At 47.5% G+C, this 71,510-nt stretch overlaps 1 protein-coding gene and 1 non-coding gene across 2 annotated transcripts; one reads left to right on the top strand and one right to left on the bottom strand.

Annotated features, from left to right (window-relative positions):
- The first annotated feature begins 23,600 nt into the window (after positions 1–23,600).
- On the top strand, positions 23,601–42,899 carry Thnsl2 (threonine synthase like 2). The gene is made up of 9 exons (XM_028859430.2): positions 23,601–23,707; positions 26,667–26,901; positions 29,123–29,317; positions 31,598–31,750; positions 36,429–36,659; positions 38,952–39,100; positions 39,202–39,327; positions 42,167–42,318; positions 42,665–42,899. Exons 2-9 carry the CDS (start codon positions 26,679–26,681, stop codon positions 42,891–42,893), a joined length of 1,458 nt encoding a protein of 485 aa, XP_028715263.1. The 5' UTR covers positions 23,601–23,707; positions 26,667–26,678; the 3' UTR covers positions 42,894–42,899.
- Positions 30,730–30,835, bottom strand: LOC114684892. The gene has a single exon (XR_003733414.1). It is a non-coding gene; the product is annotated as a U6 spliceosomal RNA (small nuclear RNA).
- Positions 42,900–71,510: the final 28,611 nt, after the last annotated feature.

Raw genomic sequence — 71,510 nt, 5'->3', positions numbered from 1 at the left:
CTTGCACTTTGAGGGTTCGAGGACCAGGGGTGGGAAGGAAGAAGGAAGCGAGTGTGGTGGAAGTAACTGACTCTGGAAGTGGAAGTGGAGATGGGGAAAAACAGGCTGGCCATCTGCATATGTGGTGGCTTTAGTACATTAGTGAAGGGTGCCTTTTCCTCAAGACACTGCTCTTTTATCTGTCTGGGAAGGAAAAAAACCGCTGAAAATCTGTCCTGGTTGGTTAGAACAAGATAGCTGGCTGCAAGATTGTACTGAGTGTGCAAATACACGTTGTCTATGATGTGAACAGCTCCTCTTGAGCTGGGGTAGTGAACAACTGTGGTTGGCAGCCCAAGAGACAAACCCAGTTCAGAGGAACCCTGGCTCTGCCATTTCAAACCCTTGGTTGCTTCAATTTCCCATTTAAGAAACTGCTGTTTAAAATACTGGAAAAAGAGCCAAGTGTGGTGGTACATATACCTTTAATCCCAGAACTTGAGCGGCAGAGGCAAGTGGATCTCTGTAAGTCTGGGGCCAGCCTGGTCTACAAAATGAGTGCCAGTCCAGCTAGTGCTACACAGTGAGACCTTGCATCAAGTTTTAAAAAAATAGGGACAGAGTATGGGGGATCCGGAAGCCTTGAGTGAACGTGTAAAGATGAAATCCTGAGTGAACGTGTATTGTTGACTTGGGAACAGCCTTGTCAAGGACCAGTGCCTTCAATGCATGGGGATTTGGCAAAACCTTCCTTCCTAAGGCCAAGTCTTCATAATTACTAAGTCTCTGTGTTGTTATTTGTGAGCTGGCAGCCCAAAGGAAAGTCCAACTACACATTACATAGAATTTTCATGTACTAAATGCTCCTTCAGTCTAAGTTGGTCAAGTGGAGCTGGATATTGTTCAGTGGGTACAATTACTTTTTTCATTATTAAGAAATTTTCTATTCATTTTACATACTAACTACAGATCTCCCTCTCCTCCCTCCTCCCACTCCCCAGCCTTCCCCCCCAACTCACCCCCCATTCCCACCTCCTCCAAGGCAAAGTCTCCCATGGGGAGTCAGCAGAGCCTGGTACATTCAACTGAGACAGGTCCAAGCCCCTCCCCGCTGTACCAAGGCTGTGCAAAGTGTCCCACTATAGGCACTGGGCTCCAAAAAGCCAGCTCATGTACCAGGGACAGGTCCCGATCCTACTGCCTGGGGGCCCCCTAAACAGTTTAAGCTAAACAACTGTCTAGCCTATCCAGAGGGCCTAGTCTAGTACCATGGGGTCTCCTCAGCTATTGATCCACAGTACATGCATTTCCACTAGTTTGGCTAGTTGTCTCTCTCTGTACTTTTTTCCTATCATGGTCTCGATGTTCCCTTGCTCATAGAATCCTGTGGGTGCCATGGGCCCTGGCCCCCGACTGGGAGTGGCTGCGGCCTTGCTTGCTGACCTCGATCAGATGTCCTCCCTATTCAGATTCCCTGCCGGTATCCACCCTTCTGAATGCTTAAGGGAAGTTCCTTGTTTGTGTATCCTACATTTTGGGCGTTAACAACTTAGATGCAAGAATGTAGAACATTGGGTCTGGAATGTAGACCATTGGTAGCGAACTTCTGCCCTCCGGGGGTTCCTCCATTTGTGTTGTGAGCCTGTATTTAAGGTTTCTTCCCTCTTTCAATAAACGGCATTCGACATCCAATCGTACGAATGACCCGCTGTCTCTTGTCTCTATTTTTTAATCGGCAGCCCTTCGCTCAGACATGGTAAACGGGTATCGGTAATGCAGGCGTTACCGCTACAAATGGAGGTTCCTACCGAGATCTGAGAAAGAAGGACCGAGCTGACGGACACTCTTGGAAGGCCGGCCGGCATTTTACAGGTAAGAGTGGATTGAAATGGGTGCAATTAGCTCACAGTCAGTTAATTGGACTGTTGAAGCAGGAAGGCACCAAAGTTAAGTAAGGGCAAGACAGCTAAAGATTTTAAATGAAAAAGGAAATCTTCCCAATAGAGAAGAGGGAAGGAAAGGAAATTTCCCGTAAGAAAAAAGAGAAAAAGTTTTAATCAAGAAAAAAGAATTTTCCCGGTAAAAGGGGGAAAAATTTTTGAAACTAGGCCTAAAGATTTGGGCCCTGTAGAGGAAGGATAAAGGAAAGAGAGAAGCCTCTTCCCAGTGGTAATGGAAAATGTAAAGACTTTTTCCAGTTGTAGAGTTTTCAGGATAGCTGAAACTCTGAGCTCTTTGTTCCCACCAGTGCAGAGTGGCAGCATCTGAATTACAAAGAATCGGCAGGTAGGCCTCATTGCTGCTGGCTGAACAGCAAGCGAGCCCAGAGGTTAGAAGTTTTGCTGTCCGTTTGCTTATTTTGGTTCAAATGTTTTTTATTTTTCCCTCAGAGTGGGAATAATTCAATATTTAGGATCCCTTTGTGGGAAATGTTTTTCTGTTTTCCCTTATGGTGGGAATAACTCGTTATTAGGTAGTCCCTTCATGGGAGTAGGAAGTTTAAATGTAAGTTTGTGTGTTCGGGGCACGCCCAGCGGCTGTGGCGGACAAAGGCAAAGGCGTGCATGAGATAGCCCGAAGCAGTGGGTGGACAGGTATGCGCCGGTGGGAGGCAGAGCCGTGATGGAGTGCAGCCCAGGCAGGTGCTGGCAATAGAGCCTGAACACTGGGCAGAGCCAGCGAGCTGAGGCCGGGAAGGGACTAGCACTAAAAGTTTAAATGGGCCTAACTTCCGGTGAAAAATGGTTTTGGTCAGGACATTGAATGCTAAGTCAATACTGTTTAAATAAAGGATGTTCTGTTCTTTTGATTGTCTTGATAAATATTTGGATGAATGTTTGGATCCTCATTGTAGATAAACTAGAGGAACAAAATTCATAACTTTAAACTATATATTAGGTATGGTCTTGTCTGTTGATCATTACTGAAAATTTGGTTCTGCAATTTAAGTTGCTTTCTAGAAATTCTTGGTTTAATTCTATAAAAAATATAACACCTGAAATGGTTTGGGTTATTAGCTTATTAAATAACGTTGCTAAGATAAACCCATAAATGATAATTTCTTCCTGATAAAAAGGTTACAAAATTAATTTTCCAGTAAATAAAATACAGATAAATTGTTTGGTCCACATTGTTAATAATTGGCTATTTGTGCTAATGTGTTATTTGGGATCTATAAAAAGATTTTATAAAATACTACTAAAGAGTATTACCTAAAGTTTACCTTTTCAAATCCTATAGAGATTGTATTTAATACTTTTATAATTGGCATATGTTAAAAGGACCATAAAAACAAAAGCTGGTGATAGAATTGCTCAATTATTATTGCTTTCATATTTTAAATTCAAAATGGCACCGATATATAGAACTAGAGGCTTTGGAAGTACAGGAAAAAAGGTGTTTTGACAAACAGTTATCAATAATAAACAGCCTAAATTAAAAATAAAATTATATGGGATTGAGATTGGAAGATTATTGGATTCTGGTGCTGGATATATCTATAATTTCACAAGAATCCTGAGATCCCAACTGGCCCCTTAAAAATTCTACCTCTAACCTACAAGGTATCAGCACAGCTCAGACGCCATTACAGAGCAAGCTACTTTTAAACTGAAAGGATGAGGAAGGTCATGCAGGAACTTTTCAACCATTTGTGCTACCTGACATTCCAGTGAACTTGTGGGGACAGGATGTGTTGGATGGCATGGGAGCGGTGCTTACTACACAGCCTGTACAACAAATGCTGAAGAGTCAGGGCTACTGCCCGGACAAAGGCTAAGGGAAAATGTTGCAAGGAGACCCGCTCCCTGCGGCAGACAAAAACTGTGTCACTAGGGGTCCTGGCGATACTAGAGGATTAGGGTCTTTTCCATAGGGGTCACTGCACAGCAGCCTTCAATAATACAACCGATAAAAATCACTTGAAAGAGTAATGACCCTGTATGGGTGGAGCAGTGGCCCCTTACTAAGGAAAAATTGGAGGCTGCGTATGCATTGGTTAAGGAGCAGTTAGATGCTGGACGTATCATTCCTTCCACTTCACCTTGGAACTCACCTATATTTGTTATTAAAAAGAAATCAGGAAAATGGAGGCTGTTACAGGATCTTAGAGCTGTAAATAAAACCATGCTTCTCATGGGAGCAACACAGCCTGGCTTGCCTGCCCCTGTGGCAATTCCTAAGCATTGGCATTTAATTGTAGTTGACTTGAGGGATTGTTTCTTCACCATTCCTTTGCATCCCGAGGACAGTCCTCGCTTTGCTTTCAGTGTTCCTTCAGAAAATCTTAAGGAACCTTATCAGAGATATCAGTGGGTGGTATTGCCTCAAGGAATGGCCAATAGCCCTACTATATGTCAAATTCAAATTTATGTGCCTTTGGCCCTAGCTCCAGTTCGAAAAGCTTTTCCAGGTGTTTATATAATTCACTACATGGATGATATATTAATGGCTGCTAAAGATAAAAAACTTGTTTTTGATGCCTTTTCTTATTTACAAGAGGTTCTTAGCTTGGCTAATTTACAGATAGCCCCAGAAAAGGTACAGGTATCTTTTCCCTATCATTATTTAGGTCATGAATTGTTACGCACGGGCATACGCCCACAAAAGATTACTCTGCGCATGGATCAGCTACGCACACTTAATGATTTCCAAACCTTTCTGGCAGATATTCAATGGCTTCGGCCCACTTTAAAAATTCCAACAGGTCAGCTTCGCCCCTTGTATGATGTCTTAAAGGGCGACCCTGACCCTTCATCTCCCCGTAAATTAACAGCTGAAGGACGTGTAGTCCTACAACGTGTGCAAGAGGCCCTGGAACAGGCTCACGTACAGTATATAGATCTTAATTCTCCCTTATTGTATTTGATATTTTGTTTTACTCATTCACCTACTGGAGTGTTTTGGCAAACAGGTCCTATTTTATGGGTACATTCCCCAGCTTCTCCAACAAAAATCATCACTCCTTATCCACAGACTGTCGCTCAGATTATATTTAAGGGAATCAAGATCAGTGTTCAAACTTTTGGTAAGGAGCCAGATATTGTGATGACCCCATACACCCAGTCTCAAATAACATGGTTGCAAGCTAATGATAATGATTGGGCCATATTGACATGCTCCATGCAGGGTCAGTTTGATACTCACTACCCCTCCAATGATGTGTGTCAATTTTTTAAATTGCATCCTGTTATATTTCCCAAGATAGTACAAATGACTCCTATTCCTCAGGCCCGTATGGTATTTACTGATGGCACTTCACGTGGTTTTGCTGTGGTGGTTTCTGGTAACATAGTAAAGAGAATAAAAGTCCAGGGCACTTCTGCCTAGGTGGCAGAGGTACAGGCGCTGTTGCTTGCTTTACAGATGTTTTCTGATGAGAGTGTAAATATTTATACTGATAGTCAATATGTGGCACATGCCATTATGCCTTTGGAAACAACAGCCTACTTACCATCCATTTCTTCCATTCATGAATATTTATTGCAAGGACTTATATGGTCTCGCTCACATAACCTTTATGTGGGCCATATTAGAGCTCATACTCAATTGCCTGGACCTCTAAGTGAAGGTAATCAGAGGGCTGACGCCATTACTCGTATGGCTGTCACATTAGTCTGTTCTGCCTTTGATAAGGCTACTCAGTTGCATCAGCGTTATCATCTTAATGCTGGATCTCTCCGTTATCATACAGGCATAACCCGGGAACAAGCCATCCAGATAGTTAAATCATGCCCTATTTGTGTGGAATTTTTACCTGTTCCTCATTTGGGAGTTAATCCTCGAGGACTTTTACCTAATCATGTGTGGCAGATGGACGTCACACACGTGCCTTCCTTTGGAAAATTACAATATGTCCATGTGTCTATTGATACATATTCTTCTCTAATTTTTGCTTCTGTCCATTCAGGGGAAAAGGTTAAGGATGTAAAGAATCATTGTCTTCATGCTTTTGCTTACATGGGAGTGCCAAAATGCATAAAGACTGATAATGGTCCCGCCTACAGTAGTACGGGATTTTCAAAATTCTGCCAAGATTTTTCTATTGTTAATAAGACTGGTATTCCTTATAATCCTCAAGGGCAGGCTATAGTAGAACGCTGCCATCGTACCTTAAAAACTTATATTGCTAAAGTAAAAAGGGGGGAGCTAGGGGCTCATCTCTCCTCTCCACATTCTATTCTTTCCCTTGTTTTATATATTTTAAATTTTTTATCGGTGGATTCTGCTGGAGTATCTGCTGCAGATAAGCACTGGAGGGCTCCTGTTGCAAATCATCCTCTGGTAAGATGGAAAGATCTTTCTACTGGCACTTGGAGGGGACCCGATCCGGTGTTGGTGTGGGCCTGGGGATCTGTTTGTGTCTTTCCGCAGGACAATGAAATTCCTCTGTGGGTTCCTGAATGCTGTGTGCGCCCTGTGGCTGCTGCTGAATCCCAACATGGCAGAGACCTATTGGGCCTTCATAAAAAACTCTCCCCTTCTGATGCCAATGGGATTTGAGAGCCCAATACGGCCAGCCTTGGCAAACATTATTGTAAGCCTAGGAACTGTAGCCATGTGGTTGAATTCTTCAGAAGGTAATGTATGGTAACTTTTTTCAAAAAACATTGAGAATGTATCACACCTTGGAGATTAAGGATAACTCTGAAGGTCAATAAACTTCATTTGCTAACAGTAGCATGCCAGCTAGTCTTTTTCGCATTTTGCAACCCCCCTCAAGCTGGTGTAGTACCTACTTTTCAGGAATGGCTCTGTGCAACATTTATTTGCCTCCTGAAATTCATCTAGCCTTTTTGAAGATACCTTAAAATTTGTGAGCCTGAATGTAGCCATTATTGAGGCCATTAGTTCTGCTCCTTGTTTGCTGTTTTTGTTTTCTGTTTTCTTTATGTTTCTCAGTTGTTCTCTTGCAGACCTGCCAGCCTAAGTAGTGCTGGGATCAAGAAAAATGGGCCTTGGTGGTTCGTGTTCCTGGAGCCGTGTCCATGCCAGTGGACCGTGGCAGCTAGACACAGATGATGCTCACACGCTCCAGAAGAGACTCTGTCATCGCTGTTGCCGTTGTTGCTGTTATAGCAGTGGTGGCCACTGCTGCTATTGTTTTGGGATTGTTATTTCATAATTGGTTACTACAGCTAGCACAATGGAGACCCTGGCAGCAAAAGTAGCTACCACAGTTAGTTAATCTTTCTTCTTATTGGGCATGATAAATTTAATTCCACTTTTATACATTATAATTGGCTTTGTAAGTTGTAAAAAATTATTAAAACTCAAGTTCCATTTGCTTATGGGATACCACCTTACAAGGACTCCAATTTGCAGTAAGGCTCATTTAAGAAGGGAATGGTTCAATTGCCTTTAGCCTCCTGGCTATGGGTGGGTTAGGACTTCTGTTGGTCTTTTCTGTGTCACACAGATTGCAAGCCCAGTGCCACTTTGAGATCTTTGGCAGCAGTCACTCTACAGCTCACGTGGTTGAGTCTGTATGATAATGAGTATTCAGAGACGGGTAATGCTTGGGGGGCTGCCATCAACCTAAGACAGAGCACTTGTGTGGCCTGGGCAGGTGTCTCTATGACGGGTAAGGTGGTCTGCTGACGTCCCACGCAACCTAAGTCAGAAGCTCATTTAATAAAAAGGGGGGACCTGTGGGCGCCATGGGCCCTGGCCCCCGACTGGGAGTGGCTGCGGCCTTGCTTGCTGACCTCGATCAGATGTCCTCCCTATTCAGATTCCTGCCGGTATCCACCCTTCTGAATGCTTAAGGGAAGTTCCTTGTTTGTGTATCCTACATTTTGGGCGTTAACAACTTAGATGCAAGAATGTAGAACATTGGGTCTGGAATGTAGACCATTGGTAGCGAACTTCTGCCCTCCGGGGGTTCCTCCATTTGTGTTGTGAGCCTGTATTTAAGGTTTCTTCCCTCTTTCAATAAACGGCATTCGACATCCAATCGTACGAATGACCCGCTGTCTCTTGTCTCTATTTTTTAATCCGCAGCCCTTCGCTCAGACATGGTAAACGGGTATCGGTAATGCAGGCGTTACCGCTACAGAATCCCTCCTCTCTCTCATTGATTGGACTCCTGGAGCTTGGCCTGGCACCCGGCCATGGATCTCTGCATTTGCTTCCATCAGTCACTGGATGAGAGCCCTATGATGACAGTTAGGGTATTCAACCATCTGTAGAAGATGTTGAAGATATAGAAGATGTTTGAAGCAGGAGGACCCAGACTAAAAGTGGGCACCACCATTGCCTGTGTAGGGTGACTCAGAACTGTGTGAGTGGAGAAACTGAGTTGGATATGGTATACTATTTTCATCAATAATATGGCTTTATTCTGCCTATGTCCTGAGAACCTATATGAAATTGAATTGAGAGATAATGGACTGGTTTTCAGCAGGGGGCATTTTAGAATGGGAGAAGATTGAGGCTAAGAAAACTACTATGATACCTAAAGAGATCAGCCTCACTGGAGTGAGATCTGCTATGCTATACTGAGACAATAGAAATGATGTGCCAAGGGCAAGATATTGGAGATGTGGAGTGTGTGGGATGTCCACCAAGGAGAGTTCCAGGGATGGAATGGAACTGGACTAAGCCTAACAGACAAGCTGTGTGTGCTGCACGTGGCAGAGCTGGAGAGGTGGGAGCTGCTACATTCTTTGGAGCCAGAAGATTCTAAGGCCCATATGCAGGATATAAAGCTTCAAGTTTGGTATTTACCCCTGGTGAGTTTTGGTGTTGCAATGATACGAACATTTTGTGATCTTTCCATTCTGAAGTAAAAATATTCTGAGCCATTAGATATCAGGTTTTTTTTATTGTTACTAGTTTATAGGAGACCACAGTTAAGAGACTTTAGACTTGTAGAAAGTACTTGGATTTTTAAAGAATATAGGACTTTAAAAGCTGAATTGTGTGTGTGTGTGGGGGGGGGCGAAGCATCTTGACCACACAGCTGCCAGGACAGGCCTAGAGGCCCAGACATAGCTTCTGTGACAGGCTTACTGGCAGGCAACACCCAGATCCAGGAAAGGCCATTAGCTGACACCACCCAGGGATCCACCTAGGGATGGGAAAGTCACCTAACATCCCAAATATCCCAACTGTTAGACAAGATAGCCGATGTCCTTCAGCCTAGCACACACCTATTTCCCCTCCTTACCAAGATACCCCTAAACAATTGTCAGCCAATCAGGGTCCTGAACCCTGGAGATCCCCTCACCCCAACCTCTGTTATAAAAACTCTAACCCACCTGGGCTCAGGGCTCTCTGTTCTCACCACTGCACTGGACAGACAGAGAGACCAAGCTCAGAGCTTGAAACTAAAAGCTCTCTTGGCTTTTATATACAGGATTTGTTCTCCGTGGTGGTCTTTTGGGAGTCCCCACGATCTGGGCATAATAGATTGTATTTTCTATCGTGAGATAAACATAAAGCTGGGGACAAAGAGTAGCAGGTTATCTATTTGCTTGTGTGTCAAATTGACAAAGAATGGAGTTTTTGTGACAGGGAAAATGTCCCTTCATCTTGTCTCAGCTGGAGCCATCTTCAACTTAACCTGAAGCCGACTCCCTTTTTATCCTGCCTCGGAAAGTCCCATGGTAAAGCACCCAACACACTCCTAGAAATTTGAGGTCGAAATGCCCCAGTTAGCTGCATGTTTCTGGCTTCTGTTAAATGGCTTGCTTTACTCCCTCCTACAACTGCCAACCAGGATGTTGTTTTTTCTGTTCTTTGCCTTTAAAAGTTCCTTGTAAAATGCATTCAGGGCTACCCTGTGAGAAATGTTTCTCTCCAGGCAGTTGCTAGCAACTTAAAACAGACTCTCAATTCAGACTGTGGTTGAGAGAATGGTCTTTGGGTCTCACCCTGAAACAGTTTAATTGTCAACAGCATCTAGAATGATCTGGTGTGAGAGTCTCAGCAAGGGATCTTCTAGGTTAGGACAGCCGAGTCTAGGGGGCGGGATTATCTTAATTGTGTTGATGGAGGTGGCAAGTCCCAACCTAAAAGAGCACCGCCATCCCCTAGGTAGGGTATCCGGATTTGTGTGAGAGTGGAGACCTGCACATTTCTCTCTGCTCTTGACTGTGGATCTGAAGAGTTGCTTGGAGTCCCTGCTGATGTGACTTCCCTGCTAGGAAGGACTTTAACCGGGAACTGTGGGCTGCCCCTTCCTCCCCACCTTGTTTTAGTTTCGGTATTTTATCACAGTAACAGAAGTGAAGCAAAAACCGTCAGCAGAGAAAAAGATAAGAAAGCCATGACTGTCCTGGCTAAGGGGCAGTGACCAATATGGAGAGTTAAGTCAACACAACACCCTGTGATTAGTGAACCACTAGGGTCAGGCAGGGTCAAGAAGACAGGCAGGTGACTGGGTGTGCGTGCAGATCTGACGTGCGTGCAGATCTGACGAGGCTGCTGCTGGGCTCTGAGGCCGGTGGGAGAGGTCGGGAAAGGACTGCAGTGTGTGACCCCCAGGCCTGAGTGCCTCCTCCTCTCTTCCTGCCCTCTGTGTCTTTTCTCTGCAGCCCTACGCTGCCATCCCAGCCTCTGTCCGCTAAGCCCTTGGTGCAGGATGCCAGGTGGAGCCTTCTCTATTCCAAGACGACAGTCCCCTCCCACTTGCCGCGCAGTCACCAAAATCATTAAATGCAGGATCATCCTGTGCATCTGCCCAGCTGCGGCCTCCTCCTCTGCACCTGGAAACTTGCTGGGCTTGTTCAAATCCAAGAGCAGCATCTAGAACCATGTTTCTCAACCTGTGGGTTGCAACCCCTTTGGGTAGGATGACCTTTTCACAGGGGTCACCTAAGACCATCAGAAAACACAGATATTTACATTATGATTCATAACAGTAGTAAAATTACAATTATGAAGTATCAATGAAGATGACTTCATGTTGGGGGGGAGGGTCACCACAACACGAGGAACTGTATTAAAGGATTGCAGCATTAGGAAGCTTGAGAACCCCTGATCTAAAAGGTTCTGGTTAGCCGAGTATGAACGCATGAGTGCTTGTGTCAAGGGTGGGCATTGACGTTCCAGGAAGATGGCATGAGGAGCTTCAGACTAACAGTTACAGCAGCCTACAGTAGGGTGCGCTCTAAGACCCCAATGCCGCACAGACTGTGTGTTAATATTCTGATCCCGCTCCTTGGCGCCCCCCCAGGCCCTGATGTAAAAGCCTCTTCTTGAGGGAAAACTCCGGCCCCTCCTTCTCTCCTCTGCTTTCCTCCCATGAGGTACGCACCTCTCAAACCCCTTTCTTTTCTCTCTCTTCTCTGTCTCCCTCTTTCCCTCTTTCTCTCCCGCCTCTCGCCTCTCCCCTCCCCCCGCCCCACACCAAATAAAACTCTTCACTGAGCGCTGTCTGCATGGCATCTCTGTCTCTCCCCTGCCGTGGGGCACTTTGGCTCTACCCTTAACACTGTGGTCTCTGGAGTTTATAGAAAAAAAAAACACTTTAGAAATCCTCTCATCCACACATGTGCTCACTGCCGGGCCTCTTCTCTTTAAGTGCACTTGCTAGGAGAGAGGTCATCACCTTCGGAACAATGACAACAGAATTAGCCAAGTGTGTGGTAATGAGGAACCCGACCCCAGCCCAGATGGACACTCTGTGTGCCTTCCCTGCTCAGTCCTTTTCAGACAGGGTCAGTAGCCTCTGCAAGACGTAACTGTGGGAACGAAGGGCGTGGCTCGGTTGTTGCGTGCTTGCTAGCATGCACAGATTCCTTGAAAAGGGCGTGGTGGCACATGCCTATAAATGCAACAGGTGGAGTTAGGAGCATCCGAAGTTCAAGGTCATTCTTGACCTCATAGTGAGTTAATGGCTAGCCTGGACTGTATGAGACTGTGTCTTAAGGGAAGAGGGGCGTGGTAATCTTTGTAAGTCCAAACAGAATGACAAAAGGCTAACTTTTGTTTCTGGGTTGATGCAATGGAGCTGAGGCAGCTGGCCCAGAAACGGTGGGATGTTAGCCGTTATTTCCTTCTGCCCACCACCACTAAGCTGCTAGTGATCTTGGGACATGCTAGAGTATACGGGAAGTAGGACTCTATGATGGAGCTTCTGAGGTTGGGGTGAGAGTCTGTGGTGATGTAACTACTTGGGGGTCACCCAGGCATCTGTAAGTAACCTCTCACTCATTGGTTCAAAAGCTGTACTTCAGTGAAATCCTTGCTTTGGTCTGTTGTTGGTGTCGAACCTGGAGCAAACAGGTTTTTGTTCATATCTACCCAGGGAAAGCGAATTAAATAAACATACTGTGGGTTGTCAATATGAAGGCCAATTAATCCAACACAAAGTCTTTCTTGTTAGACCCAACAAAGCTATGAGGGGCTGGAGCTCACACCAGCCTCTCTGATAGCACCTCCTCACAAAATTTCTGAAGGTTCAAAAGGGAGTGTTCTCAGGCCGCACACACTAAATATTGTGCCAGCATCACAGTGCACACCAACTGTAAAATGTTTATCACCGACATTCTTGAAGAATGCGACGATGCAGAGGACAGTCTGCACAGAGCACATGTGCAGCTGCAGCTGCTCCAGAGAGCTGATGGCAGTTCCTACCAGATCTTCAAGACCACGAAAACCTCCATCTGAATAGCTTGCTTAAATCTCTCCCATTCTGCCTATAAAGTCTCTCTTCCTGTCTGCATATTCAATTACTGTTAGGTGCCATTGTGCATTAGAGAATCCCAATCTCTCTCTCTCTCTCTCTCTCTCTCTCTCTCTCTCTCTCTCGCTCTCGCTCTCGCTCTCCCTCTCCCTCTCCCTCTCCCTCTCCCTCTCCCTCTCCCTCCCTCCCTCCCTCCCTCCCTCCCCCTCTTACTGTTTAGATTGACATGAGTATTTGCTGAAGGTTAGATAGATGGATGGATAGATGAGGTTCCTAATCACCTTGGAAGACACTGGACAGCAGAAGTACCCCTGACTTTTCCAGTCAATTCTCTTTGGCCCAGACTAAGTCCAGGAAGCCCCAGGGAGGGGCAGACTCCTTTATTCCTGAGGCTCCAGATCCAACCCGGCCACCTTGATGGCTTCGCTGACAGTGACTCTCACTGGGCTTACGCTCTAGGGTGTTACACAAGGGCCAGGCCCCTGCTTGGCGCCCAGAATTGAGACTGTGTGGTAGCAAGCAAGTGCTTTTTGACATCAGCTCGGCCTCCATACAGAAGAGACACACATCTCCTGCTATTACATTCCCTGCTATTTACATCTCCCTCTCCTCTGAGCCCCGTGAACACGTACCGGGATCAACTGAGTGGGGTCACACAGTCATAGAAGGGGACTTGAACCCACCTTAGAAGGGAAAATGAAAACAGGAAAATCATCAGCAAGCGTCCGTACTTCATCAGGAAGCATGACCCAAGCCATTCCAGGGATCAGTCTGCTAAAGAGGTTGGAGGTAGCTGCTGGAGAAAATGTCATGAACTCCTGGATCTCTCCAGAGAGCTCCCTTCCTCCTGCCCCTTTGGAAAGCACCACTTGCCTGACTGGCTGACACTGTCTTCTCCATCCAAGTTTCCATCAGCCATCAGCACCCTGGCATAGGGGACTCCCCCATGTCACTCAAGGGAGCAAGTTGAGACTACCTCTCATTGCATCTTCCATTCCCAGACTCAAGGTGCCACATATGGGATATCACGGCATGATGTCTTCAGTGACTCTTAAGGAGGCCTAAGGACAGCACTCCTGCTTTTCTTGGTTGGGTTTTCTGATACTGAGTTGAAACACCATTAGCTGGGGAGGGAAGGATTTATTTTGGTTACGGTTCCATATTCTAGTTCATCACTGAAGGATGTCAGGGCAGGAACCTGCAGGCAGGAACTAAAGCAGAGGCCTTGGAGGAGAGCTGCCTACTGGCTTGCTCACCGTGGCTTGCTCAGCCTGCTTTCTTATAGAACCCAGGACCACCAGCCCAGGGGTGGCATCACCCACAGTGAGAGAGACCCTCTCACACCAATCAAGAAAATGTACCACAAGCTTGGCATTTTCTCAATGAAGGCTTTCTTTTCAAAATGACTGCAGCTTGTGTCAAACAGAGGTAACACTAGCCAGCAGTCTCCATTCTCTCCTCCTCTGCAGTCTCCATTCTCTCCTCCTCTGCAGTCTCCATTCTCTCCTCCTTTGCAGTCTCCATTCTCCCCTCATCTGCAGTCTCCATTCTCTCCTCCTCTGCAGTCTCCATTCTCTCCTCAACTACAGTCTCCATTCTCTGCTCCTCTGCAGTCTCCATTCTCTCCTCCTCTGCAGTCTCCATTCTCTCCTCCTCTGCAGTCTCCATTCTCTCCTCCTCTGCAGTCTCCATTCTCTCCTCATCTGCAGTTTCCATTCTCTCCTCCTCTGCAGTCTCCACTCTCTCCTCCTCTGCAGTCTCCATTCTCTCCTCCTCTGCAGTCTCCACTCTCTCCTCCTCTGCAGTCTCCATTCTCTCCTCCTCTGCAGTCTCCATTCTCACCTCATCTACACAGTCTCCATTCTCTCCTCATCTACACTTTCCATTCTCTCCTCCTCTGCAGTCTCCATTTCTTCCCTCACCTGCACTCCCACTTTCCTTAATACACGTAAAAATAGTCAATTTTTTAAAGTGAAAAGTCAAGGATTGTAGCCACAGTTTTGCATCATGGAAACCTCCGTTTATAGTCCTGGTGTCCATGGGTTGATATTCTTCACTGTATTCTTCCTAGTGAATTCTTACATACAATCTACCTGTTTTTCTACCCATACTACAAAGATTTATTAAGCATTTAATTGATATCAGCCAGCGCTTTGCTCATCACTTTTACTATCTGGGATTTTAGCAAGTTGTAATCTTAGGGAAATTTCCAGAGCTCCAATGCTGAGTCAGTCCTGTGTGCCCTCTACAGTTCCTGAGGGGGTTCATGAAGATCAATTGCATGGTCCCTAGAGGCTAAGGGCAGCCTCTTGACTGTTGGGAGCCAAAAAATGGATGACTGCGCTCTGGCCTTTCTTGCTTGGATGATCTGACATAACTACACCCTTGACAAATGTTACTAAGTTACCAAAAACAATAACTCCCGGAAAAACCACAAAATGTACCTTTAGATTAATATACTTTTAGAATAATTTCCTTGAACATGTTCAAGTTGGTTAGTTGCACAAGCTTTGGACCAAGGAGACCTTGCTCCGACTCTTTGTCTTCAAAGAGACCTCACCCGGACCCTATTCTTCTATTCTTCAGAAACTTTCCATGCCCCCCTTTTCCCCTATTCATTTCTCCTATCTACCAGCATATATAAACCTGCTTCCCCTTGCAATAAACGAGACCTTGATGCAACTCAGACTGACTTTGTCCTTTTTACGTGCTTGGTCTCCTTTTTCTCTCGCTCCCATTGGTCTTTCAGAAGGTGCCTCCTCGAGTCACACCTAATAACCTGGCCTGCTGGATGGGTCACTTGACCCCCAGGGTTGCCATGCAGAAGATGAAGATGTGGGAACAGGAGGTTGCAGAATGCACAGCTTTAATGCCGAAGTGCAGAGTTAACCAAACATAGAGATCAAGTGACCCTGACTTATTTTCATTTCACATAATATCAAAGACCTTCCTGTAAGACCTGAAACTAGGAAGCTGCTAGAGGAAAACGTTAGGGTTTTTGTTGTTGTTGTTGTTGTTGTTGTTTAATTCACTTATAGGCGTAAGCAATAATGTTCTGAACATTCTTCCTGTTACTCAGGGGAGAACAGTAAATGGGACTTCATGGAATTAAAAAGCTTCAGCACAAAAAAGGAAGCCATTGCCCTAACAATGAGACAGCCTAGGGAATGGAAAGGCATGTGTGTGTATAGGTGTGTGTGTGTGTGTTGTGTGTGTGTGTGTGTGTGTGCGCACGCGCAGTTCATTTACCTTAATTGTTCTAGCATTAATAAAAACGCAGGAGTCAGAAATTGAGATAAAAATCTGGTAAATTCAAAGAACATCAGAGGAATGATCACTTGCCCGACTCTCCACATTTCCCAGATCAAAAAACCCATGCAATCTCTCCAAGCCCATCCTCATCTCTTCCTGTACCTCTTTACCTGACTCTCTTGGTCCTCCAACATCTCTATGGCTAATTCTGGTCAGCCAATTGCTGACTCTGTCCTCTGATTCAAGGAGAGGCAAGGAGCTGACAGCCCTGGAGAGGAGACCCCAGGCTCTGCTTGTAATGTCAGCCCAGTGTGGAAAGTTCACTGACCAGGTAATAACGGACTGCAAACACTTCAGACTGTTGCTCTTTTACAATTTCTACTTAACACCAAACAGTGGAAACGGGAGAAAAAGTGATAAGAGACCTGCACTTGGAGAGCAAGAAAAGCATGGCGTGTATTGTGTGCATGTGAGTGCACATCTGGGACTTGACTAAGAGAGAGGGGCCTAGAAAGGAGAGAGAGTTCTCATGGGAAAATGCCACCGTTACCAATTCTCTTTCTGCTTCTTGGAAAACTCGAGGATTTCCTTGATTTTTAAGCCCTTTTGGAAGACTGATTAAAATTTCTTGAGACAGGGTTTCTCTGTGTAGCTTTGCGCCTTTCCTGGAACTCACTTGGTAGCCCAGGCTGGCCTCGAACTCAGAGAGATCCGCCTGGCTCTGCCTCCCGAGTGCTGGGATTAAAGGCGTGCGCCACCACGGCCCGGCAAAATTTCTTTTTAATGTAAAAAATTCTGTCTCCCTCCTCTAAGGACACACACCAAAACCAAAATGAGCTGACCATAAACACCTGTCCCAAGCACCTTTGACCACATACTGCCTTCTAGTGGCAATAAGTGTAATGATCTTCATTCACATAGGCAGTTAGTACCATACAGGCTAGAAAGAGTGTAAACTCTAAACAAGCCCCAGTCAGGGATGAGTGTGGTTGTTTGTCCCACTCATACTTTTCTCATTGTCTCTGTCCTTTCATTCTGTTTGTCAGTTTCCAGTGAGCAGGAATGCAGCAGTTCCAGGCTAGAGGAATGGCTCAGTGATGAAATCTTGTCCAGATCCCTCCTCCCTCCCCCAATACCTGAAGGCAGAGTGGCCACCATGAGGGAGAAAACCAATAGGTAAACGGAGGCCACATGACTGTGAAAGCCATGAAGGATGAAGGTAGAAGATGCCTGGGGTGTTGACCTGATGTTTGATCCCTGGGACCCACCTGGTAGCAGGAGAGAACACACTTCTGAGCTTTACCTGCGTGCTAGGCACACATGTGTGCAAGCTTGTACACACACAAATATATAAATGTAATAAAAAACTAAAACAACAAGCCAAAAAAAAAACCCATTTGTTCATGTCTTCTAGTCTTAGTGTTCCAGAACATAGGGTGACAAAGTAAGGATTTCTAAGGTGTACTAAGGCGCTCTGATGTAGCAAAAGAACATCTATTGTCTCCTGGGAAAGAAAGGTGCAGCCTAGACACATGACTCCACAGCGCTGCATAAACCAGATGTAATGGTAAACATGTTTAATCCCAGAACTCAGGCGGTGGATGTAGCAGAATCAGAGTCCAAGGTCATCCTCGACTACGTAATGGGTGACAGGCCAGCCTTGACTCGTGGAACCTTGTCTTGAAAAGGCATGGCTAATTCTGGAAAGGAAAAAAATCAGGCCTTCTCCATCACAGCAGGTGAGGATGAAGTGTTTCTAACTGACACCGGAGAAAGCACCCGGGGCCACGTGGGCCCAGAAACAAATTCTAACAGCAACGAATATTATTGCTAAGCCTTTGATCGCTGAGTGCTGGGGTCAATCCTACCGAGAGGATAAGGGGTAAGCCATGGGGTGGGCAGGATGAAGAGGTAGTGAGGGAGAGTGGGTGGAGCTGGAGTTGTGGAAACTGGATCATGCATCTTGTGGGCCAAACCGGGGGCACTGAAGGGATTGGCAGGTTGAACGTGAGTGACAAGGGTAAACGCAAGAATGCTTACCCAGGGGCTTGAGCAACTGTGCCAAGGGCAGTGCCATGCCTGGGAGGACATTTTGCATTGGCATGGCATCTCCTCTCAGAGTCCATGTTCAGAATGACTGTTTGTCCCTCTCAAACTTTTCTCATTTGTCCTTCTCTTTCATCCCATCTGGCAGTTTCCAAGGAACAGAAATTTAGTGGTTGGGGCCAGCAATATAATTCTGAGGGTAAACACACTTGCCTGATGTTGGATCCCTGTGATCACATGGGACTTCCGAGTGTTGTCTTCTGACCCGTGTAAGTGTGCTGTGCATGTAAGTGTGCTCATGCACACGCACACGCACACACACAAATAGATAAGTGAATGTAATAAAGATGAAAACAAACCAAACAACCACAGCAACTACAACCACAAAATGTGATAGTTAGGATTTTGTTTGTCATTTAGGAAGAGAGAACAGTTTTAAACAGGTGAGTATAGGTCTTGCTCAAGGAAGCCACCAACACCTCAGGCATCCATCTTCTGTGGCTTCTCCTCCTCCATCACTTGATGGCTTTCTCGGTCATGTGGCCTCCATTACCTGATGGCTTTCTCTCTCACGTTGGTCACTCTACCTTCAGGTATTGGGGCGGGGGGAGAGTCTGCAATAAGATTCCATACTTGTATGTATGTGACCATGTGTATTAGTATCCATGTAGATACTATTATTTGAGACAGAGTCCTGTCAATGATGCATAAGCCAGACAACTACCCCAAGCTTCCAAAGAGTCTCTTGTCTCTACCTCTCACCTTGAGATTCATCTCAGCTTTGGGATTCACACATTCCCGCTACTACATCTGGCTTTCTCCTAGGCTCTAGGGATTGGAACTCATGTTCTCACACTTGTATGGAAATGCTTTACACACTGAGCCCTCTCCCTAGCAAATGTTCTCTACAATTCAAAGTTCTCTACAACTCAAGGTTTCAGAACAGAGGGAAGGTCTGAGTTGCTAAGACCTTGGAAACTGGAGAGAGCCTCTTCCTCAAGGCAGAGACATTTCTAACACTCCAAGGAAATCAGCCTGGCCTGCCCCCTCCCCAAGAGATTTGCTTTGTGAATAATCTCAGAAGACAAGAGAAAAACACAGCCTATAAAACACCTAATTTCAGTATTAACTTCATTCAGCACCAGTGGGGATAATTTGGTAAGTATATTTATCCTATTTGTATGAACAAATATATCTTTGAATTTGGCTCACTTTCATGCACACAGAATGATGCTTAATGTGGATCAGGAGAAGGAAAGAGATGTGACTGAGAAATCAGTTCAGGCCCTCATAGCAAATATCTCTAAACACACACATTTGGTACGGAGAACAGCTCAGCAGTTAAGACCATTGGCTGTTCTTGCAGAGGACCCAGGCTTGATTCCCAGCATCCATATGTTGGCTCAAAAATATCTGTAGCTCCAGTTCCAGGGATCTGATGCCCTCTTTTGGCCTCCATGGGCACCAGGCATGCACATGGTACATAGACATACATGCAAGCAAATGCTCATACACATACACAAAAATAATAAAATGTTTAAAACTATTTTTAAAAAGACTAGTGCACACACACACACACACACACACACACACACACACACACACACACACACTTCAGATAGTAAAGGAACAACCAGGATGTAGAAATAAGTACAAGACTAGTTGTGTCGTTCTCAAATATATTATGATGCCATCTCAAAAGTTAGCGAGTTAAACCAGATATCAAAATACTAAAGGCATCTCCTGACTTGTATAAATGCTGTCCTAATTAAATTCAGCATTGGAAGAATTTATTTGGAGAGGTAGGAAAGAGCACATGATTAATATGTATAAGAATTATTCTGGGGCTGGAGGGATGGCTCAGTGGTTAAGAGCTCTTCCGGGGACCCTGACTTCACTTCCTAACACCCATATGGACTGGCTCACCATCTGTGACTACAGTTCCAGGGGAATCTCACACCTCCTTCTGGCTTCCATGGGCACCTGCATTCATGTGAACATACCTCCGCACAGACACACAAAGAGACACATAATTTAAAATAAAGTATTTTTAATGTGAAAAGGAAAAGAAATAGCAGTGGAAGAGGCTTTCTCTCCAGAGGTTTAGAAATGGCTACTATCGAATTAGACCATGTTGGAGTCAAAATCCTCCTCTGGGGATTTTGTTCTCTCAGTGGCACTGATAAGGGACCCAGGGAAGGACTGGGGGCGTTCCCATATTCTGCATTAAAGAGACACGTTTATACTATACAGGAAATCGGCATGTGCTTGTTATCACACTACCTTGGTACTGTGCACGCTGTGATGGTCTGTTTTCTTCCCACAGCCCAGATGCCCCGAGGAGTACAAGGTTGATACCAGCAGAATTAACTGACTCTGCCTTTCAAAAAGTGCCTGTGCCCACACATCCACAGAAGGAGGCAGGAGTAGAGGGGTGATAAGGAGAGAGACTCGGACAGCACAAGTCTCAGGGGTGGGCTGACCCCTGACCTGAAGGGCAAGACTGAGTTCCAGAATGACCTTCTCTGTCAGTGGTTCTCAACCTTCCTAATGCTGAGACCCTTTAATACGGGTCCTCACGCTGTGGTGACCCCAACCATAAAATTATTTCATTGCTACTTCATAACCGCAAATTTGCTACTGTTATGAACCGTAATGTAAATATATGGTATGGGACCCCCGTCAGGGCTGAGACAGGTCTCTGGGCTAAGTAACAACATTCTTCCTAGAACTCAGTCTATCACGTGGGGCTTTGGACACTTTCCCTATATGATATATATACATACACACACACATATATATCTTTAATTATAATTTACATAGCATAAGCTTCACTTCTTTAGCACGCACAACCTCATAGTCCTTTATAAATTTACAAATGTGTGCAACCATTATCACTATCTAACTCCAGGAACTTGCTCCCCCAAAAAACACTAGACTCATTAACACATGGGAGTGGGGGCAGGAGGACCAGAAATTCAGGTCATCTTCCCTGAGGACATAGTGAGTTGGTGGCCAGCGTGGGTGAGACCTTCTGAGGCTGGTGGAGTCCACCCTGGGGCTGCTTTGGAGTCTGTGCTGTTCTCCCAGGAGCCATTAGTTCTAGCCCAGCTCTATCAGAAGAAGGTGGGGGACCTTATGAAACGTGGGGTTGGAACTCGATTGGCGGGTGGGGCACCTATGGGGTGTTTTGAAGTTACAGATTCAGGTGGATGAGCAGGAGAAGGTTGCGGCTCGTGTTTAAAACTTTGGGCCGAGGTTCAGCGGTGGCTTCCAGCCACCCACCGCGTGGAGGGGAAGATGGTGGAGTTAGCCTTGACCTTCCAAACCGCAGATCTCACCAAGGAGTTCGGCTGCCGGATAACACAATCAAGGCCAGCATGGCTGATTAGAAACTGAAACGGAGTCCACGGAAGGAGAGACGGGGGAGCAGTGAGCCCTGGTCAAAGCTCTAGCCGGTCACAGCAGCTTCGTGTCCCCACTGGGTTCACTTAGATGTCCAGGCTCCTCTCACCCCATCAAAGCAGCTCTGAGATCTGCCATTCACGTTGTGAACGCAAGCAAAACACACTGCTTAGTTATTCCGAATCCTGCGGTTTCTTTCAGCTCTCTTTGGTCGTCTTAAATGCGACTAATGTATTTTTGTTCATTATGTGCGTGGCCTCAGAACTGAAATCGATTTTGACAGCCTGTGAAATGCTACATCTAATTTTACCTGATCTGTTTGGGGCAGGATTGCCAATAAGAATGCCTTGGTCTGTTTATTTTATCTTTATTTTTTATTATTTTATATGTGTGAATGTTTTGCCTGCATGTGTGCCTGTATATCACTTGCATGCCTGGTACCCGTGGAAGTCAAAAGATGGAGTCAGGTCATTTCCTCCACATACATCTAGACTTACAGATGGTTATGAGCTGCCACGGGGGTGGTGGGAACTGAACTCCAGAAGAGCAGCCAATGCTTTGAACAGCTAACTCATCTCTCCAGCTCCAGTCTGATTATTTGATGGAACTAATTACTGTATAGCTTTAAAATCCACATATATATTAAAATAGAAGACTGTTAAGAAGATGGAAGAAACTTGTATGTGCGTCCAAACTAGAAATGAACTCCACGGTTCTACTGTGCTGACTGCTCTGAGTTCAGCCTTCCTCCTGGGCCTTGGGGCTCCTGTGCTGAACGCCCCAGGCACAGCTCCTAATGATTAACTCAGACGTCGTCCCTCCAGCCTTCGTCCTCTCCCTGGTGAGCAGTCAAAGTAGGCTTCACAGAATATTCTGGCTGCCCTCTGGCCCCAGGGTGGTGCTTTCCTGTAGGCCTGACCAGCGAGGCAGACGGCCTGCTGGAAGAGCCCTGTGGATGGCATTGCTGTCCTTGGATGCTTATGAAGACTACTTTGGGAACGCTGTAACAAACGATGCTGACTTTTATGGCATTTCCTGAGTCCCAGTTTCCCTGGCTTCTGGATGATTAAATGCACCTCATGGGAAGCACAGACACACTTTGGAGGAAGTCCATGACTGACCTATACCCCTCAGTAGGCTGGCATCTCTGACCCCTGTGTCAGCTCCATGACAAGCCTCTGGCCTCATCTTGTGTTTGGAAGACCTATCCCATACCCTGAGCAGGGACAGTCTCTTAGAGCCTGTTACTCAGGAGAATCTGAGACCCACCCAGTCTAGTCAGTAGCAGCTGGGTGAGACCTTCTGAAGCTGTGGAGGACAAGCATGTGTGCTGGAAGCTTCCACAGCAGGCAGCTTGAGGAAACAGAGACCCCAGGAGGAAGAATGACATAGGCCAACACCAGGGGGGCGTGTCTACGCTTTACAAGTCCCAGAATCTCCTTGAGACCCAGCTGGGGCAAGGACCAGGCCAAGCCCAGAGTAAATAAATCTCAGTCTGTACCTGTCTCTTCAAGTAGACGCTTACTCAGGAGTGTGAATGTGAATCCAGGGACATTGGGGCATATTTGCAGAAAAATTCCCCCAAGTTCTTGCTTTTTTCCACTCTGAAAAATTAAGTGGAGGCTGGGACTGCAGCTCGGCTGGCAAAGTGCTCGCCTAGCGCGCCCAGAGTTCTGGTTGATGCAACAGATCCTCTGATCTCAGCATTCAGGAAACAGAGTCCAAAGATCAGGACTTCAAGGTGATCGAGTTCCATGAAGCGGGTCGGGGGTAGAGAAAAGGAAGGGGAGAGGGACAGACTGAGTCAGATTTTATCCTAGACTAGAGTTATGTCTGATGAAAAGTATTGCCCTATTAAGATTTGTTTTTTAAGCTAAATCGATGCATCCATCTAGTGGATTTTAGCACAGGCCAGAGCCATGAAAGCCAAGGGCCAGAAGGGCCTTCCCTCTTCCCACATTGCCCTCTGTTTTCTCATCTAAAAACAAAACAACAAAGCTTTTAATCTCAGCATTGGGGGGAGTGGAGGGGTAGAGAATGGGGACATAGAAAATTCCAGGAGGCCAGAGCTATAGAGAGAGGCCCTGTGTCCAAATAAATAAGTAAACAATAAAAATAAAAACAAAGCATAACTTTACCAGCTTTTATTCTAAGTCGCAGCGAAGACCTTGAGTAAAGAAAGTCCCCGGGGCCTGAGAGCACGAAGGGAAGTAGCTCTCCCCTCTCCTCCACGCCCCCTTCTTCCACTCCTCCTCCACGCCCCCCTCTGCCCTCGGGAGGAGCTCCTCCCCAACCTTTCGCTCGAACTCTCTCTCGAACCTCGAGCTCCGGGATAGCAGGGCCGCGCGTGTCGCCCACTGGACCCGGGTAGCCAGGCAGCTCGGCGCCCCCACGGTAACGTCCCCCGCGCTCTCCGCGGTGACGTGTCTGAGTCCTGGCTGCCGTCCTAGCCACGGCAGCTCAGCTTGGTTTGCGGGCCGGCGTCTTAACGCCTGTTGGGGCTTTGGGATGGCAGCGGGTCGTGCGCGGGGCGGCAGGAGGGAGGTTGTCCCACCTGCAGCCGTGGTTTCCCACCTGCAGCCGGGGTTCGGCAGTGCGGGGAGAACCCCGAAACCCAGGGCTGTGAGCTGTGTTCAGAGGCCTCTGTGAACTCGCCTGCGGCTCTAGACCCTGCTCCCAGGCCCAGGCCCTCCCTGTCTTAAACTCCAACCCCACGGTAGCCATCTGCCGCAAGGGGCCGAGTCTCTGAACCATCCCTGACGCGGAATCTCGGCCCAAAGGCGGATATCACTGTTATTATTATTTATCGTGCTTATTGCCCTGTCTCCATTCTGTAATAAAACCCAGAAAAGCTCAAGAAGTAATTATCACAGTAATGTACTGCGGAGGTCCGAGTCCAGAATCCTCACACAACCGGCTAACGAAAGTGCAGCTGATTTTGTTTTTGTTTTTTTGGAACCATCAGGTGTGTTTCTTGTAGTTGTTAGGCTGGGAACGCTGTCCCTTGACGTGATTGGTCAGAACCGACACAGCCCTTACACACACACACACACACACACACACACACACACACACACACACACCACGCACGCACCCGTAAGGAGCTTGGGCTCTCTGCTAACCGGGTCAGCTTCTTATTGCTCATAGAGAATTCACTGACATGAGCTGAGTTCAAGCCAGGCCCTCGCTCTGTTCCTTGTTCATGCCTTTTCTCGAGTTACAGAATCTGGAGCCCACCTCCGTGCCCGGGTACCCTAGGGTCCATTCCACTGAGAACGGGGCTTTGGGGAAATGATCCTTTTAGCTGTTCCTTGTAGCCCGACCTGCTTCTGCCCTGTCCAGCACCTGCAGCAGCAGGTTTGATTGGGGTTTGGGGTAGTACTCGCTTGTAGCATTTCCGTTAGTCCGGTCCGATAAAGTTATGCAGCGAGGATTTCAGGCCAGTTTGCATAGGTGCTAAACCTGTCCACAGCATTCCGGCATTTCCCGTCGTTACTGAAGGCATTGCTGAGCCTCTGGCCTCCTGACCCTGCTTCTGCCTTCTGAGATGCTGTGCCCGCGTTGGTTATCCACTGCTTTGGGCTTTCGGGTTGCCTTGATTTTGTTCTTTGTCATGGACTCCTGTGTGGGGTGACTGTAAATCCCCGATTCCTAAAGTCATTTCCGCTTGTACCCATTGTCCCAGCGTGACGGTATCCACCCCGGTTCTATTTAATAATAGTCTTGGTTTCAGGCACGGCTAATGCACACGACTGAGGATAGCTATGAATGAGTCCCAAAACGAAACTGTGATTTTAAAACATTACGTGATTTCATTTATTCGCTCACACTTGTAACTTGCCGTCACCATTCTGAGGCTTGAACTTTGTAGATAGCAAAGTCATGTTGCCATGGCGAAAGTTTGGACGTGCCTGCTTGGTAATTTAGCACACCCCTAAAGTGAACGTACATGCATTTGTAGGCAGCAAGAGTGGCTGGCGCATGGCAGCTCATGTAGAACTCAGGGTGGACCCACGGGTGTCAGAGACCCTTGACTTCAGGACTAGAGGTGGATCTCAGTGGCAGAGCAATTGCAGAAAGCCCAGGGTCTGTCTCCAGGGCCAGGCAGAGGCCGAGGGGAAGGAAAAGGAAAACAGAATTCTGTGGGCAGGGTATAGAAACACCTAAGTGATATTGAGAATTATGCATGGTCAAATGACCCCCCTAGTTACTGTGGGGCCTTAACATTGAAACCCCTAAATTCTGCTGTGATCTCTGTCTCATTCTAAGGACCGTAAGGCCCTGAATCCATACCAGGAGCCAGAGTCAATTAGCCATGGCTACAGAGGTTCAAAGGGAGTACGTAAACTCTGCTTGCTAGCCTTCTAGAATTAGGCTCCAAAGTAGGCCACAGGTTATTGGTAATAATGCCCAACCATCCTGATTTGCCTGGGACTGAGGGTTTCCTGGGATATAGGACTTGCAGTTTAAAAAAAATATGTGTTTTATTTAGTACTCATACATCCTTATGATCAAATATCTGTCCCCATTCTTTCCTCTCTGGTTCCTCCCTACCACTTTTCCCTCCCAACTTCATGTACTCTCTCTCTTCAAAAAACAAACAAATTAGCAAACAAAAATCCCCACTGAGTCCATTTAGTCCATGGGTGTGGGACCATCTACTGGAGCATGGGTAGCCTCTCAGAGCCTGCATACTTGAATGAGACTGACTCCCAATTACCCATTCATCTAGCTGTTTCTATCTCCTAGCTATTGTGAATAGAACAACAATGATCATGGATGGCTTTGTAATGGGATGTACAATTCTTTGGGAATGTGTCCAGGAGTGGTATATCTGGACCATATTGTAGATCCATTTCTAGCTTTTTGAGGAATCACCACACCAATTTCTACAGTGGCTGCACAGGTTTGCACTCCCACCAGCAGTGAATAAACATCTCCCTTTCCCCACGTCCACACCAGCATTTGCCAATCAGATCTTCCGGTCTTTTCCCTACTCAGAAGCTTGTCAAACATGGCAGCTAGCTGCTGTTGCTATGATCTTTCTCCACGCCAAGGTTTTCTTGGTCACTGGGAAGGGCTATGATTCTCTTTTCCTAGCATGCTCTAGTACCTACACCTCAAGGTAGTGCGCTCAGTGGAATTTCCTGTTTTGATCAGAAGGATCATAATTTACACAAGACTTGGCAAAGCTGAGATGAGATTCAAATTAGGGCTGTCATAGCCGTGTCTGAGATACATATTCCAGTGAGGGGGGGCCCAGAGGTTACATCAGAGGACTGTGGATACTCAGCTTCACCCTGTGGTGCAGGAGCTCCGAAGATCAACTGCCTCTGGGACTCTTCCTCTGCAGGCTTCCCAGATCATGTGGTACACTAGCACCCGGGGAATGGCCCCACGGGTCAACTTTGAGGGAGCCCTCTTCTCTGGCTATGCACCCGATGGGGGTCTCTATGTGCCAGAGGAGTTCCCACAGCTGGACAGAGAGACCCTGCGCCACTGGAGCACGCTTTCCTATCGCAGCCTGCTGAAGGAGCTGTGTGCCCTCTTCATTGGCCTGGAGCTCATCCCAAGACATGACCTAAATGGTGAGGAGCCCCCCTGCAGCACCCCTGCCCCAGCTCAGCATTGCACACCTCTTCCCTGAGTTATACTCATCACCCAACCACTGGAAAATGCCCAGGTGCCTTTCTCAAACCTTGCAAACTTTTTCCCCAATTCTAGAATTTCACAATTAGACTATCCAGGACTCCTCATTCCTTTGTTCTGCCTCCAGCGAGATGAATGACAAAATGTACCACTGAAAATTGATTATTATTTTTAAAAAATACATCAAAATTATAAGGATTTTTAAGTCGTCCAGAATTCTTGAGTGTTGATGAATTTCTCTCTCATTCATCCGGATACCTAGATTACTATTTTGTCTTGTTGAGGTCCTGGGACAGGTTGTCTCAAGCTGTAAAGTGTAATTAATTTTCCTCAAGGATATCAATTATAAAAGCAGACACTAATTCAGTAGGTGTGTGTGTGTGTGTTTGTGTGTGTGTGTGCCTTAGTTATTTTTTTATGCTGTGGTAAGTTACCATGATCAAGACAACTTAGGGAAAAGGGTTTATTTGGGACTTACACTTTGGGATGGTTAGAGTCCATGACCATCATTGTAGGGAGCATGACTGCAGTCATAGCACTGACAGCAGTAGCTGAGAGCTTACATCTTGATCTACAAGCACAAGGCAGAGAGAGCTAACTGGGAATGGTATGAGCTTTTGAAACCTCCAAGTCCACCCAGTCCATCCCAGTGACATACTTCCTCCAACAAGGCCACACCTCCTAATCCTTCCCAAACATTTCCACCAGCTGAGGACCAAGCATTCAAACATATGAGTCTGTGGGAGCCATTCTCATTTGAAAACCACAGGGTGGGTATAAGGATCCTGCCCTTCTATTAAGTGCCTATTTAGGACTACAGCTGTTGGTTCTCAGGCAACATTTTGAGTGACAAGAAGAAAATCCATAGGGTAGTTTTTTTAGTCAATATTTTCTGTTGCTGTGATTAAACACCATGACCAAAGCAATTTGGGGAGGAAAAGGTTTCTTTCAGCATGCAACTCTCAGGTCATGCTCTATTACTGAGGGAAGTCATGGGCAGGAACTCAAGGCAGGAACCTGGAGGTAGGAACTGAAGCAGAAGACATGGGGGAACACTGCTTACTGGCTTGAGCCTCATGGCTTGCTTATCCTTCCTTCTTATACACCCTGAACCACCTGACCAGGGGTAACACCACCCCCAGGGAGCTGGGCTCCTCCCACACCAGTCATTAAACAGGAAAATTCCCACCGATTTGCCTGCAGGCCAATTTTATGGAGGCAGTACCACAGCTGACATTCTCTCTTCCCAGGTGTGTCTAGGTTTGTATCAAGTTGACAAAAAGCAAACTGCACGGTAATGGTAGGTTTTATAGTTGGGGAGGAGAAAGGACTACAGTGTTCCGGTGACCAGCAGTGATGGTGTTACCTAGGCAGTGGGTAGACATTTCAAAGTCAGATCAGACCTATTGACCCAGACTCCACATTTTCATAAGATCCTAGGTGTGGTGCACAATAGAAATTCAAGAAGCTAGGTTCTAAACTGTGGCTAAGTTTGTATGTATATTAACCATGCCCAGGTCCAGGCACCACAGATGTGAGATTTAGTATTACAAAAATAGACTAACTAAACTTCATCTTTAGGGAAGAAAATTAAGAGGCTGAAACTGACTTATTTGATCCATGATTTGATCTTCTATTGAAATATGTGCTTATAAAAAGACTCAAATGAGCTGGAGAGACATTTCAATAGTTAAGAACACTGGCTGCTTTTCCAGAGGACCTGGGTTCAGTTCCCAGAATCCACATGGTGACTCATAACCATCTGTAACTCTAGCTCCAGGGGATCTGACTCCCTCTTCTGGCCTCTTCAGGCACTGCACACACATGGTACATATACATGCATGCAGCCAAAACACCCATTCACATAAGATAAATAAAAATAAAATAAAAAGACCCAATGAAGAAGTATACAAAATGAAAACAAGACATTTTCTAAAGTCAGATCTAGTCTCTGGGAATTCTAAAGAGGAATGTATGAGCAGTTTAATACATGTTCCCCAGATTTTTCTAGATCTATACAATTCTGTTCCTAAATATGTCATTTAAAATCAGATTTTCTGGACTTTTTAGCTGGCAATGGTAAACAAACACTTTAAAGAGGCAGAAAGAGAACTTGAAGGGCTAATACCTTTACCTGCTGTCCAATCTCTACCCTCACAGATCTGATTGACCAAGCCTTCAGCAGATTCCGCCACAGAGATGTGGTCCATCTGCGCAGACTGAGGAATGGGCTGAATATACTGGAGCTGTGGCATGGGGTCACATATGCCTTTAAGGACCTGTCGCTGTCCTGCACCGCTCAGTTCCTGCAGTACTTCCTGCAGAAGAGGAAGAAGCATGTCACCATTGTTGTAGGTGGGTGTTGGGAGAAGGCAGGGTCCTTTAGCACCCCAGCTGGAGTGTGCTCATGCACAAGACACCCTTGATTGAAGCTTTTAAGGCTTATGCTATCAGTTCTTCTAGATAAGCAGTTCTCAACCTGTGTGCTCGCGACCCCTTTGGGGGTCGAATGACCCTTTCACAGGGGTCACCGAGGACCATGTGAAAACACAGTTTACAGTTCACACCACAGGGAGGTGCTCCCAGCTGAGCCTGAGAGTACAGTTCACACCACAGGGAAGTGCTCACAGCTGAGCCTGAGAGTACAGTTCACACCACAGGGAAGTGCTCACAGCTGAGCCTGAGAGTACAGTTCACACACGGCAGGGAAGTGCTCACAGCTGAGCCTGAGAGTACAGTTCACACGGCAGGGAAGTGCTCACAGCTGAGCCTGAGAGTACAGTTCACACGGCAGGGAAGTGCTCACAGCTGAGCCTGAGAGTACAGTTCACACCACAGGGAAGTGCTCACAGCTGAGCCTGAGAGTACAGTTCACACCACAGGGAAGTGCTCACAGCTGAGCCTGAGAGTACAGTTCACACCACAGGGAAGTGCTCACAGCTGAGCCTGAGAGTACAGTTCACACCACAGGGAAGTGCTCACAGCTGAGCCTGAGAGTACAGTTCACACACCACCACAGGGAAGTGCTCACAGCTGAGCCTGAGAGTACAGTTCACACCACAGGGAAGTGCTCACAGCTGAGCCTGAGAGTACAGTTCACACCACAGGGAAGTGCTCACAGCTGAGCCTGAGAGTACAGTTCACACCACAGGAAAGTGCTCACAGCTGAGCCTGAGAGTACAGTTCACGGGGTGGGGAAGGCATGGTGGCAGGAGCCTGAGGCATCTGGTCACATTGTCTCAACAGTCAGGAAGCAGATAGCATGGATGCTCGTGCTCAGCTTGCTTTCTTGGTTTCATTTTGTCCAGGACCACAGCTTATAGAGTGGTGCCACCTACGTTCAGGGTTAGTCTTCCCTTTTCAGTCAAACCTTTCTGGAAATGCCCTGATAGGCACATCCAGAGGTGTGTTTTCCCTGGTGATACTGAGCATCAAGTTGACAGGATTAACTGTCATAGTTCCCTTTGTCAGACTGCTGAAGGCTGCGGATCCTTCTCAGAATATTTTTAGGTGTACAGAATACCCATTAATATCCTGAATTTTATCAGCATATCCACGGACCCTGGACTAAGTACTAAGCACCTGTCTTTCAAGTATTTGAAAGCCATTGCTGCTGCATTGAATGCTAATATTTTTTTCTAATTAGTTCCATTTATTTATTTATTTTTCCAAGACAGACTTTTTTTTCCTCTGTGCATTCCTAGCTGTCCTGAAACTCTCTTTGTAGAGCAGGTTGTTCTTTTTTGTTTGTTTGTTTGTTTTGTTTTAAAAATATGGAACGCTTCACAGATTCGCATGTCATCTTTGTGCAGGGGCCATGCTAATCTCCTCTGTATGTTCCAGCTTTAGTCTATGTGCTGCTAAAGTAAGCACATGGGCCAGGTTGTTCCCAAACTCAGAGAGATTTACCTGCTTCGCCCCCCTGAGGGCTGAGTTTTGGAATTACAAGTACAGGTTTTTAGAATGTCATTTTATAGATGGCAGTGTGGAGAATGAAGAGCTCTTGACAGTGGCGGGATTAGGATGGCCTATTTGTACAGCCGCTTTGGTGGGTTCCTTGTATTTTTTTTATTTATTTTTTAAATTACACTCATGATATTAATCACATTTGTGGTATTCATAAATTACATTCGCAGTATTCATTCAATATATATATATATATATATATATATATATATATATATATATGCCTAATGTCATTTATTGAAGGAGTGAGGAGGTCTTAAATACAGGCTTACAGCACAATGGGAGAACCCCAGAGGGCAGAAGTTCGCTACTGATGTTTTACAATCTTGCATCTAAGCTGTTAACACCCATTATTCAGGATACACAGACAAGGAACTTCCTTTAAGCATTCAGGAGGGTGGAACTTGGCAGGGAATTAGCATAGGGAGGATATCAAGGTCAAGGTCTGCAAGCAAGGCAACAGTTACCCAAAACGGGAGCCAGGAACCTATAGGTCCTCCTTTTATTAAAAAATGAGCTTCTGACTTGGGTTGCATGGGGCGTCAGCAGGTCACCTTACCCATCATGGAGACGCCTGCCCAGGCCACACAGGTGAACACCAATATTTTAAGGTCAATTTCATTCATCTATTCCCCTTGTGCTAAAGGGAGGGGTTGGTCTCCTTCCTAGGAACTGCTGGGGACACGGGAAGTGCTGCCATTGAGAGTGTTCAGGGTTCCAAGAATATGGACATCATCGTTCTGCTGCCCAAAGGCCTTTGCACAAAGATTCAGGAGCTCCAGATGACGACGGTGCTGAAGGAGAATGTCCATGTGTTTGGAGGTAGGTGTGGGGCCGCGTGGTCCTGGCTCTGCCTGGCTCTTTTCGTCGATGGGATCAGTCATGTACGGAGGTGATGCGGCTTAGCTCTGGGTCGGTTCCTGACTTCACTGTTTTCCACACTAGCTGGCATGTGGCTTTAGACCTGCACTCACTGTGTTGAACTATTGCAGCTGGTTCAGGTGACTGTCAATGCTGCCCCTGTGCAGGTCCCCTTGCCAATGTCATGTGTAAGGAGCCATGCAGAACCATAACTCAAGCCAAGCAACTTGCTCTGTTCCAGGGTACTGAAATGTTGTGAGCACAAATGTGTTTCATAGTTGAGAGAACGTGTCAGTGCGTGTGGGTAGTCCATGCCATTCCATAGAGTCCATGCATGTAAGCAGGGCCAAGTATTAAAATAGGAAGCTGCCCTGGGCTGCCTGCTACCAGTTTCATTATAGCTGGTTGTATAATGAAGACCTCGGTTTTATCATGGCATCAGTAGCTTTAGGGGTCTTGGTTGGGGTTTTACACACTTCAGCTGTGCAGGCTGGCATGGTTTTTTGATCATTCACTTGATACACAGGAAATGTTCTACCAATCAATCAATCAGCCAATCAATCAATCAATAAAAGGGGCTGGAGAGATGGCTCAGCGGTTATAAGAGCACTGACCACTCTTCTAGAGGACAGGGTTCAATTCTCACCACCCACATGGCAACTCACTTACCATCTGTAACAGCAGTTCCAGTGAAATCCGATGCCCCCTCCTGGGCACTGTATGCACATAGTACACAGACATACATGCAGGCAAAACACCCATACACATAAGATAAAATAAATAAAAATAAAATTTCTTCTATAACTTGTCTGGGTCCTGGTATAATCCTGAGTGGTTTGAATGAAAATGGCCCCCATAAGCACATATGTTTGAATGCTTAGTCCCCAGTTAGTCGAACTGTTTGGGAAGGACTAGGAGGTGTGGCCTTGTTAGGGGAAGTGTGTCACTGGGGATGGATTTAGAGGTTTCAAAAGGCCAAGCCAGGTCCAGTCTGTCTCTGTTTCTGTCTCTGTCTCTGTCTCTGTCTCTGTCTCTGTCTCTCTCTCTCTCTCTCTCTCTCTGCCTTCTGCCTGTGATCAGATGTAAACTCTCAGCCACTGCTCCAGTCCCATGCCTGCTTGCTGGCTACCATGATGATCTAGAACAAATCCTCTGAGAGTATAAACAAGCCCCAGTTAAAGGCTTCCTTTTATAAATCGCCTTGGCCATGGTGTCTCTTCACAACAAAAGAACAGTAACTAAGATCATCCATAGAGGATGATTGGATGTTAATATACCAACACTGACAAGGAGCTCAGACACTGGAAAGAAGTCTTACCATAAGAGCAGCACGAATTCCCTTTGTCCAGTTGCACAAGGACAGAGAAAAGGGCCCTCTGCGCTTTTCTTTGGCAAGCACATGTGCATTCCAGTGCAAAGTCCGTGGTTTAGCTAATCCATTGTTGGCAAACTCCTACACACCAGCCTTGGTCATTGCCCAACCTGGCTGCATTTTCCTATGGTCATTGTGAGACTTTAGTGAACAATGTTTGGGATCCCGAAGGCCCCTGCTATTCCCCACATGCCAAGCCTTCTGGTCATGACTCTAGGGCTGTCTTTTCCCAGCTAAGCAGAGGATTGATTTTTGTACTACAGTCCTTCTCTCTTGCCTTGTACAGATACATTGGAGGACTCTTCCCCTGGGGGCTGGAGAACATTGCCCACCTGTGAAATAGTGGAAGGAGGATGTGTGGTTGATGATAAGTGTAGCATGTTGTAATTAGCACTAGAGCTAGGGTGTTTCTGTTCTGTGCATCAAGGAAATAGCTCCTTGATAGGCGTTAAAGACATTGTTTGTTGATAAGCAGTACTGTTCATGTTCTTTTCCTTCTTCCAAGCTTCTTGTGTGACTGTTAAGAGGATGCATGTAGATTCAGGGGCTAATAGGAAAGATGTGTTTTCCCTTTGTAAGCTCGAAGAGTAGAGCTGGACCACATGGGCACTGAGTTTAAACTTTATTAATTCATCATCATCATTATTGTGTGTGTGACGAGAAGGATGCACATGACACAGTGACCCCATGAAGGTCAGAGGACAGCTTTGTAGAGTCATCTTTTTTCTTTCTACCTTTAAATGGGCACCAGAGATCAAACTCAGGCTGTCATGTTTATGTGCCATATATTCTATGCCACTGACTTTACAGGATGTTACAGTTAAGAGAGCGCCTTGAGTCTCAGAAGAGAGTTGGGCTTTGGATTTTTTTCAACAGTCTTGAGACTGAGAGATTGTGGGGACTTTTGAAGTTGGACTAACTGCATTTTGCACTGTGATGTGGCTACAAGCCCATGGAGTCCAGGGAGTGGATTGTGTTGGTTTGAGTGAGAATGTCCCCATAGGCTCATATGTTTGAGTGCTTGGTCCCTAGTTAGTAGAACTGCTTGGCAAAGATTAGGTGTGGCCTTGATAGAGCTGTTCACTGGAGTGGGCTTTGAGGTTTCAGAAGCCCACAGCCGTTCCCGGTTAGCGCTCTCTCTCCCTCCCTCCCTCCCTCCCTCCCTCCCCTCTCTCCCTCATGCTTGTGGACAAGGATGTAAACTCTCAGCCTCTCCTCCAGCATCATGCCTGCCTCCAGTGCTGCAGCCTTAATGGTCACAGACTCTGACCCTCTGAAACTGCAAGCCCCGCAAATCCTTTTCTTCTACAAGTTGCTTTGGTCACAGTATCTTCTAACAGCAATAGAAAAGTAACAAAGACACACACCAAGCGTCTTACCCAGCCACTGGTTTATAAAGGTGACAATGTCCATGTATATTGTATGATTCCTGAGCACCAACTACTTAGTGGACACTAGATGTTCATTGATTATAGTACATGTGTGTTTTTTAAACCAGAAGTAATAGGAAATCCAGCTCAGACTATCTGAAAAAACAGTTGCCAACTTCTGGAACTGGGATGTCCAGGGGTGAAGTAGGCTCTCACTTGGTTGATTCTGAGACTCAGCAATACCATCCGGAACCCAAGTACTTCCCAGTCCCTGCTCTGTCCTCCACAGTCCTAGGCTCCTTCCTCTTGAGGTCACATTATGGAGACTTGAGGTAACCAAGTCTCCCTTTTCCTGTGGCTCTCCCTTAAAAGCAGGGGTGGTTTCTCTAGCACCCCAGCAAATGTCCTTCTGAGTCTTAGTGACCTGAACTTCTCATACATCCATCTTGGACCCAACTCCTGACCCCACGGGCATGCCAGGCACAGATTGGCTTGGCCTTAGCCAAGAAGTGGGGCCACTGGATCAGGCTGCTTGGGGTTTGCACATGGACTACAGATGGTTCCTCTCTTCACTGATGCTATACAGTGATGAGGAAAGAAGGGGTCACAGCCTGAAGGGCCGTCCTGGTACTTCCCTCAGTAACATGCACACCCACCCACTTTGAGGTATGGATCCAAATGCAGAGTTAAGTACAGGTATCGGGTAAGGTGTGGTGAAATATCATTTTAAGGTGTGTTACATTTGTTTATGCTGTGGCATATTTGTTTAATGATGCAAAGATGTGTTGCACTCTTTTATGTTGCATTTGTTTAACTATGTTACTCTGCCTGTCTAAAACACCTGATTGGTTTAGTGAAGAGCTGAATGGCCAATAGCAAGGCAAGAGAGGGATAGGCGGGGCCACCAAGCAGAGAGAATAACTAGGAGGAGAAGTCTGGGAAGAAGAGATTAAGGAGTGAGAAAAGAAGGAGGAGAGGAGGACATCAGGGGCCAGCCACCCAGCTGGACAGCAAGCCATGGAGTGAAAAGTAAAGAAAGGAATATAGAATAGAGAAAGGTAAAAGCCCAGAGGCAAAAGGTAGACAGGATAATTTCAGTTAAGAAAGGCTGGCTAAAAACAAGTCAAGCTAAAGCCGGGCATTCATAAGAAAGAATATGACTCCATGTGATTTATTTGGGGGCTGAGTGGAGGGCCCCCCAAAGAAATAAAAGCCGAAGACCAAAGAGTAAAAAAAACCAACAACAGTAAGGGTCAATCTGGTACAATTACTGAGGCAGCTAGACTGGGGTGTTAATATGTTAGACTGGTGGATAATTTACCCAATAATTCGCCACACAAATTAAACCAATGTACACACTCAGCCTCAGGGCCAAGTTCTGCCCAGCAAGCTTACCTAGCACACAGGAGCAGGGTCAGGACACCCACACTTCACCCACAGGGGAGAAGTGACCATCCCCCCAGCCCCAATGGAGTTCACATCTTTCAGTTGGGTAACACTCTCTCCTTCTTTCCGGAAGAGTGAAGACATACCCTTTGTGGAACAGTGAAGACTTAGAATACGAGGGGAATTCTTTTCCCAATAGCCCAGAAGGCTGACATTTTATGTCTTATGTTATAGAATGCAGGACCATTGGAAATGCTTCTGACCACATTTTTTTTTTCTCCCAAGTGAGGACAAATACTCAGGGTCACAAGAAGAAGTGACCCGCATTCTATCCCCAAGCAGCTTACATGGAGCCTGGAAAGCCAGGCCAAGCCATGTGAAAGTGAGGGAAGCAAAGGCTGGACCAGATGGGAGAGGACGGGCCCCGCCTGGGAGGGCCTCGGCGGAGCCCAGAGTGACTGCGGGGGCTTCTCCTGCTCCTGAGAGCTGTTATATTCTCTCTCCTTGCCAGTGGAAGGGAACAGTGATGAACTTGATGAGCCCATCAAGGCCGTGTTTGCGGATGTGCCTTTTGTCCAGAAGCACAACCTGATGAGCTTGAACTCCATCAACTGGTCTCGGGTCCTGGTGCAGATGGCACACCACTTCTTCGCTTACTTCCAGTGTGCACCCTCCTTGGACACGCACCCCCTGCCCGCTGTGGAGGTGGTCGTGCCAACAGGGGCCGGGGGTAACCTTGCAGGTGAGGAGACCCTGGGATGCAAATGGACTTTCCAGAAAGTACCTGGTCTTTCAAGCTATCTTTTGCCTACAAAGGTGGAACAAAAGAAGGTTGTGTTTTATTCTAAAGACGACAGAAAACCACATGGGATGTCCTAGATTTCTTCTGACTTGGAGCAGCTGGGGAGAGAACTTTCCAGGGTCCTGCAGAGGAGGGAGATTGAGGACTCAACCCTGGGAGTTTCAGCAGCCTAGCCTGTGCTTACTTGCACAGAGGCTAATAGACAGATGTCAAGGCTCCACCACCAAACATAGCTCAGTGTCCTTTCCCAAAATCTGCACTTTACTCCCAGCTCCTCCCACTGCCTGCTGAGGGACACCTGCTTGGTGCCATGGCACACTGTTCTCACTACCCTGGGGCCGTGTGAAGTGGAAAGGACTCTGGCCTCAGCAGTCTGGCCCTGGCTCTGCCCTTTACTAGCTGAACGGTTGTTAGAGAGTTCCTCAGACTCAACCCCTCTGCTGTAAAGGCTGGCTGATCACGTGCTCAGAGCCGCCTGTGGGGAGCAAGTCTGACTGTTGGGTGCACATGACCTTTGCACAGAGACGGTGCTGTCCAGCTGCCTGGCACCGAATACTAACAGACGTTCTCAAGCATTAACTATGCACCAGGTGGTTTTCATGGTTCTAAGTGCTTTTCATGGGTTAATGATTTCATGCGACCAGGACAATGCTGTCTCCTGGTGTACATGAACAATTGGTTCTAGGACCCCTACAGATACCAAAAACTGCAGATGTTCAAGTCCCTTATATAATATGGCATGGTGTTTGCATATAACCTATGAACATACACCTGAGTACTTTAAATCACCTCTAGATGATGTGGAATAACATACAATATGTGAATGTTATTTAAATGACCATTGTTCTTTAAGGGGTATTTGCAAGAAAGAGTTTGAACGTGTTTAATACAGGTGCAATTTTTTTTTTCTTGAGAAAGGTTTTCACTATGTAACTCAAGCAGCCCTTGAATTCAGTATAGCCCAGGCTAGCCATGGAAGTCTCCATCCTCTGCCTCAGCTTCCCAAATGCTGGGATTATAGTGTGTATCACCACATCCTCTTTCGGATAGTTTTGGTTTGTGGCCAGTTGAGTCTGTAGATGCAGAAGCCCTGTATCCAGGGTCCGCCTGTACTGTTCTTAGCATTTTAGAAGGAGGAACCGGACACAGAGAAGCTAGCTGTCCCCTGTTTCCACAGCTGGCTGGTAGTGAGCCAAACTGACAGCCAGGGAGGCTGCCATCCTTGCCATCTCTTGAGGAGGCAACGGTGTTAGTGTTTGTGGTAGCTCTGTCTCTGGCCTTGCTTCTCTAGGCACCAGGGATGAATGGGATGGCGAAAGCATCGTAGTGGTTGGGAGACTCCTGGGCTTCTTTTGGGAAGACAGAGGTGACGGGCTGGCAGTTAGGTGAGGAAGGCTGGCTTCCCCACCGCTCAGAGGGTGCTACCCTGTGCTTCCCTTTCATGTCACTGTTGGCTAGCAATGCCACCTATAGCTGTGCCCTGCATAGGACCTGGCACAAAGTAAAGCCTGGGCAGTACCTGTAGAGGACATTCCCGTCTGGCGTTTCTCCTGGGGACCCATTCCACCTTAATGAAGCTCGGGCCCTCCTGAGCTTCCATTTTTCCTAAGTCTTCGAAGGACACTAATGTTTCCATGAGGATCAAGCGACATAAGAGAGTGAGTGGACTTAACAAAATTAAGGGTGATGTTGGTAGACATCCCCGCCCCCGCCAGAAAGTAAGGGCCTGGAGAGAGGACCCAGTAGGTGACTTGCCGCACAAGTCTGAGTTTCGATCTTCAGGCATGAAACTGGGCGTGGTAGCACACATCTGTCATCTCCGTGCTCCCACAGCAAGAAGACAGAGACAGGAGAAGCCCCGAAGCTGGGCCCCTAGCCTGGTGTGCCAACAGTGACCAGTTAGACACCCTCCCTAAAGCAAGGTGGAATGCAGAGACCTCAACTCTGCAGATTGGGAGAATCCGAGCAAGACATTCGGCCTGTGGTGACCTCATTTCCTCTTTTGCAGTGAGGGGGTTGCCTCACAAAACTTTATATGTGTGTCCGTCCCTGGTAGGCAGGGCGCAGTGACCCCCCTCCTTGTCTCCCTCTCCCCCATCCGGTGTCCCTGCCCATCTCCTCTCTCTATTCTCATTTTCAAGCAGCACAAAAGTTTGTTTTTATTAAGCTCAGTTTAAAAGTAATTCTTTGCCTTTGTCCTAAAATCCTGGTGTCTTCTCCTCTTGTCCCAAGCTGGGTGCATTGCTCAGAAGATGGGCCTGCCCATCCGCCTGGTTGTGGCCGTGAACCGCAATGACATCATCCACAGGACTGTCCAGAAGGGAGACTTCTCTCTGTGTGAGGTTGTCAAGCCAACCCTGGCATCTGCTATGGACATTCAGGTGGGTCTGTGGGGAGAAGAGCTGGTCTGGCCAGCCACTGGTGGAGCTGGACTGGGTAAGGGTTGGAATGAGGTGGCCTAGGACCCTGCCTCTCCACTCAGGTGCCCTACAACATGGAGAGGATCTTCTGGCTGCTCTCTGACTCTGACAGCCAGGCGACAAGAGCGCTCATGGAGCAGTTTGAAAGAACCCAAAGTGTGCGCCTCCCCGAGGAACTACACAGAAAGGTTGGTCACTGGCCACAGCCTGGGGGGTGGGGGTGGGGGTGGGGTGTCTCTGCAGCCTCCAGAGCCAGCAGAGTAACATCTGAGGGATGGTAGGCCTTTCAGTTCAACAGGACTCAGTAGACAGTGTTGGTTCAAACATCTGGAGTCTGACCTCTAGTGGTTTATTTTAGGCATGTTTAAGCACAGCACAATGTGGTGAACGTCATTCTTGTGATGATTAACTCAGTCCCGTGTGTACAACAAAGCATACATGAGTCTCCTTGTGGAACAAAATAAGCTAAATGTAGATCAGGTGTGACTACATCAAAACTCTGTGTAAAGTCCATAAAGATCGGTTCTGTAGTTTTACTGATAAGGATCTGGGGGAGGATCCGGTGCTGGAAAAGTCTCTACCACACAGAGCAAAGGTCGCCAGGCTAGTAAACACATCCACATCCAGCCTTCTGGGTAGATAGCGGTTATTACATTCCTACCCTTAAAGGAACAGCCCTGTGTGCTTAACATTCTAGGCACCCCTAGTGCTTATCAGTGAGCGCAAAGACCTCTGTGCCTCCTACAGCAGCATCCCACGGAGGACGGAGAGGATGCAGGCACAGGACAGGGTTGGGGTTTGGAAGTCTGGACAAGGGAAGGGGACACCTGGTTTTTTGAGCACCTGTGAGCCGGGAACTTTCACAGCTAACACTGAGTGAATGAGGAGAGTTGTGAAACACTAAGCTAGTTGTGTAGATTCCGCACCTCAGTTTCCCCATCTGTACAGCGAGGATAATAGGAATGCCTGTCTCATAGGGTTGCTGTGAGATGTGGGTCAAAAGAAAAGAGACATGGGAGGCACTTTACATGCTGCTGGAAATACATAGCTCCATACAGTTACTGTTTCTATTTTTATTTATTGTTGTTGTTAGTTTCCAATAATAGCAACAACTGTGCAACAAGGACAGAGTCATTCTGCCTTTCCGACACGGAGAGACTGTAGCTCTCGCTGACCCTTATCTCTCTCCTTTGTCCTCCTTGTCTCTGTCTCTCTGCTAGAGGAGGAGAGACTTTATTTAGTTAATAAAAAAGTTTCATTTATTTTAGGGAACTAGTTAGAAAGCGCTGCTTTTATTTGAATGCAGCCTGCTGATAGGTTCTTATTTTATAGGGTATCTTAATTTCTGTACCTCAATCCCTGTCGGTGGTCATGCTGGCTCTGCATCCCTCCACTGGGTGACTGGAGCAAGCTACCTTACTGCAGCTCTGATCATCACAAAGTTCTAGAATTGCTTCTTCTAGATTGCACAGTCTGATTTTACCTCAGTGTCCTCCACTTGAGGAGAATCCTTATTTACCAATTTGGCCTTCCCAATTCCTTTAACGATCTCTTACATGACATAGTTGTCCGTGGTTAGTATCTCTCCTGAAGGATTCTTCTCAAAACTGGACACAGTTGTACCCTTGCTCTACACTGCTTTAAAAAAAAAAAAAAAGGTTTTCATTATTTTAATTTAATGTGTATGAGTGTTTGCCTGTGTTTATGTATGTGTACCTTATGCATGCAGTGCCTGTGGAGGCCAGAAGGGGGCTCATATCCCCTGGAACGGTAGTTACAGATGGTTGTGAGCTACCATGTGGGTGCTGAGAACCATGCCTGGGTCCTCTACAAGAGCAGCCAGTGCTCTGAATAGCTGAGCCATTTTTCCATCCCTATGCTGCTTTTGACATAGCCAAACATTAGTTTGTTTGACCCATAGTTTGTGCAGACATCAATATCCCTTCCCCTTAAGTCAGTGAGATCCTCCATTAAAACTGGAGACATCAGCTGGGCAGTGATGGCGTATGCCTTTGACCTCAGCACTTGGGAGGCAGAGGAAGGCAGACCTCTGAGTTTGAGGCCAGCCTGGTCTACAAAGCACGTTCCAGGACAGCTGGGACTGTTACACAGAGAAACCTTGTCTCAGAAAAAAGAAAAGAAAAGAAAAGAAAAAACAACACAGAACTGGAGATATCATGTCCTCTGTTTCTTCATTTTCTACCATCAAAGGATGCTGTATTTGCTAGAATGCCATCCATCCATCCATCCATCCATCCATCCATCCATCCATCCATCCATATTGTTTATTTGCTATGGTTCAAGAACTGTTAGGTGCTGGAAATACAAAGAAAAAATACAGCTATCATATTGAGTGACACATCTAAGTGGTAGAGCACATGCTTCATATGCATTAGGCCCTGAATTCAATCCTCAGAACTGGGAAAAAGAGGAGGAGGAGAAGGGGGGAAATATTGGTTGCCATCTCTAAAACATCCCTAAACCAGGAAATAGCCATATGAACAATCTATGAACCACGTACTTGGTGTCTGATGCCACTGAGTACATGTAGGGTGTTTGCTATGTTGTAAGCATGCAGAACATCTTCAAGAAATTATCTGGCAAACCAAGTACTCAGGGAGCACTGAGAAGGGAGTCTTCCTCTGCCTGTGAGTACTAGAAGGTTTCCCGGGGGAGGTGCTCCAACACAGGGTGGGAACTGACAGGGAAGTTTTCACACCACCGGTGGTTTGAACACCCGTGACTTGTGCTGTATCTGGCTATAGAACAAGACTGTGTGCTAATTTGATGCGTGATCTAAATACATTGAGATTGTAGCCAAAACTTGCATAAATCCTTCTGCTCAGTAGGCTCAAAACTGCAATTGGCTCAAAACTCAGAAATTGCTTTTCCTCTGAGCTGGGTCAGTATTCAGTCTGGAGCATTCATCGGAGCTCCTGGCGTTGGTGTGGCTGTGTATATAGCAGGGTTTTAGTCCTCCTGTGGTTCACCAATCCCAACATTCACCCCTGTCCCCCGACCCTTCAGCTTTCAGAGGCGGTGACATCTGAGTCAGTGTCTGATGAGGCCATCACCCAGACCATGGGCCGCTGCTGGGAAGAGAACCAGTACCTGCTGTGCCCCCATTCAGCCACAGCGGTGAACTACCACTACCAGCAGACTGACAGTGGGCAGTCCAGGTACCAGCTGGGAGGTCTGGGGCACTGAGGGCACCGCGCTTCTCCAAGCAGGGCATACAAGGCTAAGGACAGTGATGTTGGGAGCATGGTGGGTTCTGTGCCCAAGAACCACAGCTGTTTAGAAAAGGAGTGAACTATATCCCAGGTCATGAGGGGAGGTGATGGCTGAGCTGGGTCTTCATTGGGAAACTTTGTAGGCTTCTTAGACAGGTAAGTTCAAGGTACTAATCATGTCTCTGTCTGTCTCTGCTCTCTGCCCCGCCCCCTGCCCCGCCCCTAACCTTTCTCCTGGTCCTTCTTCCTCCATCTCCTTCTTCTGTTCTCTCCTGTCCTGCCCCATCTTCAGGAGCATCTCCCGGTGCTGCCTGGCCTCTGCCTCTGCAGTCAAATTCCCAGAAGCAGTCCAGGCTGCTGGGCTGACTCCCCAGACTCCTGCAGAGATCCTAGCCCTGGAGCACAAGGAGACCCGCTGCCTCCCCATGCGGAGAGGAGATGACTGGATGCAGATGCTGCGGGACACAATTGAGGGCGTGTCCCAGCGCTGGCACGGTGGGGCTGTGAACCCCTCAGAATAGCCAGGCTGGAACTGGTTTGGAGACGTTTGTCCCGGGACTCACTGGGACAAGATGGCTCAGTAGTTAAGAACTCTTGCTGCTCTTCCAGAGGACCCAAGAGTAGTTGCCAGCACCCATGGCAGGTAACTCACAACCATGTATAACTCCAGCTGCAGGAGTTCTGACGCTTCTGGCCTCCGTGGACGACGCACTCATGTGCGCAGATACACATACAGACACGCATACCTATAATTTAAAATAATAAAAATAAATCCTTTTTAAACTTCCTTGTCCCAGCTGGGTGTGTCAGCACATTTAATTCCAGCCTTTAGGAGGAAGAGATAGTAGGTCCCTGTGAGCTCTGAACCAGCCTGGTTTACATAGGAAGTTCCAGGGCAGCCAGATCTCCATGATCAGTCTGTGTCTTTAAATATATATATATAATATATATATATATATATATATATATATATATATATATATATTTTCATCCCCAGGAGAGGTGACCTTGAGCAGCTTGTGTCCCTGCTTCTGGGGAAAGCTGCAGGTGATTCCTGGGGATCTGCTGCTCACTTGCCTTTGTTCTGTGAGGGGAAGAGTGAGCAGCTGAGGTGGAGGGTGGCCAATGTGGAAAGGCTTGGCAGCATCGTTCTTAATATGCAAGTTTTAGGGGCGACACATGATGAGCCTTGGACTTAGGGTCAGCTTCAGCTTGAAGGGGTCGGGACTCCGGACCCGTGACGCGAAGCTGCTCACCTACATGTTGGTCTGGGTCTCATGGTCTCTGGATCTCTCTTTGTTCAGCCACCACACCAAGTTCAGAGCCTTGGCCCTCCTTGCCACTTGCTTTCAATCTGCTGAAACCGTGGGAAGGCCCTGGCATAAACGCTCTGGTGTGTGGATGGGGCAGAGCAGAGCTGCAGGGTTGAGGACAGCCCCACTAGCCTGAGGTGATGCCGAGGCACGTGCCACATCCACCTGCTGCACCAGGTTAGCTCAGCAGAGCAGGCAGGGGCCAGGGAAGCTTGGGCTGGTGGTGTGGATAGAAGTAGCTGATCGAGAAATGCAAATCAAAACGACTCTGAGATACCACCTTACACCTGTTAGAATGGCTACGATCAAAAACACCAATGACAACCAATGTTGGAGAGGATGTGGAGCAAAGGGAACACTCCTCCACTGTTGGTGGGAATGTAAACTTGTACAACCACTGTAGAAATCAGTATGGTGGTTTCTCAGAAAATTAGGAATCGAACTACCTCAAGACCCAGCCATCCCACTCTTGGGCATATACCCAAGGAATGCTGATTCATACCATAAAGATACATGCTCAGCTATGTTCATAGCAGCACTATTTGTAATAGCCAGAACCTGGAAACAACCTAGATGCCCATCAACGGAAGAATGGATAAATAAAATGTGGCACATATACACAATGGAGTACTACTCAGCAGAGAAAAACAATGAAAGCATGAAATTTGCAGGCAAATGGATGGAACTAGAAAAAATCATCCTGAGTGAGGCAACCCAAACCCAGAAAGACAGTCATGGTATGTACTCACTCATAAGTGGGTTCTAGATATAAAATAAAGAACAATCAGACCACAACCCATAGAACCATAGAGGCTATATATATAGCATGGAGGTCCCTAAGACGACTGTGGCTTATAATAAATTTCGGTTTTACTCAATAAAAAAAAAAAGTAGCTGATCACAAAACTAGGTTGTGTGGGACAGAAAGCCATGGTGGCATCAATGTACCAACCAAGACATCTAGCTATTCAGTTATTTATGTTACTGGGTTCGGCTCTTATGGGCAGAAGGAGAAATGTCAGGCAAACGCAAGTCCATGAGTGACAGTGGCAATCCTCATGCCCTGGATGGTGGACTTCCGTCTAGAAAGACAGAGATGGCGGTGAGTAGAGGAAAATTTTTAGCACTAGAGGATGCTATTGCCCCACCCTTATGGCTGCTCTGCCCTCATCAACTCGGGCCTCAGGAACTTCCTCACCCAGGACTGAGAATGCTCACCACCCAGAACCAGTCTGATTGGTTTGCCCCATCAGATGGTGCCAGATCCACACTTCTGTGGCACCTGGGTACCATAGAGGGAGTGCTGGAGGAAGCCCACTACTGGAAAGGTAGTTATTGAGAACCAGTGTTCAGTAGAGAAGAGTAGGGATGCTGGACCCATTGGGGGCAGCAGGGGTAGGGCCACTCTAAAGGAATGGCAGTGACCCCTTACAGGCTACAGCACATCACAGGTTCTGGGACACTACCATCCACAGTGTCTTAGTTAGGGTTCTGTTGCTGTGAAGAGACACCATGACCATGGCAACTCTTATAAAGGAAAGCATTTAAGTGGGTGGTTTTACAGTTTCAGAGACTCAGTCCATTCTCATCATGGCGGGACATGGCAGCGTGCAGGCAGACGTGGTGCTGGAGAGGTAGCCGAGAGTTCTGCATCTGGAGAGTTCAGCAGGTAGCAGAAATGAAGACTGACTGCTACACTAGGCCCAGCTTGAGCATCTGAGACCTCAAAGCCCACCTCCACAGTGACGCACTTCCTCCAACAAGGCCACACCTCCAAACAGTGCCACTCCCTATGGGCCAAGCATACAAACATATGAGTCTATGGGGCCATTCCTATTCAAATTACCACACACAGTATCAGACAGGTGGAACTTCTAGGGCCACTTACCGATTGGCTAGGACTGACTCAGTGCTCAGGGGTCACCATACTGCTTGAGATCCATGACGATGCTTTAAATTTTGTTTCTCATTTATGCATGTGTTGTTGCTCACTGCTGCATATGGCAGACTGTCTGGCCTGCACACTTCCTGGGATCCCTTGTCTGTGCCTCCCTTGTTGCTGCGGGGGTGCTGGGATTGCACGCTGCCTCATCTGACTTTTACATGGGATCTGGAGATCTAAATTTAGGTCCTCAGGCTTGTATGGCAAGGATCTCCCCAGCCTTTAACTTTTGTAAAACCAAAAGAAAACAGTACAGTCCTGACCTGGACCAGGAGGTCGTTCTTCAGTGACAGCGTCCTGAGAGAGAGGACCAGATCAGAAGATAGAGAGAGAAGATAGAGAAGATAATAAAGTGTTTGATCAGGACATCTTGCACGAGCCACGTCTTGAGCTAAGCAAGCTATAAAGAAGTACAGCATCTTATATACTATCTCCAGGGGAGAAACAGGAGTCAACAGTGGGGCAGAATCAGCCGAGGCTAATCAAGCAGAGTTGGGAAAGGAGGATACAAGGTATCTCCAGAGCATCACAGGCTGAGCACACAGCCGTCTTGGAACTGATAACACCAAGTCTTTTCAGGGGGAAAGCCAAGTTCCCAGGAACTGAAACTAACTCCTTTGAGGCCCTGGTCTCAGCCCCAGCCGGGCCTTGCCAAGTCTACACCCGAGCAAGGACACAAGACTAGGTGCCTTTTGTCCTTTCATCAGAGTCTGAGAAAGCTCTGGATCAGTCAGCCCTCAGCACAGTTCAGCTTGGGTTACTGGACGATTGTTCAATAGTTTTCAAATACTTTCATAGAGCAAGATCCCCATAGGGGGCCAGTGAGATGGTTCAGCAGGGAAAGCTCTTGCTGGGCGAGCCTGGTGACCGAGTCTGGTGACCAGAGTTTGGTCCTCAGAACCCACATAAAGGGAGAAGGAGAGAATCTACTCACATCATATACACACAATAATAATAAGCACAACTAAGTAAATTGAACAAAGTCATAATGTGCTCCTGACAGCACTTACGATGTGTCAGTCACTGCTTTACAAAAGTTAGTTCACGGGATCTTGAGGGCGGCGTGACATGGTTGGCTCCTCATGTCCCCGTTTACAAAGGAGCTGACAGGGTTCAGGGATGTCAGGTAACATGCTGTGGAGATGGCCTCACCTCAGTATGGCTTTGGGTTTAGAGTGAAGTGTTCACCACAGCTCCTCTGGGGAGCCAGCTGCATTCCTGTGGGGTCCCCTTGCTGTTTTCAGCTTCCTATTCTTCCCTCCTCTTCGGGGCCCCCACTCTGCTTCCTGGCCCTTCCCTGCTTCTTTGCTTTCTGTGGGAACCTGGCTGTGTTTTCCCAGAAGGTCCACCAGGGCCTGCTGCAGCTGTGGTTGCCTGGAGACTGATCCATCATGGAGAAGCCACCGCAGCTGTGCGGGAGCCCAGACCAAAGGCACAGGACACAGCAGCTCTAGGTGAGAGACTGCATGGGACGCAAATGGCCAGGAGGAGTCCTGGGGACAGGATGGGGAAGAGAGGCTGAGAGATAATTTCAAGGTGCACTGACCCTTGTCTAACACCATTCTGGGCTGAACTGTGTCCCCTCCAATTAGTCTGCAGATACTGTAAGCCACAATGCCTTTGAATACCACTGTAGTTGGAGACGAGGCTTTAAAATGGCAATTCAGGCTGAGAGTGATCGCACACACCTTTGGTCCCAGCACTCTGGAGGCAGACGCAGGATGGTCCCTTGAGTTCTAGGCCAACCAAGGCTGCACATTAAGGCCCTGTCTCCAACAAACAAGCAAAGGAATGAATAGCAATTCAGTTAAAATGAAGTCTTTCAGGGAGGACCTAATCCAATGTGGGTGGTGTCCTTGTAAGAAGAGGAAAGGACCCAGACGTGTACACAAAGGGAAGATGATGATGTTTGAGGAGAAAGTCAATCTACAAACCAGAGAGAAAGTCACATGGTCTGTGATGTGCCACAATGCCAGCCAGAGCAAGCGCGTGCGCACACACACACACACACACACACACACACACACACACACAGGCACACGCATACCACCTCATGTGCACAGGTACCACTTAACAGGGAAAGGCAGGAGTCAGTCTATTTCAAATGATGTTAGGAGCAGGTGGAAATCTTTCTAAGTCATGGGTCTGCTGGTAGCAGGAGAATGAAGCATCCATTTCATCTGTGTGGGCCTCAGTTTCTTCTTCTGCTTGCTGCTCAGAACACTTGTGTGCAGGTTTGTTTTGAGAATTCCATGAAATAGCAGATTGCTTTCTAAGTGCGAAGTACATTCTCAGTGCCATACAAACCCATCTTCCTATCAGCACACAGACAGCCTGCACCCAACAAGCCAGTACTTTTAAGTTATCTTGTGATTTTTACTAATTGCTTTGTGAATTAGTCTTGTCTTGCCTGAGAGATGGTCTATCCCTTGAGGATAAAGTTCCTGAAGCTCTGCTGGTACAGCTCGGGCCAAGGTTAGAAGGTGACCTGACCCGGCTGATGTGCCCAGTCACAGGATCTGCTCAGGAAATTTGAGGGCAGAATCGCACAGAATAGTCAGTAGTGCTCTTGCTAGCCCACTAAACCCTGCTGGTTTACTGTGATGAACTGAGTGCCTCCCAAGCATGATTTCGCTGGTCATTGCTGGGAGTATACGAACAGGTACTATCAGGGACCTCATTTTGGAACATTGTGTCTATTTACCTATTGTGTGTGTGTGTGTGTGTGTGTGTGTGTGTGTGTGTGTGTGTATGTGAGGGAGTGCAAAGGACAACTTGTGGGAGCTGGTTTTCTCCTTCCATCATGTGGGTCTAGGGAATATGTGGTGGTTTGAATGAGAGTGGCCCCCATCGGCTCATAGATTTGAGGACTTGGTCACCAGGGAGTGGCACTGTTTGAAAGGATTAGGAGGTGTGGCCTTGTTGGAGGAAGTGTACACTGGGGGGTGGGCCTTGAGATTTCAAGGGCCCTAGCCAGGCTCAGTGGCTTCCTCTCTTCCTGCTGCCTGTGGATCCAGATGTAGAACTCTCGGCTGCTTCTCCAGCACCATGTCTGCCTGCATGCTGCCATGCTCCCTGCCGTGATGACGATGGACTAAATCTCTGAAACTCTAAGCCAGCCCCAGTGAAATGCTTTCCTTTATAAGAATTGCTGTGGTCATGGTGTCTCCTCACAGCAGCAGAGCATTGACTAAGACAGGGTGGAACTAAGGCAGCAAGTGCCTTTACCCACTGAACTGTTTCAGCGGCCCAGGAAATTCATTGTAGAGATGAAAGCATCAAGTCCAGAGGGCGTAGGTAACTTGCACAATGGTGGGGATGTGAGGAGGAAGGGATCTTTGGGTCTGCAGACCTGGACCTGGTCCCCTTTACATCAGCGGATGTGATGGCCTGAAGATCAGAGGAGGAGAATCTGGTGTCTGAGGATGGAGGAGAGAGCTCATCATTAGGGGGTGAACAGCTGCTCTGGTGAGGGGCCATAGAGTAGAGACTTTAAAAAAAGAATCCTTTCAGCGGGACGGTGGTGGCGCACGCCTTTAATCTCAGCACTCGGGAGGCAGAGTCGGGGGGATCTCTGTGAGTTCGAGGCCAGCCTGGTCTACAGAGTGAGATCCAGGACAGGAAGCTGGTTTCCCCATGGTAGGGATGGCTGGGCGTGGGTTTGTGCTCATGAAATGGGTGTTGCTATGAGAAGGGAGTGACTGGCTGGTCCTGGGAGATTTTTTAGGGGCAGGCAGGGAGGTCTACCTGGTGGACTCCACCAGAAAGGCTAGCTGTTGGCTTAAGGAAGCGATGAGTGAGGCCTGGGGAACCTTTGTTGAATTTTCCCAGCTAAAATAAACATGGGGTGAGCAACCCAGGGAGGATGGGGCCACTTGCCCTGGAAAGAGGACAGAGCCAACCTCTGTGCCTAGAGCTTGATGCTCTTACCCGGGAAGTGTCTTCCTTCCTCCCAGACCTGTCTTTCGGGCTCCAACCATCAACCTTCCATTCTACAGCCTGTGTTCTCACAGGGCTCAGCCAATGCTCAGGGACAGGGGGTGGCTTCTTATCGCATACCAGGCAGCACTGGGTACCTAGGGAAGCAGGAAGAGATTTGACTGGAGGGTGTGTGTGTGTGTGTGTGTGTGTGTGTGTGTGTGTGTGTGTGTATCTCATGTAGCTCAGGATGGTCTTGAACTTGATATGTGGCCAAGAGAGGAAGCAGGAAAAGATTTGACTGGAGGTTTTGTGTGTGTGTGTGTGTGTGTGTGTGTGTGTGTGTGTGTGTGTGTAGATCTCATGTAGCTCAGGATGGTCTTGAACTCGATATGTGGCCAAGGATGATCTTGAGCTCCTAATTCTTTTACCACCATCTCTTAAGGATTACAGCCTGGTTTATGCAGTGAGGGGATCAAATGGGCTTCATACACACTAGGAAAGCATTCTCCCAACTCCACCGACAGAACTCCATGTCACCCACAACTTTTTTTTTTTTTTTTTTTTTTTTTTTTTTTTTTTTTGGTTTTTCGAGACAGGGTTTCTCTGTGTAGCTTTGTGCCTTTTCCTGGAACTCACTTGGTAGTCCAGGCTAGCCTCGAACTCACAGAGATCTGCCTGCCTCTGCCTCCTGAGTGCTGGGATTAAAGGCGTGCGCCACCACCTAATAGATTTTTTTCTTTTTTTTTTTCTTTTTTTTTTTTTTGCCACCCACAACTTATATAGCAGCATAAAAGCTGTATCATCAAGGTCCAGGAGCTGCCCAAGGCTGTCAATGATGGTTCTCCAGTGAAGATGCCCAAGCAGCCGCCCTTGGTTCCCTATACTCTACCACTGACAGATGTCGCAGGGACTGCTTCGGGGGCCAGCTCTCCACTCCCGAAGCATTTTTCAAAGGCCACTGTAGAATATACCATAAGATGAGGACCTGGCTCCAGTCATGGCCTCCTCTGAGAATGTTGGACTGGAGCCGTTCCGGTAGGCGGAGCTGCAGAGCCAAGAGAGATGGCTGTGCTGGAAACCAGGCGGGTGTGGTAAAGGCTGAGCTGGGTCTTCCAGGATACTGTACCGAGGAGACCCTCCTGGGTTCAAGTCTGTTTTCTTCCCTCCTCGATGACTTAATAATTGCAGGGATGTTGTTACAAGTGAGTAGGCCCTGGCAGGGGCTACTGTTACAGACAGAAGTGCACTGAAGGCATGCGCCACTTGCCTTCTGAATGGGTGCTGGACGCTAATTAAGCAGAGCCGAGGCCCTGTAACAGGTGCAGGGTCAAGAATTAAGGCAGGGCTTGGGTCCTTCAGGTCAAGGGGAAAACTGCAGGAGCCCCTCCTTGGCTAGGCTGCTAGGGACACCTAGGGAGGGTCAGCTCTCTCCTCATCTCCTATCCTGTACTGTCTCTGATTCAAGGCTCTCCCCTAATCAGGGATCGTGTTTGCTTGGAAAACTGACTCAGTTTAGGTATGAGGGTTTAGATGGGGTGAGACCAAGCTCCACGTAATGCCCCTGCAAGCAAAGGTGAGCTGTGACTGCCTTCCTCGGAGAAAACAAACCCTTCAGAGTTGTTGGATAGCCCGGTCAATAATTCTCACAGCCAGCAGAGGGCAGCAGAACACACCCAAAGTCCTCTCTCCAAAGGTGGACCAGGCCGTTTCAAACCACGCTCCTCCCAACCCAGGCCAGCCACCTGCCTGACTGTTTTCTGAGAAGTCAGAGCCCTGAAGGTTGGAGGATTGAACCTAGGACCTTGCACATGCTGGGCAGGTGCTCTGTTACCAAGTCATACCTCAGTCACACCTCAGGCTTGGCCCAGAGCACAACCTCGGGTGTCGTTTCTCAGGTGCTGCCCCCTCTTTTTCCTTTTCTTTCAGGGTCTTTCATTGTCCTGGAGCTCTCTAAGTAGCTAAGCTGGTTGGCCAACAAGTCCTGGATTCCACCAAAGATGACTCCTTTTTTAAACTTTAAATTTATTACAAAATTAAATTACTATTGATACCTCCCTCCTTTTAAAAAGTTCACATATGCCTCTCTCTCTCTCTCTCTCTCTCTCTCTCTCTCTCTCTGTGTGTGTGTGTGTGTGTGTGTGTGTGTGTGTGTGTGTGTGTGTGTGTTTTGGGAGGCAGTAGTGGTTCCTTCACAGGAGGGACAGTATGCAAACTCATGCACGTGTCAAAGGTCAGAGGAGGAGTCAGGTGTCCTGCCTTATCACACTCCCGTGAGGCAGCATCTCTCTGTGAACCTGAACTAGGCTGGCAGGCTGCAAACCCCAGCCATCCTCCATCTCCCCCATCAGGGACTTGGTTTTTCAGATGTTCCCACACAGCCACCTGGAGCTTTTCATGTGGATGCTGGGGATTCCAACCCAGGTCCTCATGCCTGGGCAGTAAGAGCTCTTACCTACCCATCTCCTCAGCCCCCAGGATTGCCTTAAATAGTTTTTGGTTTTGTGATAACACTGCTTTAAGCATGAAGAAATGTCAATCTTCCTACGAACTCCTTGTACTGGCAAACATGTATACTGCTTCAACTAGGAAAAACAGAGGTAAGCGATCAGACTAATGGGGAGCAAATGTATGCAGAGAATCGAGGACGTCCAAATGACCTTGTTACTGTGCAGTCCACATGTGCAAGACCAGGGCAGGGAGACTCCAGCCCTGTCTTCCTGGGCCATGATCGTTGCTGCTGCTGCATGTTGACATGTTCTTCTCCTGTTTGTGCAGCAGTGACTCTGCTCTCCCAAGCGTTTCCACCCCAGTCACAGCAGCTGGGAGGTCACATACCCTTTTCTTAGAGCCAGCCAACCCCAGCTGCCTCACCTTACAGTGATGGTGACGTTGTTTATGATCGGCGACTGTGGATTCAGATGCAATTGCAGATGCTGAAATTATACAGTGACTTAATTTTAAGTCATTCAGATGGATGATCTAGAAAATTATTTGAAAAATAGTATTACGACAGAGTCACACACATAGAGTACACTGCTGCTGGAGAATTTTGTGTGTGTGTGTGTGTGTGTGTGTGTGTGTGTGTGTGTGTGTGTAAGCCAGAGGACAACCTCAGGTCCTTTTTCTATTTTTCTTTTTCTTTATTCTTTTTTTCTTTGTACATGGTCTTTGATTGACCTGGAGCTCTCTCAGCTGGTTGGTCAGAAGTCCCCGATTCCCTTTTGAGAAATCTCTTTCTCAATCCTTGCTCCTTATAGGTGAGCAGAGGCTCAGAGAGCACCCCTGCCTTAGCCATGGCACACAGGTCATCAGGGTGGGGCAACTGAGAAGTCCCCCTTTGCACAGTCATCTCTCCTGGTAACACCCTCAGTCAGTCAGAACAGACTTGGCCCTGGCGAAGGAGCCTGGCATGGATTATTGGAAGGAACAGCCATGTCGGTGTGGGGACCTCATGGAGGTGTCCAGTCACTATCTTCCAAATCTGGGGGAGTGAGAGAACACTGATGTGCCCCGCCCCTGCCACGGGTGGGAAAAGCTGAAGAGCCTACCCCTCTAGATTCAGTCAGTGCGGCTGTCCGAACTCCATGCCCTCCGCTCCTATGGCAGTTCCGGGAGGCTCTCGTCACCTGGTTCTGGCCATTGTGCTACCAGAGAAAGCTCACCCCGACTGGCTTTGCCTCATAACATAGGAGGAGCAAGAGATGGAAAAACAGGGACCGGAGAGATGGCTCAGCAGTTAAGAGCACTGACTGCTCTTCTGAAGGACCTGGGTTCAGTTCCCAGCATCCACATGGCAGCTCACATCTGTCTGTAACTCCAAGATCTGACACCCTCACACAGACATACATGCAGGCAAAGCACCAGTGCACGCAAAATAAAAATAAATAAATAAAAAGAGATGGAGAAACATGGAGCAGATGCAAATACCTTGTCCCCAAAGGGATGGCGGAGCAGAGGGGGTGTCAGCTTTGTCCCCTGAGCTGAGACGTCCTGTGGGGGTCCATCACTAGAATTCTTGTCAAAGAAGATAACAAGACTTGTCGTATTGAAGCCCAGTTGAGTCGCATGTGGGGAGGGAGGTCAGGTGGGAGTGGTGATGAGAGAGCTAAGTGATAGAGATGCTTGTGGCTGACCCAGATGACCTGGGTTCAACCCATGACCGGGAATATTGCATGTGCGCACGTGTACACACACACACACACACACACACACACACACACACACACACACACACGAGAGAGAGAGAGAGAGAGAGAGAGAGAGAGAGAGAGAGAGAGAGAGGAGAGACAGAGACAGAGAGACGGAAATCTAAAAGAGGGGGGCAGGGGTCATATCAGAAAAGACACCGAGGTCATTCTGAGCTTAGGGTTAGACCTGTGAGCCTAGGTGGGTGAAGCAGGTATTAACTGATGGATGGAGAGACTGAAAAGCAGTGCTTTAAACTCTAGAAAGACTACTTTCAAGGCAACTTGGAGGATGGGATAGTGTAAAATGGCAGACACGGAATGGCATGAGAAAAAAAATCAGCTTAGAAGAGGGAACCTCAACGGAGGAATGGCCCCCATCAGACTGGCCGATGGGTAGGTCTGTGGGGGCATTTTCATGATTAATGATTGGTGTGGGAGCCCCCCTTCCCCACCTTGGCAGCTGGTTCTGGTTTGTATAAAAAGCAAGCTGAGCAGACTGTTCCTCCATGACCTTTGCTCCAGTTCCTGCCTCAGCTTCCCTTAGTGATGAACTGTGAGCCGTAATAAACCCTTTCCTCTCCAGGTTGCTTGTGGTCATGGTGTAGGTCACAGCAATGGGAAACCCAGGACACATGGGAAGTGAACACATGAGGGCAGGACCTTATGTGAGCCTCAGCTAGTGGGTAAGAGTGACTGTAAACTCAACTTCAGGGGCCCCCTTCAAGCAGATGCAATGTCTCGGACTTCCCAGGAGACAGGCCAGTGCCTGCCGATGCTCGGGTCAGTCCTCGTCATCTCTAAGAAGAACCTCGGTCTCCTTGGAGCCATTCTAGTACCAGGAATCTGCTCTCGGTCTCTGCCATTTTTTCCAAATTGGTAATCCTCCTACGGTTTAAGTAGTTGCTCTCGGCAATTCTCAAGCACTGAGTGCAGGGTTCTTAATTATGGTCCTCGTGTAGATGTCTTGAACTCGTGCCTCAAAACCCTGTTTTTGGGGGTCAGCCAGATGACTTAGTGAGTAAAGGTGCTCACTGCCAAGACTGATGACCTGAGTCCCAGTCCCCAGGTCCACAAGGGAGAAGAGATGATCACAAGTTGTCCTCTGACTTCCTCATGGGTGCTACAGCGCCTGTGTGATCATTCATAACTACACACATTCACACCCACACCCCTCCCTGGTGCAGATAAGTGTAAAAATAATTTAAAAATTCAAACAAAAAAAACCCTGTATTTTCCCCTCAAGATAAAGAAAGCTTGCTGGGCTGGAGAGATGGCAGCAGTTAAGAGCACTTGCTACTCCTCCAGAGGATCCGGATTCAGTTCCCAGCACCTACATTAGGTGGCTCACAATCACCTGTAATTCCAGTCCCAGAGGACCCAGCACTCACATCTGGCCTCCTCGGGTACCTGCACACATGGTACGCATGTATACACTCAGGCATGCATACATATGCATACAATAAATACACAGATCTTTTTAAAAAGAAAGGAAGAACGGAAGTTTGGTGTTCTGTGGCTCATGGGTCTGAGCTGTCATCAGTCTGGGCACTGGCAGGAAGCTCTAGAAATAGAGCCCTATTCTGAGGATAGAGATGGGACCTGTGGAGGGCATGTTCTGAGGGTCAGGAAGCCCCATTCCCAGTCTGATTCTATCTCCATCTCTCTGGGCTCTCTCCCGCACACCTCCTCCCCTCTCAGCATCGCAGTGCACTTGGCTATGAAATGTCGGGGAGACCCCATGCTCTCTGTTTCCCTTCCTGGTTCCAAAGCACCACAAAAGTCAGGCACAGTGGCACGGGCCTGTAATCCCTGCACTCTGGAAGTGGAGGCAGGAAGATCAAGAGTTCGAGGTCAGCCAGATGGTGGTGGCGCACACCTTTAATCCCAGCATTCAAGAGACAGAGTTCGAGGCCAGCCTTATCTACAGAGCAAGATCTAGAACAGGCACCAAAACTAGATGAGAAACCGTCTCGAAAAACCAAAAAAAAAAAGACCAGTCTTGGTGTGCCTTGGGCCTTGGAGAGGGCAGGGAGGAGCAGGCTAGCAGAGTGAACAGATGGGCTGTATTCCAGCTGTTCTGTTACATCTGGCTGGCTCAGAGTTTCAGATCAAAGACTTCCGCCAACACAGCTTGCTCCATGGCCTTGTGCTCAGTCACATGTTGCTGGGAGCGCTGCAGACCGCCAGCTGCTGTCCAGACCCTTGCTTCCTCCCAGGATGGAGCGCCTAGATCTGCAGCAGCAGACCGCTGCAGGCTCCTTCCTGTAGCCAGGACCAGCGTTGCCTGGGCAAGCCCTGCAGAGGGGAATCACCCTGCCCTGAAAAAAACTAGGTGAGAGAGGGAGAAAGCAGTACAATTAAAATCTTAGTGTATGAATAATTACGTTTTAAAAATCCCCACTTTTTTTTTACAACTTCAAAAGGAATTCTGCAATCAGAGGTTTAATTTGCAGATTTAGCGGTATTTGGCAGGTTAAAAGTCGGGGCTGTGAAGTGAGTAAGCGTGGGATTTGGGACTGGAAGAAAAGAATGGGAGGATCTGTTTGGCCAGAAATCCGGCTTTGAGCTCCCTTAGAGCTCCCTGGCCTCACTTCCTCTGCCTCCAGCTACCCTGGGACCTGGATGCTGGAGATGGGGGATGGCACTCTTGATTGAAGGGTGGGGAGAACATGCAGGTTAGGAGCATAGCTGAGCTCTCCAGCCCTAGGGCCTCGCTTCCTTTTTAAAAATAACCATCTCCCCTGCCCATTATTTGCTTTTTGCAATTTATTATTTAAATATGAAAGTTCTGAAAATACATGCACATAGAATAAATAAATAAACGTAAATTAAAAAAAAAAAAGAAAAGAAAACAGCCCAGCATATGCATGGGCCAGTGAGATGGCCCAGTGGACAAGGCGCTTGCCACCAAACCTGAGGACTTGAGTTCAATCTTCGGAACCCACATGATGATGGAAAGCAGCAAATGCCTATGAGTTGTCCTCTGACCTCTGAGTGTGTGTTATCAAGCGCATGTACTTATACACATACAAAATAAATAAAAATATTTTGAAAAATTAAAATTCTGAAAGCACAGGGCAGCAAAATAACAAGAAGAAAACAAAGATCACATGCAGTGTTCTGGGCTGATAGTAGGAGGATCTCTGCCTCTTTCCTGTGATAGTGTGGCTAACATCCCTTTGCCAGCTGGATAGGGCTACACACACACACACACACACACACACACACACACACACACACACACACACGCTTGCGCACACAGAGTTTTATTATTCTCACCCTCTCGACTTCTCTCTTCTGGGAGCCTCTTCTTTCATCACATTTGGGGGATGGAACAAAACACAAAGGTCTGAGCAGAGGTCCAGTGTTACTGAAGAGTAGCTGGGGAGGGGTGGGGGGGCAAGGGCTCAGAGGAAGAGTCCTGAGTGTGTGTGGAGTGAGCACAGGAAAGGGAGACTGAATATACCTGGCCCCGTGGGAAGGAGTGGGAAGAAGATGGACATGCCGGGGATGTTTGCTGGCCCCAGGCAAGGGACCCTGGTGAGGGGTGGCTGATGCTGCTCAGTGAGGCAATTTTCAAAAAGGGATGAGGGAGAAGGGTCTGTGGCAGAATTCCCAACAGCAGAAGGGCTGCGGCGGTCTCAGTCCTGAGAATGTGTGTGTAGTACTAGGAACTGAACCTAGGACCTGAAGCAAGGCAAGTACTGTGTCTTAGCTAGCATTTTATTGCTGTGAATAGATACTATGACCATGGCAACTCTTATAAAGGAAAGCATTTAATTGGGGCTGGCTTACAGTTCAAAGGTTTCATCTCTTATTGTCATGGTGGGAAGCATGGCGGCATGCAGGCAGACATGGTGCTGGAGAGTTCTACATCAGGATCCGCAGGCAGCAGGAAGAGACAGTGAGGCATGGCTTGAGTTTCTGATACTTCAAAGCCCCCACCCGCCCCAGTGACACATTTCCTCCAGCAAGGCCACACCTCTGGGGACCATTTGCAAACCACCATGCACTGAACCACTTTCCTTAGACCGCCAGCCCTCTCTTGGCTCTTTGATTTGAGTTCCTCAGGCTGCCTTTGAACTCACGTGTCTCATACTGCCTTGAAACCTGCTATCACTTGCCTCAGCACGCTAAGAAAATGATGTAAGGGGCTGGTACTGCCTGCTGTCGTAAGAGGAGACCATCGCTTATCTGTTTTGCTGCTGTGGTCCAATACCTGAAATCACATCAGGAAGAAAGACAGATTTTATTTTATTATTTATTTTGTCTTGCAGTTTCAGAAGTAGTAATCCATATGCTGGGGAGGAACATGCGCAAGAGCAGTTTATAGTGTTGACCCAGAACGTAGGAAACCAAGCTTAGAAGGGGCCAGGGAATGATACGGCCAAGACCAGCCCCAGTGGGCCATTTTTCCTAACTAGGCTCTGTAATCTCAAATTTCCAGAACCTCTTAAAAGAAGGCCAATTCTTTGGGATCTATGTTCTAACCATTAGCCCGTGAAAGCCACTCCACATTCAAATCCTAACGAAAGTCATTATCTAAAGACCAGCTCTTGCTGTGTACCCCATACTGGCCTTGAACTCAAACTGCTTTAGCCTCTTTAGTGTTGGGATCATAGGTGTGTGCCCATCTTGACAAGTAATTTTGAAAAAAAAATTAATCTAGTCTTCTGACCTCTACATGTGCTTCCTGCAATAATAAATCATTTTAATTAAAATTTTATTTTTGTATTTTTGGTTTTTTGTATGTCTGTGTACATATGTGTGTGTTCCTGCACGTGGAGGTCAACACTGAGACTCTTCTTCAGTTGTTCTCCACATTACTGTTTGGAACGTTTATTTTGTTTTATGTGTGTGCGTGTTTTCCCTGCATGTATGTCTGTGTACATGTGTGCCCAATGCCTGAAGAGGCCAGAAAGGGTGTTGGATCCCCTAGAATTGGAGTTACAGATGGTTCTGAGCCACCACGTAGGTTCCGGGAATGGAACCTGGCTCCTCTGTATGAGCAGTCAGTACTCTTAACCACTGAGCCATCTCCCTAGCCCTTCTACATTATTTTTTCAAGTTATGAGCCTTTTTAATCATTTGAGAATCTCATGCATATCTATAATGTATTTTAATAATGATTTTTGTGTTTTGAAATTATAACATAATCACATATCTCCCCTTCCCTTTCCTCTTCTAACCCCTCCCATGCACTCTCCTTGCTCTCCTTCAGATTCCTGGCCTCCTTTTCTTTAATCGTTATCACATACATATGTATCTATATGTATTATGAACATACAAACACAATCTGTCCGGTTTATATGACGTCACCTGTATGTATATGATGTCACGGCCAACCATTTGGTGTCAGGGAGCTCTTCCCTGGGAAAGACAGTTCTTCCGCTCCCAGCATTCCCCAGGGGCCAGTAGTTCTTTGTCTAGGGTTGGAGCCCTGCACACACTGTTTCCTGGGATAGAGTCTTTTAACTATCTTTCACCAGTTCAGTAAGATCGGCTGGCCATGGGTTCCGGAAGCCCCCTCTCCCCACTTCCTCTGCTCTGGTGCTACAGGCACCTACTGCCAACACTTGGCTCTTTGCTGTGGGGCTGGACTTGAACTCCAGTCCTCATGTCTGTGGGGCTGGGACTTGAACTCCAGCCCTCGTCTCCGTGGGGCTGGACTTGACCTCCAGCCCTCATCTCCATGGGGAAGCGCTTTGTTGACTAAGCCTTGTCCCTAGTTCTTTGAAGTAATTATTTCAACATTGTTTCAAATCTAGCTCTTTGCCTAATGGTTTATCTCTGTTGTCAGGAAGGGTTAATCTCTGACGTCAGGTTCAACATCAAGTCTATTTTTGTATTTTTAGTGCTGTCTCCAATGCACAGTGACAAAGGAAGGGCCGCAGCTGTTGACAGCATTTGTGAGTGCTTTATTGTTGTCGTGGCAGCTTATTTCATCACGGGCAGTGCTTCTCACCTTTTCTTTCTTTCCTTATTCTTTTTTTTTTTTTTTTAATATATTTACTGGTAATGGAGGGAGACAAAGACTTTGAGCTTTCTAGGTAAGCCTTCTGCTACAGCCTGCATTGCTAACCCCTTCTCCCCACTTTTTGTGTTTTGTTTTGAGACAGAATCTTATGGTTCCCAGTGTTATATAACAGTTTCCTCAAATATTGAAACATCCATTCTGCAGGGAAAGCTCCTTAAGCAGGACGGCAAGCAAACAACTCAAAATATCTTCAGGAAGTCCCTGAAACTGACCAGAACCACTGGGCCTCTCTCTACTAGAGTAAGCAAATAAAAGCTCAGCATCCCTCTCAGACAAAGTGAAGCTGCGGAGAAGACTCTCAGACCAGCTGAGCTGCAAGGACAGCTCTGAGACCAGACCAGATGCCTGGGAGAACAGAAACCAGCCCAGCTGCCTGCCAGAGGTTTGGGCCAGAGTCACTTGGAAAGGATGCTCTCCAGCCTGTTGAGCTTCCTGCATGCTGTTCAGTGTGCTCCTTGTTTCCCGGCTCGGGGTGGCCTTTGTAATGCAGCTGTCTTTGGGTCATTTCTGCTCCCGTAAGTGACCCCTCACCCATACTCCTGTTAGTGACCCCAGTGAAACTTACTGGTTCACCAAGTTGAACTTTGGTAGTATCTATTCTTTGGTCTATTGTGGGATTCCTATCTGGGGTGAGTAGACATGTGTTGAGTCTCTCCAGGGAAAGTTCTATCACACAACACTCAGGCCAGCATCAAGCTCGATATGTGGCTAAGGATGACCTTAGACCTCTGATCCTTCTGCCTCTACTTGCTGAGTCTGGGCTTACAGGCACTGACCACCATTCCTTGTTTATGTGGCTCTGCGGACTGAACCCAGGGCTTCATATCTGCTGGGCAAGCTCTGTGCATGAGTTCAATCCCCAAGACTGCATGGTGGATGGAAGGAAACATTTCAACTCGAACAAGTTGACCCCTGATCTATACACACCAAATTTTTTTAGTAAGATAATTTAAGATTGGAAGTTTGTCTAATATAGCTCTGAGAGATTAGGGGGAGTTATTTATTATCATACCATAGAACCACCTTAGTGTAAGCTTTATAGCTCTGAGGGGAAAAGTATCCTGGCATTCAGGAGCCAAGGAATAGCACAAAGTCACACTGCACAGCAAACCTCACACAAGAGATGTATTGGGAAAGACACAAGAGGGTGGCCCCTCTGCCCAGGAGAGAGGCAGCGGAGAACCGAGCCGGAGACAGGCTTCCTTGGGGATGAGCTTCCCGGGGTTGGGACTTCAAGTCCTGAGCTTGGGAGAGCTTAGGGATTGGTGGGATTTCAAGCCCCAGTATTGAGCTTGGGCTTTTCACTCTGTGGGGCAGAGTTTGACTCCTAGAGTTGTTTTGTGGGCAGAGCCTGGTGGTTGGAAGGCCTCAGGGGCAGGGCCTGGTGGTTGGAAGGCCTCAGGGGCAGGGCCTGGTGGTTGGAAGGCCTCAGGGGCAGGGCCTGGTGGTTGGAAGGCCTCAGGGGCAGGGCCTGGCCACTCCTGTACCTTGAGGGCCTTATAGTTAGCCTTTAGGATAAACTGGTAAAATAATCACACTTTGGCTTGATACGCAGAAAAGTAGCAAAAATTTTGGATACCTTGGTTAAAAATCAAAACAGGCTGGAGTGATGGCTCGGCCGTTAAGAGCACCTCTTGCTCTTGCAGAGGACCAGGTTTAGTTCCCAGGACCTGTGTCAGGTGGCTCACAACTGCCTGTAACTCTAGCTCCAGGGGGAATCTGATGCCTCTGGCCTCTCTGGGCACGTACATTTTAAAATAAAACAAATCTAAAAAACAAAAATCTACCATCTAGAGACTCGGAGAAAAACCTTAAAAGGACTGGCTACATTGATAAAAGTTTTAAGGGCTGACTGCAGTGTTTCCCAACCTGTGGGTCACGACCCCCTTGGGGTCACATATGAGATATTTATATTATGATTCATAACAGTAGCAAAATTGCAGTTATGAAATAGCAATGAAATAACTTTATGTTTGAGGGAGGGGGTACCAAAACATGAGGAACTGTATTAAAGGGTCACAGCACCAGGAAGGTTGACAACCACCAATCTACTGGTTTGGGGACATGTTCACAATATCTAAAAAATAACTCTACCTTAAAACCCATACCACGGGGATGGAGACACAGCTCAGCTGGTAGAAGTGCTTGCCTAGGGTGCAGGAAGCCCAGGGCTCGATGCCCAGCACAGCATAAACCAGGCATGGAACTGCACACCTGTAATCCCACCTTGGGGGGACATCAGGAGGATCAGGAGTTCATGATCACGCTCAGCTACAGAAGGAGGCTGAAGCCAGCCCAGGCTACACAAGGATCTGTATCCAAGAGAACAGACGGAAGTCCCAAACCTTCCAAGTAGGAAACGCTGCTCTTGGCCATCCTTAAGCTTTGGAATGGGGTTATAGCTCATCCACCCAGCGGCTACATCATTTTTTAAAAACTGACACCACCTCCCCCTGAAGCCCTTCACAGTTACTACAGCACCCAGACAGGAAGAGGCCTCGTGAGTGTCTCTCCTGCTCAAGAAGGAATGTGGGGGGCTCCATCTGGGCCGGTGTCCACAGCTGCTGTGTGTTCGTCACTGCGGTGGCCGTCTCACACCTGGGGGGCAGCGATTTGTGGTTCTCCTCCCCAGCCTCTGGCTTAGTTAGTTCTGCTCCTTTTCTGTAATGTTTTCTCTGGCAAGTTTGGGGGTGGGGTGGGGCAGTGCACATATGTGTGTGTGTGGAGTTTGTGTGGGCAGTGCACACGTGTGTGTGTGTGTGTGTGTGTGTGTGTGTGTGTGTGGAGTTTGTGTGGGTGCAGTGCACACATGTGTGGGGGGGGTTTGTGTGGGTGCAGTGCACACATATGTGTGTGTGTAGTTCGTGTGGGGGCAGTGCACACGTGTGTGTGTGTGTGGAGTTTGTGTAGGGAGTAGTACACGTGTGTGTGTGTGTGTGTGTGTGTGTGTGTGTGTGTGTAGTTCGTGTGGGGGCAGTGCACACATATGTGTGTGTGTAGTTCGTGTGGGGGCAGTGCACACATCCAGGGCTCCACCTCAGGTATTCCTCTTACGTACCATCCATCTTAGTTTTTCACAAGGGCTCTCCGTGGCTTGAGACTCACCAAGCAGGCTCAGCTGGCTGGCCAGCAAGCCCCAGGGACCCTCCTGTCCCTGTCACCAGCACTGGGATGACAAGTGTGCACAATGCCTGGTGTTCTTATGTGTGTTGTGGTGATCATCAAATTCATGCTTGTGCAGCACACTCATTACTGACCGAGCATCTCCCCGGCTCCAGTGGCTCCCCTGTGGCTGCAGAATGAGTTGGTCACCAGATGATTTTCAGTCCTCCCTTCCTCTCCAAAGTCTGAGAAAAGGAGAGGGGCTGAAGGTTGGGTTGATCCCCCATGGCCTATGACATAATTGATAGTGCTGAGGCACCTCGTTGCACAGGATACGTCAATCTCATGTCTGTGTTTAGTCAGCTGTTACTATAGTGACCCCCTGAGCGATCCACTCACAAGGAGGATAGGTTAATTTTGGCCGATAGTTTCAATCCACAGGCACTTGGCTCCATTGTCCTTGGGCCTGTGGTGGGGCAGCACATCATGGAGGGAGCATGTCATGAGCAATCTCCTTCTCTCGTGGTGGCCAGGAAGCGATGGTGGATGAATAGGGGCCAAAGTCCCAATAGCCCCTGCAAGTGTGTGTCCCCATAGGCTTCTTTGGAAAGGTGTCTTCTTATGTCAAGAGCCACATTCAGAAGGCTTTATTGCTCCCCCCAAAGTGTCACAGGCTGGAGACCAAACCTTCAACATGCGGGCCTTCAAGGGCCAGTCAAAATGCACATACATGAAACTTCCATGAAAACTCAAAAAGATCAGGTCTTAGAGAACTCCTGATAGCTGAAGATGTGGGTGTACTTGGATGGTGGGATCACTACAAATGCTGGAAAGGATGTGGAAACTCCTCTCCCTTGACACCTTGTACTACATACCTCTTGCATTTGATTGTCTACATGTGTAGTGGTTTGAATGAAAATGGCCCCCATAAGCCCATAGGGAGTAGATCTATTTGAAAGGACTAGAGTGTGCAGTGGGTGTGGCCTTGTTGGAGTATGTGTGGCCTTATTGGAGTAGATGGGGCCTTGTTGGAGTAGATGTGGCCTTGTTGGAGGAAGTGTGTCAATGGAGGTAGGCTTTGGCTTTCAAAGACCCAAGCCAGGCAAGCCAGGCTTAGTAGCTCTCTCTTCCTGCTGCCTTCGGGTCCAGATGTAGAACTCTCAGCTACTTCTCCAGCATCATGTCTGCCTGCCTGTCTCCATGCTCTCCACCATGAGGATAATGGACTAAACCTCTGAATCTGTGAGCAAGCCCCATTTAAGTGCTTTCTTTTTATAAGAATTGCCGCCGGGCGGTGGTGGCGCACGCCTTTAATCCCAGCACTCGGGAGGCAGAGGCAGGCGGATCTCTGTGAGTTCGAGGCCAGCCTGGGCTACCAAGTGAGCTCCAGGAAAGGCGCAAAACTACGCAGAGAAACCCTGTCTTGAAAAACCAAAAAAAAAAAAAAAAAAAAAAAAAAAAAAAAAGAATTGCCATGGTCACGGTGTCTCTTCACAGCAATAGAACACTGACTAAAATAGCATATATCTTTTGTAAAACAAAACCAAACAGCAAGCTACTGAAGAAAGTGTCTCCCTGAAATATGTGGGCTACCTTCTAGCAAATTAATTGAATGTGAGGAGGAGAAAGATGTGACGCCCCAATACACTCTGTCAGAAACATGAATAAAGCAACCCGGGTCTTGTGATTAGCACCTCAAGGTGGGAGCAGTCATGAGACTGAGCACTTGCTCTCTGGGGATCTGATTTGACCTCTAAGTAGATAGTGTTAGAACTGGACTGAACCAAATCATAAGACACCCAGTGTATCAGCAAGAAAATTGCTTGGCTAGTGTGTTGGGAAAACAACGTCCGCACACATTTTGATGACCTCCCACACAGGTGAAGTCTTTCATATTGACAAGGTAATAACATGTTTTCCCCCTGTATCTCCGATACCTAGTCAATCTTGCTACAGAAAAACTGACCCCAGAGAAGAGTAAATGCAGACTAGTGGGTTGTGTTGGATGGCATTGCTGGTTCCTTGGTGGCACGGAAAGAGAGAAATTAGATCACAGTCCAGTTCAGAGAAGAGGCTTGAGGATGGACCCATGTGAGAGGGTCAGAGGGAGTGTCTTTGTATTGACTCCACTCATGTCAGGGACACTGACTGAGGGAGACAGGGATCAACACCTGGACTGGTTACTTTCCTCAGTACTGTGACAGAGTGCCGGCTGACATCAGACAAAGCAAGAAAGGAACTCAAGCATTAGCTCACAGTTGAAGGGATGCGTCATGATGAGCAAGGCATGGAGGCAGGTGACTCCTCGGCAGCAAGAGTGTGTGACTGGGATTCCTCACCTCTTCAGGTCTTAGTGGAGCAGGAGAGCAGAGGGTGAATTGGAAGAGAGCTCAGGACATAAAACATCAAGAGCTGTCTCACACTGACCCAGATCGTCCAGGTAGGCCTTATCTCCAAGGAGCTTCACAACCTCCCCCAACAGCGCCACCGTTTAGAGAGCCAGTGTTCCAATACGTGAGCCTGTGGGGTACATTCCACATTCAACCTGTAACGCCTGTGCGGTTTAGAAGCTAGCGTTATGTGTGTGCCCTTGTCCTCCTCGTGTGGTGCGATGGCCCAGGATCAGGACAGCCCTGTGTTAGAGGTGGAAGTCATGCATGGTCCCAACAGCCTGCCCTCCACCACATTTTCCTTAAATAATGATGTGATCTAAGGCTGATGTGAGCTTCTAGAACCAAATACTAACTGACAGAGAATACAGAGAAGAAAGGAGGAAAGAATGCATTAAATATCCTAGAAGAGGCCATTCATGATCACACACTCCTGTAATTCCTGTAATTGGGAGGATCAAGAGTTTGGGGTGGTGGTGGTGGTGGTGGTGGTGGTGGTGGTGGTGCACACCTTTAATCTCAGCACTTGGGAAGCAGAGGCAGGTGGATCTCTGTGAGTTCAAGGCCAGCCTGGTCTACAGAGTGAGTTCAGGGCAGCCGGGGCTACACAGAGAAACCCTGTCTTGAAAAGCCAAAAATAAAACACAACCAAAAAAATCACCCTCAAGGAATTCAATCATCAAAATCCCAATTAAGGGAAACTGCATGGGACAAATTACTGAGTTTTTTCAACAAATAAATTGCAAGGTGAGGAAGAGAGAGTGTGGATTAAAAAAACTGATCTCTAAACATTATCCTCACTGGGATCATGATTTTTTAATATAAATTTATATTTAATTTACTTACTTATTTTTACATTTATTTACTTATGGGGGCACATGCATGGTCAGAAGACAACTTGGAGGACTGGTTTTCTCCTTCCACCCTGTGAGTCCCGAGGATCGAGGTCAGTGTGCAGGCCTGGCTCGGGTGCCTTTCCCGAGGAGCCGTCTCACTAGACCTGTCATACTGTTTTGTGACCTTTTTGTATTCAAGTCTCCACTTCCAAAAAGAAGAGAAAAAGCATGTGTGGCCCTTTACCCTCTCCCACTGTGCTTTCCGGCTCATGGTGTGACCCTTTGTGATCAATGTCTTCTTCTAGTGTTTTCTGGACATTGCTACCTCCCATGCTCACTGAAGTCCAAAACAATGGGACACCTGAATTTGGATCTGACTATCCAAACTATGAAATAAATGACCCTTTTATCTTTATAGGCTTTTAGAAGTTGTATTACCATATTTCCTCATCTGTCACTTAAGAATAAAGGGTTCACTCTCCAACAGCCCCCTCCCAACTCCCAGAGCATCGTGAGAGTAAAATAACAGATATAGAAGGAAAATTTAAATACTAACGTTGCTAAGCAAATTAAACTGCAATAGCATCAAAACTTGGGCTTGATTTGTACCAGTGCTTAAAGGTGGAAAATGTCTCACCCCTGATGAAGAGCTCTGGGGCTCTTCAGGTAGAGTTTTGTGGCTTCCTGGGGCCTCGGAGTCAAGGAAGGCAGGGAATCGATCCTGGGTCTCCTGGTTTCTCTAAAAATAGCTTTCTTGATTCAAGCCAGTTGAAGAGCCTCCAAAGCCTACATCATGAGGTTTGCCTGTGGCCTGCTTCCTGCACAGGGATCCTTTGTGTGCTATTATCCATGGAAGTATGGGGAATCCGGGCGATCTATGTTAACTCTTCCTCAAGGACGCTCTTTTCATAAATTCATAAATAAGCTTGAGGACTGTTTCTGAGTGTGGGAGCACAGCAGGCTGAGAGTGCTGGGGAGGACGGCAAAGGGTGAGCCAGTTGCAGCTTTTGTTTTGTCTCTTCCAAGAGTCTGGCTTTGCTTTCTCTCTCATAGCCCACGGTGGTTGTGGATTGTTGAGGACTGATGATAGAAGCCGGAAGTGATCTGCGAGTTCCTGTTCCCACTGAGCATCTATCTCCTCACTGTCTCTACAGGAGAGCCCCAATGAATATGAGAGGTTTTTCTGCCATATTTCTTCTTGGATTATGACTCGTCTTAATCACTGTTCTATTGCTATGAGGAGACACTATGATCAAGGCAACTTATAAAAGGAAATATTTCATTGGGGGCTTGCTCACAGTTTCCATGATATTCATGATGAGAAGCATGGTGTCAGGCAGGCAAGCATCGCAGTGGAGCAATAAATAAGAACTTACATCCTGATCTTAAGGAAGGAGGCAGACAGAGGGGGGGGGCTAACATGGGCTTTTGAAACAGGTCTAATGAGTTATGGAGTTTGTGATTCCTAGGGAAAGACTATCGACTCAATCCAATTATAATTGAAAGATTTATTGATTAGCTGCTAGCAGGATGACAGCCTTAAAGCCAAATCTCAGCATGTTGAGAAGAGAGGTATGGGGAAGGTCTTTTAAAGGCGAACACAAGAAGACCTTCTATGCAAGCAAAAATTGGTCTCTTCGGCCAAGTTGAGTGGCAAAACAATCTTTGGGGTATCTGCGCAACCAAGTTACAGAAGCAAAACAGCAGTTAGTCATATCATAACAAGTAGATAGTCATTGCTGTACATTTCTGGGTGGGAGTCGCTGAGTCAGGCTTCCCGGGAACTTATCTTCAGGGACTGGAGTCAGAGTCAACAGCTAGTGAGTCCCAAGACGGATGCCTAGCCTAAAAGGGCGTTTCTTTAACCATCACAAAACACATCCTCCTAATTCTTCCTAGTCAGTCCACCCACTGGGAGTCAAACATTCAAATGGATGAGCCTATTAGGGCCATTCTCAGTCAACCACAACCTGTCCTAACCGAGCATGTTCAAAGGGTGTGTCTTAAACTGAGCATGTGCAGGAACGCACCCGTCCCAAAGTGCCTCCCACACATAAATATGCATAGGCCTCCCTAATAAATTCCTCACCCTTTCTTCGTTTAGGGAGAGCACGGTGCCCTCATATCTGCACGTGATAAAACCCTTCCTCATTCCGTGTGCTGGCTGTGATTCCTGACGCTGTGCTTGAGTTGTGGACCAATTACGTTCTCTTTAACGACTTTTCGGGTTTAGGATTGAAGACCGTTGCAGGCATTTGTTCATGGCGTACCCTCTTCCCCTCCAGACAACTATTACAGTCTACTTCCTCTCTCTCTTCGCTTTGCTGGTGTTCTGAGCATGTGAGGGTAGCTTGCCATTGGGCCTCTCAGCCCGGACAGGAGTTGACAGAGTGTTTCATGTGAAGAGGAGGAGGTTTTGTTGTTTAAGTTTACATCTGTCTAATCCTGCCTCTAACAGCTCGCCATGCATTTCTCCAGGTTTGGCTTAAACACCTCCCTTACGGGTGATTTATCCTCTGCTGAGCACCCTGGCATGCCTTCAGATTATTATTAGAAAGTCTCAGAGGAGGCCAAACATGTCACCTTCAGACTTCCATTGCTTCCTCCTCTGCCCCCAGGGGCCCTGTGAGTTGTGTTTAATTCCTTCCCCATGTTTGGCCAGCTCAGAAGGCAAGAGGCAGTTCTCAAGAGAGACTGTCCCCGCTACTCACCTCCTGTCCCTCTTTCTCAAGTCGTCTCCCAGCTAGTGACAACACTAGCAGACACGTGACCTGATTTCACTGTGTGCCGGGTGCCAAAGTCACACATCGTAGTGAATTTTAAAAACCAAAACAAACTCGGCTCGTAGGATTCTGGGGTTCCTATTTCTAGCTTCTGAGTTATGATTTTTTTAACCTCTCATCTTAGAGGAAACTGCCACAAAGAGTCGATGAGGTCATCAGGGGAAGCTGGTAAAGGGGAAAAATAGCCTCTCCACTGCTCTCTAGCATCATCATCGAGAGCCAGAAATCTGACTCAAGGCACGCGCTTGTCAGTCACAGGCTCTGCCTCTGTTCTGCTTCTCATTACAGAGGTGCGTGTCTCAGGACTGGGCAAAGCCGTGGCTACTGCGACCCATGAACACAGGGACGAGCTCACCTTAAGTAGTAAGAGGAAAGAGCCCATGCTAAAAACTGCAAGTTGCTCACATCGTTAAGACAGGCTGGGGTTAAAAGGAGGTCACAGAACACAGCAAGGTCTGGAACACTGAGGAGGGTGAATAAGAGGGCTTGTAATGGTGTATGAAGTAACCAGGCTAGACAGAGAACAGGAGGGACAGGGCTCTACAGGGGCAGCTGGATGGCTGACCCCTCCTCCACCCCCCCCCCCAACACACACCCAAAGCTCCTGCAGGATGTATGAAAGGCGTTACTGTCCTTATGGTCCTACTTGGAATGCAGATAATTGTAACAGATTAAATTGTAAGTAAGGATGGCCTCAAACAGGAAGCTTCTGCCTAGGAGACATCTCAGACAACCCCATGGACAGACGAGGAGCTAAACACAAGGTAACCAAGGAAGACGGCAGCTACATCTCGGTGGCTGTGACAGAGTTAAGACACTGCCGTGGTAAAGCTGCAAGCTTTAATCATGGAAGTGTGAGACAGAAGAAAGCTGAGTGTAATTAAGTGCACTTGAGACACCTGAGAGGTCAGGAGGAAGCAGCACTAGCCGAATGATTGACAGCTGCAGACACAAGGTCTGTAACTAAAAAAGCCCGAGTGAGAGACGGACAGAGGGGCTTTCACCACCCCTAACTGGGTGGTCAGCGCATGAACAGGGGAAGGGCCCAGGACACCCCAAGACCAAGTTCTCAGAACAAAGAAGGTTTATTTGCCCCAGAGGGACAAAGGCAGGGAATAAGAGGCAAAGACAGGAGAAAGGTAGTGTCTGACTGAAATCCTGCACAGGAGGAAAGAGTCCTTGGACCTACAGAGTGCGGCCTTGGGTGTCACTAGCTTCTTTCTGTCTTATCCCTTCCTTCCCCGGATGTCTCTTGCTCTGTAGGAAACTCATGGCTGAGGTACAGAGTGGTGTGATTGGTGACTCATTAAAGTCCATCAAGAGCCATCGAGACGGCTCAGCTGGTGAAGGCACTTGTCGCCAAATCTGATGACCCGAGTTTGATCACCGGGACCTACCCATTGACTCCTGCAAACTGACCTAGGACTTCCACACACGAGCTGTGGCATGCATACGCATGCATGTAGCATCAATATAGAAGTGTAATTTTTAAAATTTAAATCCAGAAAGGGGGCCGGGGATGTAGCTCAATTGGTACAGTGGTTGCCTAGCACCAAGACTGAGGTTAGGTCCTCAGCACCACATAAACCTGGGTGTGGTAGTGTGAGAAACAAGACCTCACTCTGTAATAAATGGGTTCTGTACTTGCCGGATTGGGATCTCTTTGGGGCATGGGGAAGAATTGATGGGTCTTACCTTACCTTTGAGATTTAGAAGACCCAGGTGAAACCCCAGATGCATCCTGCTACAGAGGCTTATTCGAGGCAGCCAAGGTGGTATTTCTTTTTTGTTTGTTTGTTTTTCCTTTTATTTTATTTTATAATACCATTCAGTTCTACATATCAGCCACAGATTCCCTTGTTCTCCCCTCCTCCCCTCCCCCCCAGCCCACCCCCATTCCCACCTCCTCCAGGGCAAAGCCTCCCCCCAGGACTGAGATCAACCCTGTAGACTCAGTCCAGGCAGGTCCAGTCCCCTCCTCCCAGACTGAGCCAAGTGTCCTTGCATAAGCCCCAGGTTTCAGACAGCCAGCTCATGCAATGAGCACAGTACCTGGTACCACTGCCTAGATGCCTCCCAAACAGATCAAGCCAATCAACTGTCTCACACATTGGTATTTCTATAGAATGTAACATTATGCCACCTCCACAATTCAGAAATCACTGAGAAGTCTCCACTACCATCAGAACAAGCCACCATCCATCCACCCATTTATTCGTTTGTTCACTCACTCAAAGAATGAGTTGCCTATTACATGCCAGGTTAAGAGGCGGGCACTCAGGCCATAAAGAAACAAGGCATGGTGCTGGAGAGATAGCACAGCCGTGAAGAGCACTGGCTGCTCTTCCAGAGGTCCTGAGTTCAATTCCCAGCAACCACATGGTGGCTCCCAACCATCTATAATGAGATCTGGTGCCCTCTCTGGCCTGCAGGCATACATGCAGGCAGAATACTGAATATACAATAAATAAATCTTGAGACACACACACACACACAGAGAGAGAGAGAGAGAGAGAGAGAGAGAGAGAGAGAGAGAGAGAGAGAGAGAGAGGGAGAGGGAGAGGGAGAGGGAGAGGGAGAGGGAGAGAGAGAGAAGCAGCCATGGGCCTTACCTCCAAGGGATTCTG

This window comes from Peromyscus leucopus, chromosome 3, assembly GCF_004664715.2.
Source record: "Peromyscus leucopus breed LL Stock chromosome 3, UCI_PerLeu_2.1, whole genome shotgun sequence".
In the NCBI taxonomy this organism is placed as follows: domain Eukaryota; kingdom Metazoa; phylum Chordata; class Mammalia; order Rodentia; family Cricetidae; genus Peromyscus; species Peromyscus leucopus.
This window is presented reverse-complemented; position numbering and strand designations above follow the sequence as displayed.

Coding starts and splice junctions, on each gene's coding strand:
- Thnsl2 (XM_028859430.2), top strand. CDS start 26,679: ATGTGGTACACTAGCACCCGGGGAATGGCCCCACGGGTCAACTTTGAG. Junction 29,318..31,597: donor GCATGTCACCATTGTTGTAG/GTGGGTGTTGGG, acceptor TCTCCTTCCTAG/GAACTGCTGGGGACACGGGA. Junction 39,101..39,201: donor CATCTGCTATGGACATTCAG/GTGGGTCTGTGG, acceptor CTCTCCACTCAG/GTGCCCTACAACATGGAGAG.